Here is a 72,089-nt window from a genome sequence, read left to right on the forward strand (position 1 = left end):
GGTGGCTCAGTTAAGCTTCTGACTTTGGCTCAAGTCATAATCTCATGGTTCACGAGTTTGAGCCCCGCATTGGGCCGGCTCTGTGCTGACAGCTCAGAACCTGGAGCCTGCTTCGGATTCTGTGTCTCCCTCTCTTTCTGCCCCTCCCTTCCTTGCACCATGTGTCTCACTCTCTCAAAAATAAGTAAACATTAAATAATTTTTAAAAAATGATATCTTCAGTTATATACTTATAGCATTTATAATTACTAAAAAATGATCACATATTTATTTATTTGTACTCCCCATTAAATAGAAATTTGTTGACAAAGGAACATTCTTTCTCTTTTCCCCCAATATCTAAGATAGTACCTAGCTCATTATAAACTTATAATAAATAATTACTTACCCTCATCAGGTACCCAACCACTTTTCCCTGGTTCCTGTAGCAAAACACAAAATTCACAGAACAGTCCCTGCTTTAATTCTGAGCATGTACAACCTTCAGTCTTTATTCAATTGTATTGCTTGTTACTACAGAGAAATTATACATCTTTTGAAAGAAAAGTTTTAATGTGATCCACTTCCTTATTATTCTTATATCAACAGTGTAGCCTTGTATTTAATTGATATGTAAAAAACATTTGCCAAATGGATCAACGCGATAAAACTTTAGCAAAACTACCTGTAAATTTTTCTAAAGGAGAATACTTGAGATATTTTCCTTTTGCCGGTAATTTCACCATGCTGCTCCTGATGTTGAAAATGTCAAGATTTCTGATATAATAAACCTGATAAAGACAGGAAGTTGAGAGGAGTGCAAATTTCTTTTGGTTTGTTTGTATTCTGTTTTGTTGTGACTGCAGTTTCAAGAATCACTTCTAAAACATCCTTATCATTCTTTGTGAACTATCTCCTCTCTGCACTGAAATTCCTCGTAGTTCTGGTAGTTGGCTCTATTCCCAGTTCCTTTGGAAGGCCATATTTATTGTTCAGTGAAGACTCATGGTGCACTGACTTTATGCTACTCATTCATCTAGGAGCTTGGGATATATTAGTGAAAAAAGCAATGAATGATCTCTGCTTTCCTGGAACTTTTATCTTAACAGAAGAAAACAAGCAATGTACAAATAAAGAAATAAGTAAGGATTAAAATATATATTTGAGGGGCTCCTGGAAGTCTCAGTTGGTAAGCGTCCAACTCTTGACTTTGGCTCAGCTCATGATCTCATGATTCATGAGCTCGAGCCCTGCCTGGGACTCTGGGCTGATGGTGTAGAGCCTGCTTGGGTTTCTCTCTCTCTCTCTCTCTCTCTCTCTCTGTCTGCCCCTCCCCCCAATCACGCTCACGCACACACTCTCTCTCTCAAAATAAATAAATAAAGTAAATATATTTGAAACATGTGAAGTACTTTAAACACTATATTGGGTAGTAGAATAGCCCCAGTGGTAAAACAGTATGTTTTGGAGGGTATCACTGAAAAGCTGCATTGGAACAAAAACTTAAGGGAAAGCGTTACAGTGTGCAGGAAACATGAGGAGAAAAGACCATAAAGAAAGAGTCAGTAATAGTTTTTGGAAAACATAAAGCAAAACACAAAATCAAAGAGGTCAGACTAGATAGAAGAAGCAGAGGTGGTTAAGAGTAATAGAATAGGACAAGGTTTCAAAGGGGCTATTTTCCCAAGTTGATATTTAACTTTTTAAATATTTCTGCTTTAACTCTCAGTGAATCATGATGACCTAAAGGAGGGATCTTCACCCTTCTCCAACAGGGTCAGAGTGGATGGCAGGGAGGAAGACACTTATGCCTGCTATATGGTAGCCACTCAATATTTGATAAGGATGGTTTTTATAATTCCATAATTTTATAATGGTTGTAGGTATATATGGGACTAATCAGGGGTTGGAGAAGTGATTTTAAAATATAACATTTTGGTGCACCTGGATGGCTCAGTCGGCTAGGTGTCTGACTCTTGGTTTTGGCTCAGGTCATGATTTCATGGTTCATGAGTTCAAGCCCCACACTGGGCTCTATGCTGACAGTGTGGAGCCTGCTTGATATTCTCTCTCTCTCCCTGTCTCTCTGCCCCTCCCACACTCTCTCTCTCCTTTTCTTCCAGACTAAATTAATAAACTCAAACATATATTTATAGAAATTTTTATATAAAATTTTCCTAATGCTGCTCCAGGGTTTCAAGCATTACATTAGAGAAAAATGATTAATTTTAATTGTTTATTTCATGACCTCAAGAGAATGGGGCAAGACATAATCTCTAGGGCTCATGTCCCAAAGGTTGCACTATAGATATAAGAATATATCCATCAGTCCCAACCAAGAGTGGCCTTACCTTTGCCATCAGCAGGTTTGTTTTCAGATTCTAGAGACCGACTGATATTAATTTCAATGTAGGGTATCTGGGAAGCAGTACAGTGGGGGAAACTTAGACAGTTCTTGAGAATTATTTAGTCACTGCAGAAGTAACATATCTGGAACACGCAAGGAAGAGAAAGTGCATTTATGCTACACGGTTTTATCTCAGAGGGCCTGGCTCAGATGAACAAGGGGTACCCTGGGTGGGAGGATAGAAGAGGTCTGAGAACTTCAGGAATGTGCATTGTTCTGTTTCTGTAAGTTATGGGAGAAATAGTCAAGGTAGGATAGAGAAGATTGAAGTAAAATGAAACTAGCAGAGATTGAATAGACTATCTAGTGAAAAAAATTAAAAGGGGCCAGCTTTAATTAAGATGAGAAAGCAGAAAAAATTAGAGAATTAGAACAAAATAGGGAAAACAAAGGTAAGAAGATTTCAGCTGTTATATTTCTTGGACTCAATGGTAGAGAAAGATTTTACCAACAATGTAAAAATAGTATTTGGGATGCAAGAATCATCATGTTGAATATAACATTCATTTAAAATGAAACCTGAAAAGCCTTAGTCAGTTAAATATTATATTAAGCAAGAAGTGTGATAATGAGAACGTCTAGCTTCATGATGGATGTCTTTTGAGGTTGTCTTTAATACTCAGATGTATGACTATAGGGACAGAGGTCCATTAAGCTCTCAGTCTTGAATATGATCTGATATCTTTATTGATGGGCCATCTGAAACTATTTCTTGGGTTGTGGGACCAAAGATAACCTTACCATTGAGATGATTAAGAGTTTTCTGCTATGGTAAGATCTTTGAGGTGTTGGGCACCAACTGGAGAAGTACAATGATACTATTGTATTACTATTTTCTTCTAAAATGCCTTCATAGTGTATTACTACCTCGAGTGTTTAAAAAACCCTTCTCCTTCACAGATACTATATGGACAGAATGAATATCCTGCATGTCTTGAAGGGAGAGGAGAGGTGAGAAAAGAGAGAGAAAGAGAGAGATTCTTAGGCAAGGAAAGTTTCTAAGTCGCTTATTACTACTTTAGTTATTTCTGGGAGAGAAAATTTCCCTAATTCCTGTTCTTATTTCATCATGATGCTGATTTCTAGTGCAGCTCTTTGGTCTGTACATTGTCAGTAGACTATTTCCCATAGGCCCAGAGACTCTGGCTTGTCACAAATTACAAGTATGATCATCAATAAAAGAAATATCTTGGTATCTAGACCTAGAACAGGGGTCAGAGTCTGGTGTGGAGGAATGGACATATGGTTGGGATTCTGATCAAGGCTCTAGTCGCAGGTATGTAGATTGGTCATTATTGGCATGTCATTGGGAAAGTCAAGGTGTCTCCAGAAGTTTTGTCACCTCTAGAACAAGAAAGTAGACATGATTATCTTTAGCATCTAATCTAATTATTTATCAAGTAATGAGGTCACATTGACAATTTGGAGCCCATTAGTTGAGGAGAATACTCTGAAAAAATGAATTAACGTTGGGGCGCCTGGGTGGCGCAGTCGGTTAAGCGTCCGACTTCAGCCAGGTCACGATCTCGCGGTCCGGGAGTTCGAGCCCCGCGTCAGGCTCTGGGCTGATGGCTCAGAGCCTGGAGCCTGTTTCTGATTCTGTGTCTCCCTCTCTCTCTGCCCCTCCCCCGTTCATGCTCTGTCTCTCTCTGTCCCAAAAATAAATAAACGTTGAAAAAAAAAAAAATTAAAAAAAAAAAAAAAAAAATGAATTAACGTTTATTTTGATATCAGATTCACTGAGTCAGAAAGAAAAAGATTAATGTGTTGTATGAAATGAATAATAAAGGCAAAAACATAAAATGTTAAAGGTGTTTATGCTTAATGTCACAGTGTAAACCTGTGATGTAAAAATTAATTTATTTGGAAATTTCTCATGTTTGTACTGCTTATAGGGCTGACATAATCAGTCATTATATTATATTAGGTGTATTTTTTTTTAATTTTTTTTAATGTTTGTTTATTTTTGAGACAGAGAGAGACAGAGCATGAATGGGGGAAGGGCAGAGAGACAGGGAGACACAGAATCGGAAGCAGGCTCCAGGCTCTGAGCCATCAGCCCAGAGCCTGACGCGGGGCTCGAACTCACGAACGGTGAGATCGTGACCTGAGCTGAAGTCGGACGCTCAACCGACTGAGCCACCCAGGCGCCCCTATTAGGTGTATCTTTTATGCACTTATAATGTGCAAGGAGGGCTGAAAGGGCTATGCTAATATTTGATTTAAAATAACCATAAATCCTTTTATCTCATACTTTTATATGTAAATATTAAAATTACAGTTAATAATTTAAACAACTTTTAAAGATTTTATTTTTATGTAATCTCTACACCCAACATGGGGTTCGAACTTACAATGCCAAGACCAAGAGTCACATGCTCTACTGGCTGAGTCAGTCAGGCATCCCGAGAACTTAAAAAATTTTAATTCAGTAATTGTATTGCTTTTAAACTTAACGAACATTTCAAAAATGACTTTGTGTTTTCAAATATTAGACATTTAGCATATCTTACATAAAAATACATAGAGAAATTATGAAAAGATATTTTGCTTCATCTTCCAGTCTTGGTAAGGGGTAGTTAGGAAGCTTCTTAGATGCTCACTCCCTTACTATTTTTATTTTCAGGACCGATTCAGATTCTGACAAACAGAAACCATCATGTTACTTTCAGAGAGAAATAAAACTGGGGCTGTGTTCACTCTCTTGGGCTTCTCAGATTACCCAGAACTGAAAGTCCCTCTCTTCTTGATTTTTTTGGCCATCTACAGTGTCACTGTTGTAGGAAATATTGGGATGATAGTTATAATCAAGATTAACTCCAAACTGCACACCCCCATGTACTTTTTCCTCAGCCACCTCTCATTTGTGGATTTCTGCTATTCCTCCATCATTGTTCCCAAGACCCTGGCAAACCTAGTTGTAGAAGACAGGACCATTTCATTTCCAGGATGTATAGTACAATATTTTTTCTTTTGTACCTTTGTGGTAGCTGAATCCTTTTTATTGGCTGTGATGGCCTATGACCGCTTTGTGGCCATCTGCAACCCTCTGCTCTACACAGCGGCCATGTCCCAGAAACTCTGTGCCATGCTGGTGGTTGGATCATACGCATGGGGAGTAGCATGTTCCCTGATACTCACATGTTCTGCTGTCAGATTATCTTTCCAGGGTTTCAACACAATCAATCACTTCTTCTGTGAGTTCTCTGCATTGCTGTCCCTGTCTTGCTCTGATATTTACATCAATCAGTTGCTGCTTTTCATTTTTGCCACCTTCAGCGTGGTCAGCACACTGCTTATCATTCTCATGTCTTATGTGTTTATCCTTGTCACCATCCTCAAGATGCGTTCAGCCAGTGGTCGTCGCAAAGCCTTCTCCACCTGTGCCTCCCACCTGACAGCCATCACCATCTTCTATGGGACCATCGTCTTCCTCTACTGTGTTCCTAACTCCAAAAACTCGAGGAACACAGTGAAAGTGGCGTCTGTGTTTTACACTGTGGTGATTCCTATGCTGAATCCTTTGATCTACAGTCTGAGAAATAAGGACGTCAAGGATACAGTCAGCAAGATAACTAAAGTCTTTTCTTTTTGAGCATATTATTGCAGTATATTGTCCTTGAAATGTAAATCAAGTGGGCTAATAATTGTTGATTGTAAGATACATTTAAATATAATGAAGAGTTGGTGTACAATGGATTGGATGTGGATTTTGATCCAAGAGACTTACCTTGATGTTATCTTTTGCTCACTGGAAAAAAAAATCCGAAGCCCCTCTGACCTTTGGTTTTTAATCCAAAAAATTGAGGTAATATAAACTAGCTCCTAATCTGATTGTGAAGACTAAAACTTAATTTAGGTATCATGTGGAATACCTTGTATAATCTCAGTAAACATTAATTTTATTCCCCTTTCTTATAACATACCTCAAGTAGACTAGGTCTCAATAAACACATAAATATACCTCCAAAAGTACAACTAGCAATTAAAATAAAACATAGTCTTCATCTCCAAGGAATGCACAGTCCAGTGTCGACAGTAAGACAGTGAAGAAAGTGGCCACTGTATAAGGTGGGAAATAAAAAGTATCATAGAGTTTTTGAAAGAAAGAAAAGTTCAAGTCCATTTAGGGACTTTAGAGTAATGACTGCAAAAAATAGGTATCACCTGAACTTGGCTTTGGATAACAAATTGCACAGTTTCAGGAGACAACAGGTATGAGTTTCATTCAGAAGAGCAAAGCATCACACAATCATGAGGTCAGAATGTAATACTGAATCAGTAATCTAAAAAATATTTTATTGAGTGATTACTATATAACATATGTGTGTGTGTGTGTGTGTGTTGTGTGTGTTGTATTGTGTGTCTAGGTTACTTGGCATGAGTGGAAATTTAATAAGACATTGTCTATATCCTGAATGTGTTTCAAAGGAGCTCCATTGTGGCAGTGTGATAAGTTATGATGGCATCCGTCAAAGGCTTTTAAAGATGTTAGACTGGATTTCAGGAAATCTCTTTAATTTTTTAAAATTTTTTGAGAAAGAGAGATAGATAGAGGAAATGAGTGGGAGAGAGGGGCAGAGGGAGACAGAGACAGAGAATCTTAAGCAATCTTAAGCAATCTCCATGCTCATCATAGAGCCTGATGTGGGGTCAATCCTACAACCCTTGGATCATGACCTGAGCTGAAATCAAGATCAGCATGGCTCACCCAGCTGAGCTACCCAAGTGCCCCTGGATTTCAGAAAATCTTATGCAAAGAATAAGCATAATGAGTGTCTGCCCAACCTGTGTTTCATAGTAACATTCTGCCTATGAAGACATCACAAACATTATCAATCCTTTATCATTTTTTTTTCTGAACATGAACATAATCTCTGAATCCTTCTCAACTGAACTCCCGCCTTAAGAAAAAGTGCTCAGGGTCTCCTGGTGGCTCAGTCGGTTAAGCCCCTGACTTTGTCTCAGGTCCTGATCTCAGGGTTCATGAGTTGGAGCCCTTACATCAGGCTCTCTGGTCTCAGTGTGGAGCCCACTTTGAATCCTCTGTCCCCCTCTCTCTCTTCCCCTCCCTGGCATGCTTTCTCTCTCTGTCTCTCAAAAATAAAATAAACATTAAAAAACTGCCCAAAACCAATTGCTTCCATAACTATTCAAAAATAAAATAAAGTCAGATAGTGATTAGCACCAAGGCCTATTTATTTTATCTGGCAAATTCAACATACTAAGCCTCTGTAATATTAATAAGTCATGTTGCTTGAATGCCTTATACCTGGTTCTCTTTCTCTTTACTCAATAAGGAAGGACAGTTAAAATTGCAAACAAGTTATTAATAAAATGAAAAGTAATACATTTCTGCTGTTCTAGTAAAGGAGAACTATTTTATATGGGCTCAGGAAAGTTACTTAAAATGTGCATATTATTTTGAACTAATGATCATTATTAAAATGTTCTATTCATATACATCATAAAATATGGAATCACTTAAATAACCATTTTACATGGAAAGATACAATCTAACAAACAGTGTTTTAGAAATGGATGTCTGAGGAGGGAATGCATTTCTCTTCTTTGACTTCGGTTTCTCTGCATATCCACAAATTTATCTTTCACTTTCCGTTGGTCCTTTTTTTTTTCAAGACACTCAATACATTTTAGTGAGCCTTTTAGTGTACAACATGAGGTGAAAGGATAGTCAGTCCTCTTTAACCAATATTTTACACAGCTGTAGGAAAATATTTCAAACTTTAGGGAATTATAACAGATTACATATATTACAGGTTGGGAAGCAGGTAAACAATATCTTCATTCTTCAATTTTCCAGTTGAGTCTTCCTTTCCAATAGTATCCAGCTCTAATTAGTTACATAAATTTCTTCAAGGCCATGTTTTATTTTTGCTGATGTCTTCAGACCTGAAACTTTGCTATTTCAGTCAATACCCTTGAATTCCGCTTCAAAAATGTGTTTTGCATTGGGTGGAATTTTGGCACCTTTCTTTCAATAAGCCCATTCTGGATCAATCTCTAGTTAAGCCTTTTCTCCTTTACTCACTTATACACTTATACAATAAATTAACTCATTATTCATAAATTAATACAATTTACGTGCACTTATACAATCCTAATTTTCCTCAAAATTTAGGAAATTATTTACATTGAATTATTTTTGAAATATTTATATTGAATTAGGAATTCTTTACTTTGAATCAAAAAAGGGTAATTCCTCTTTAGAGAGACTCTTATTTTACTTCTGTTCTGCTTGGACAAAGGATGATCATTTTGGGGTAAAAGTAACACCAACCATTTTGCTCTTACTCTGAGGAAACCAAAGCCCGTAACACGTAAGTGACCCGGCCAAAGTTGTAAAAGCAATTGTTGACAGAAACGAAAGCAATCGGTTAAGACTCTAGACATATCTTCTACGAAACTCTAGCGGACAATCTTGTGTTTTCTTTCATTTCAAGTTGCCACATTTCAGACTCTTTATGATAGATTCTGTTGCTTCTATATAGAACATGACATATTAGCCTCTGAAATTTTTGGTTGTGTGCCTCTCAATTTTGAAAATAATTTAATATTGAATATAAAATATTGCATCATAATTTTAAATAGCAGCAAAAAGTGTGATTTCTCTTACATAATATAATTCACTTAAAATACATAAATAAAGGGGCACCTGGGTGGCTCAGTGAATTAGGCATCCGATCTTGGCTCAGGTCATGATCTCACCGTTCATGAGTTCAAGCCCGGTGTCGGGCTCTGTGCTGACAGCTCTGAGCCTGGAGCCTGCTTCACATTCTGTGTCTCCCTCTCTCTCTGCCCCTCCCCCACTCACATCCCATCTCTCTCTCTGTCTCAAAGAATAAATACACATTAATTTTTTTTTAAATCTTAAAAAAAGATAAAATGTGTTAATAGTTGTATTCAGAACAGTAACTGGGTCATAGAAAGTGGTCACTGTGAGCATTGGTTACTCTTCTTAGCAAAGGTGGTTTGTTATTCGCACCTATTTCTGGTATTTGACACAAGTCCGGTTTGACTTCAGCCCCGTGCCTTCCAGCTTCCGGATATGACACAGGCAAAGTTGATAAGACATACTCATCTATTTCATAACAACAGTCTGATCTCTGGTTCACAGAGCAATGGTGGGTGCAGCATAAAGTGCTCTACAATGTATCATGGACTCTGGGAGGAAACTTGTTGGGTTATAATAACAGGTGCCAAGCTGTTTATAGATTTTCCTCCTGTTTATATCTCACGGAAGGTGTTGGAGTTTCAGGATAGTAGTGTTCTCTTGACATCTCATTGATATATCAGAGAGATCAATAGTTGTTTGGGGAAGCTTAGGGAACATGAGTCCCAGAGATACACACACACAAAACCATAAAGCATTTCCATAGTAACATCTCCAGAACCAGGGGAACCACACTTCTCCCACAGGTAGTTGGACTACACTCTGTTTTCTTGGGGATGGGCATAAGTGATATTTTCCAGGAGCTGAATGCTTTTTCTCTATTTGTTCCTCATGAGTGTAATTTACTATGGCCATTTCTATGAAAACGAGGAACCGTAGAGGAGGACAGTAGTACCAAACATATTTTTAAAAGTCTGCATTTCACTCTTTCTTGATTAGAGAGTGTTTTAAGAAATGCCGTGCTTCAATCGCTTCTTTATGAAAACGTTTCTCCTGTGTGTCCTGAGACACAGTCTCAAAGGGGAACGTTAACTGTTTAATCTGCAGGACCAACAACCTTGTAACAGCTACTAGTGTAAGAGGGAAAAGGGTGGGAAGCAAATCGGGAGAATGCGTGGTCTCTCCTCGCCTTCCTCCTCTCGCACACTGACTCCATCCATGGAACCTGGAAAAGACCACGTGGAGGTTCCCCTGACAGTGAGCCTGGAGCCTGGAGTCTCTCTGATGCTGAGAGCTGCAGGAAGGGGCCCTCAGGACTGTTCCTGGAGGGACACAGACTTGGGGACCACCTGTGAGGCAGAAAGGAGAGGAATTACTTTGATCCTGTGCACAAAATGAGAAGTGTCTTTCCATAGCAGGTTTCTCATCCTTGGTACTATTGACCTTCTGGGTCAGATAATATTTGGGTGTTTGCGTGTGCTCTTGGTATGTGTGTGGGGGGTGGCGGGGGTGGGGCAGCCATGTGCACCATAGACTGTTCAGCAAAATCCCTGGTCTCTACCCACTAGATGTCACTAGCACCCCTTCCTATTGGGAGAACCCAAAACGTCTTGGGACAGAGCCACAGGTCCCAGAGGCATCAAAATCGCTCCTGCTCCAGAACCACTTCTCTATAAAGAGTCAACAGCCTGATTTTTCACCTTCAGACTTGAAAACAGGCAAGGTTTTCAACATTGTGTACTATGTTGGGCTCAGAAAAAGACACCTCACTTTTACTGACCATTGAAGAGAGAGAACCATATTATCAGAATAACTATTTGTTTTCAGACTGGGATTTCTCAACGCGCATATCTTTTACCTTTTTGAAATCATTTGACCAAAGGGGGACATACCTAGTGGCTTGAATCTTAGTGAAGACCGTGTTTCCTCCAGGAATAATCCACCAGGGACTCCACCTCATAAAGCAGGTTCTAATTTCTTTTCAAATGATTAGAAGAAAATATTTATTGTCATGGGTTTTGTAAGGGTTAAATAGGCAGCAAATTATGTATGCCTATACAATATTTTATGTGTACATTCTGGCTTCATGTTTTTTAACTTACCATTTTATCATAATGATTTTTCAGGCCATTAAAGGGCCTTCAAAAACATCCTGTTAATAGTTGCATAGATTTCCATAATATATATGTACCCTAGCTTTCACCATTTCCCTCTTGTTTTTCAAATCTTTTTAATATTTACCTATTTTTGAGAGACAGCATGTGCGAGCAGGGAAGGGGTAGAGAGAGGGAGACAGAGGATGCAAAACAGACCTTGCACTGAAGACAGACAAGCAGATGCTGGGCTACAAGTCACAAACTGTGAGATCATAACCTGAGCCAAAGTCAAACACTTAACCGACTGAGCCACCCACGTGCCCCTGACCATTTCCCTCTTGCTGGACATATTATTGCTGAAATTTACTCTCATAAATAATGCTACAATGCAGCAGGAAGACTTTTGGTAATACTTCCCTATGTACATCTTTGATTCGTTCTTCAAATAGATTTAAAACTGAATTTATTTGTCTAATAGGTTAAGGCTTCAGAGTCAGAGTTATAGGAAGTTTGAGACCAACTACAAACTCCCTGAACAAAAAAAGACAAGAAAGACCATGAATAGGAGAATCACTATGTTACTTTATAGAAAAAAAAGCTAGTGTGGAGGATAAAAGCTACTTCCCCATCAAAAACATATGGATAAAAAATGAACACTTGTGGGTTAACAGTCTTCAACTGACATGCTTCTCATCATTTCAGTGGAAAACAGGGAAGGATGTGGTGTATTTCAAAACATTATTTTCTGAGATCTCACTAGATTCAGTACTCATTAAACAGTCTGCCAGGAAAAAGGGATTTGAGTTTCATAACACAATGTGGCTAATTATGTTTGAGGTCTTTCTAGTGATTCAGTGTCAATCTGTAAATTGTGTAGGACTCGCTTAAGGAATCATATACACCGTGATGGATGTGGATGTTTCTGTGTGATCTGTGAATCAACGTGTGACCTTACGCATCTTTCCACAATGCCTGCACTATTCCTAAACTTCACAAAAGCCGTGTCCTAATTCTTTGCGGAAAAACTTAACTATCTTACGCGTTTTCACGTCTTTTTTTTAAGAGATTGCCAAAAAAATGAATCTGAGATCATACAGTGGAGGATAACTATGAATATTTTTCTCCAACCTCAATCAAATGGGAACATGGGCAAGGGAAACTGCTCCGGTGTGACCGAGTTCATTCTCCTCGGATTCGCAGAAGCCCCCGAGTTGAGAGTCGCCCTCTTCTCTGTGTTCCTTCTCATCTATGGAGTCACGGTGCTGGGCAACCTGGGCATGATGGCAGTGATTCAGGTCAGCTGTCACCTTCACACTCCCATGTACTTTTTCCTCAGCCACTTGTCCTTTGTGGACTTTTGCTACTCCACCGTCATCGTGCCAAAGATGCTAACTAATACCTTAAATGAGGACAAAGCCATCTCGTTCCTGGGGTGCACCGTGCAATTCTACTTGTTTTGTACATGTGTGGTAAGTGAGGTCTTCCTTTTGGCTGTGATGGCCTATGACCGCTTCGTGGCCATCTGCAACCCACTGTTGTACACGGTCACCATGTCCCGCAATCTCTGTGTGGAGCTGGTGTCTTGTTGCTACCTGTGTGGGATGGTGTGTTCTCTGATCCACTTGTGTTTAGCTCTGGAGATCCCATCCTACACATCAAATGTGATTGACCACTTCTTCTGCGATCTGCCCCCTCTCTTGTCCCTTGCTTGCTCTGATGTCACTATGAATGAACTGCTGCTGTACATCGTGGCCACCTTCAATGAGATCACCACCATCGTGATCATCCTCACCTCCTACTTGCTAATTCTCATTACCATCCTGAGGATGCACTCTGCCGAGGGAAGGCGCAAAGCCTTTTCCACCTGTGCCTCCCACCTCACAGCCATCCTTGTCTTCCACGGAACAATCCTTTTCACTTACTGCCGGCCCAGTTCTGGCAACAGTATGGATACTGACAAGGTGGCCACGGTGTTCTACACTGTAGTGATTCCCATGCTCAACCCCCTCATCTATAGCCTCCGGAACAAGGATGTGAAGGAAGCGCTCAGAAAAATGGTGAGCTCCAAAATATTTTCCTAGAAAATATTTTCTTTGTGAGACTCAAGTTCCCACAGGGCAGGCTGGTTGAGCAGTGAATGGGTGGTTGTAGTGTTTGAGTGGAGGGTAGAGCCAGGGGGTAGGTAGTTAAGAGCGATTCTTTTTGATTCACTTACCTTTATGAATCTTCAATTTGCCTCAAAGTTAGGACTGAGTATATTTCAAATTTTAAGCCTACTTCTTTTCTTTTCTTCAATCTATAATCTTTGAAATGGATAGGAGTAATGGATTTTTAAGACATGTTTGGTTTGCTCTATAACCTTCATAAGCTTAATGAAGAACTCTTGAGAATCATGCTTTCTTTCAGTATCTATGATGGAAAATTCATTCCTTTTCAAAATTGAATTCCTGCTATTTTACAATGAAGAACACATCTTTGTCCAACAGTTGATACATGGAGTGAGATTTCTACATGCACACATGTCATTTTTATCTTTTTATTCTTTTTGATACATTTATTGCTTATTTTTTGTTTTCCTTATTATTTGTCTCAGTGTACAGTGTTTTTGGAACTTCAGATAGTATCTCATCTGAAAAAGCGGAGTTAATCTTAATTACTTCACATGGATGTTAGTAAAATTAAATTGCATGTCATGTGCAAAGAGCCTAGAATAATCCCTGGCACATAAATAGTTTTCTGTTTCTCTCTCTTCCTTCCCTTATATTGTCCTAATATTACATATATACTTTTGGTCACATGTGCACACACACACACACACACACACACACACACACACAGATTTGCCATCATTGAATAACCCTTACTACAAGTAGCTGCATTTCTGACTTAGGTCACTTGTCACATTTTTGTTGTTTGTTTCCTCAATTTTTGTCTCCATTATAACTCTCCATTTGGATCAAATGCTGTCACTTAAAATTGGAATTCTAAGCTATTTGTAGAAAACATAAATATTTCTTTTTCAAGCCAAAATATGGAGAGAGCCTAAATGTCAATCAACTGATGCATGGACAAAGAAGATGTGATATATCTATATCTATATCTATATCTATATCTATATCTATATCAACTATATCTAGAGAGAGAGAGGAATATTACTGAGCCACCAAAAAGAGTGAAATCTTGCCATTTGCAACAACCTGGATGGAATTAGAGAGGATTATGCTGAGTGAAATAAGTCAGTCAAAGGCAAATACCATATTATTTTCTCTCATATGTGGAATTTAAGAAACAAAGCAGATGAACATAGTGGGGAAAAAAGAGAGCTAAACCATAGAATAGTCTCTTAACTATAGGGAAGAAACTGAATGTTGCCAGATGGGAGGTGGGTGGGGGAGTGAATTAAACGTGTGATGGGTACTAAGGAGGGCACTTGTGATGAGCACTGGGTGTTGGATGTAAGTGATAAATCACTGAATTCTACATCTGGAATTGATATTACACTGTATGTTAACTAAATGGAATTTAAATAAAAACCTGAAAAAAATCATTTTCAGGGTGCATACTGGACTTTATGTTACATCCCTGTGGTTCCTGAATTAATTCTGCTATGACAGTGTGTGACAGCTTCGTGGCCATTTGCAACACTTTGCATTACACAGGTGCTGTGCCCCAGAAACCCCGTGCCCTACTACAGGTTGTATCATATGCATGGGGAGTAGCATGTTTCCTGAAACTCACATGTTCTGCTTTCGAGGTATCTTTTAGTGGTTCATCACAATCAGTCACTTCTGTGAGTTCTCCTCACTAATGTCTCTTTCTTATTCTGAGTCTTACGTCAGCCAGTTGCTTCTCGCTGCTTCTCACAATGAGGTGAGCACAGAGCTCTTCCTCCTCCCGTCTTATGGGGTTTTCATTGCCACCTCTCCAGATACATTCATCTGGTGAGCATCAAGAAATCCTCTTCAACTGTCAGCTTCACACTTGACCGATCACCGTTTTCTACAGCACCATTCTCTTCTCCTAGTCTCTGCCCTACCTCCTAAACCTCCAGGCACACAAAGTGATACCTGTTATGTACGGTGGTGATCCTCGTGTTGAAGCCCCTTATCTATAGACTGAGATACAAGGACACGAAAGACACAGACACTTTTTTTTTTCATAGTGAATGGTAAACACTTACCTCTGTTATTATAGAACATCTTTCTGTGATTTTTGAAGGACCTGTCAATCAAGCTCACTTTTAAACATCACTTTAGATTTTCCAAAAGACAGAATACTTACAATGGGAAGAATATGAATTTTAGGTCTGAGAAATCATACCTGGCTCTGATAATATAAAATCGGCCGGTTGGTTTATCTGAACCAGTCTTTATCTACAAAAATGATATAATGTGATGTAACTCATGGAGTGGAATGTGAAAAAAAATAAAATGTAGACAACATATCTGCATTTGTGTATGTGCAATACATGCTAGTTGTATTGTCTTCTCTTCACTGCTAAGCGATAGGTTGCAGGTGTTAAATACACAGCCACTTTTGTAGTTTAAATTCAATGAAATAGACGACAGGAAAGAAATACATAGTCTTCTTTTCAAAAACCTCACAAGCCAGTAGTATTAGTAAATATCATAATGTTTGGTCAGGAGACACGTCAAAATCATATGTGGATATCAAAGTGATTATTTCATAATTGCGTGCATCCTTTGCTTGACCTTGAAGGATGGGCAGGTTTTGAAAAGACACAGAAGAGAAAGACACAAGGTGTGTTCAGGAGTAAAGAACAGGAACAACATTCGAGAGGTGAGCATGAATAATAAAGCCAATGATTCAGCACTATTGTGAGCTACTGTTTTATGTCATATGCATTCAAGGTATCTTGTTAGGTGCTGGAAGGAATGAGAATTTGCATAAGATACACTTATTATTCTCAATTCCTTCAAAAAGAGCTCCCATGTGGAGGGTGCAAATATTACAAGAAGTTTAGAAATACTAGCGTGTTTCCTAGAATAGTGACAACAAAAACAAAACAAATATATTCACGTTCTATGTTTTAGGCTCCCTAAACATTTATTTTCCTTAAATGTTGTTTTAAATTGTCATTTGTAAATTATAATCTTAACAAGTAATTAATCAAACCTAGGTTATTGTGTCTATTAGGAAAGATTAGCTTTTCTCTGGTAGTAGTAACATTTATTATAAGATGGCCTCATAGATAAAGGTGTCTAATTTTCAAAAATCTTATGACATCGTATTTATCTTTCTTCTGTCATTAATTTTGCTTGAATTACTTACGTATCCTTTGTTTGGTACTCTTTGTCATTGGTAAATCCCAAATTAGTCCAGAAAATTATTATGAGAAAAAATAATAGCTGTGTTTGTTGAGGGTAAAATAAACACTGGATAATAACCATATATTTGTTCATGAAATAATTTGGAATGGTTCTGTGATCTTAAACTTACAGTAATTAATTAAAGTCAACTTATTTCAGAAATAGAACTATATAATTATGACCCAAACTATCTTATATATTTGCATATATTCATGTATATGAAACTGCCTTCTTTTACACATTGTCACTTGATTTGAACTTACCTGGAACGCTTGTAGAAAAGTAGCAGAAATGTTATATTGTTCTTGATTGGAGTCAATGATGAAAATGAAAACTAACCTATGAAATTTAATAGATGCTTCTAAGTGTTTAGAGGGAAATATATGTCTTTAAATAACTGTATTAGAAATAAAGAAAACTCTCAAAGTTAGAATCTTAGCTTCCACATTAAGAATCAGAAAAAAAGAAAAGAAAAGAAAAGAAAAAGAAAAAAGAACAAGGGAGGTTATAATAAAGACCAGATTATCAGTCAATAAAGTAGGAAAATTAAAAGTAGAGATCATTGAGTTTGCACTGTGAAAAGATTACTACCATTGACAAAATTTTAGCTAGAATTACTAGGAGAAAAGGAAACCAGAAACAAATTAGTACAATTAGTAAGGATAGTAATCTTGCAAAAATTGTATGCCAACAATTTAGTCAACTTAGACGATACAGACAGATTTGAAAAAGATAAATTTTCCCAAGCTGACAAAGAAGTAGAAAATCTGAATAGATATGTGACAATAAATTCAATGTGTAATGAAAATATTCCCACACTCCTTCCATCAATATTCAGACAATTACTATTACTAAATATGTATGTAGGCAATAACACTGGTTGTTACACAGATGGCTTCACCAGTTACTTTTACTAAATAACTACATAAGCAATGGTACCAATTGTGAGTTACTCTATTTAGGAGATGGAGACCGTGATCCTTTTTCCAATTCATGCAGTTATATCAGTATTACCCTGATACCAAAGCCAAACAAAGACAACACACAGAGGAAAACAGAAACCAAAATCCCTCATGGATACAAACCCAAGAATTCTCAACAAATCCTTGTATCCAATAATAAGATAAAATAGATGCACTAAAACATATAAAAGGCTTATGAGCCACACCAAGGGAGATTTATCTCAGAAATGCGAAGTTGGTTTAACATATGAAAAACAATGTAATAGATCACTTACATAGAATGAGGGAGATGGGGAACCGGATGGAATGTCTCCTCAGCCTTGAATGCCGTCTTTGGCACATCAATTTTGTAAAATATAATCGTATTATATGATAGTTGTGAGAATACCAATTTATTTCCTTGAAATTACATTTTACCACATATACCTTTACAAATTTATGTACACAGCTAGTGATACACAGAGACGAATGGAAAACTGTGGCTTAGATTGATCTTTTAAAGTCAGAAGAACACATCTGGGAAAGATATCTGAGGGGTCCCATTTGATGACTTCCACTATTGCACATGCATTAGAAAAAAAACTTCAGTCTCAGAAATCTCTCTGGATTTATTTATTTTTTTCCATACATTCATATGGGTGGAAAACCAGATGGGCCTCAATTTCTTTCATTGATCATTTATTTTGAATGTGTCCAAGTTTCAACCGCCTGTAAGATAAGCATAAAAACTGGAATTGCTCTCCTGGCTGGTTACTAGGAAGCTAAAGTAAGTGAATATTTGTATAATAGTTAGAATGGGTTCCAACACATAGCAAGTGTGAGTTATTATATGGTTTTCTGACCACTGGAGTCATTATTTTTTTTTGTTATTTAGAAGAATTCTGATGCAGCTGTAGTCCCTGTGCCCTACAGGAATCTAGGGGATGTTGTAATGTTATAAGAAAGGAAGAACTTCTAAGAGATATGCATGGCATGTCATTATGGCAATATGAGCTGTGTCCCACACATATGACACTTAATGTGACCTCTATCATGTAGCACCACAAATTCTGGGAGGAGGCATATGTGGTTTTAAACCATTGTTTCCCAATTTGGGATAATTTAAAAAATAAATTTCCTGATGATATTCCATGGAGATGAACTATTAGTTGTGTTATATCATACGTCACCTTGGTTTAATTTTTATATATTTTGTTATACCATAGAGATTAGTAATTGTTTGGGAGCTTAATGGGCCCATCCCCCAGGAGCTTAAATTACAGTATAAGTAAGTGTCTGCTTGCTATATACATCTCATATCTTCAGCACCAGGGACAAAACGTAGGTCACTCAGGTTTGTTAGCAAGAACTAGGTTTTGGTTACTTGAAAATAGAAATGAATATATTTTGTCCGTAAACAATTATTTTAAAGATATATTGAACTCAACTCTCTTCTAATTAGAGAATGTTTTAACAGGACCCATATTTTCTGTGCAGTTACTGTTTAGAGTGCTTTTGTGTTTTGGTATTCAGAAACTATTAATGGTGAATTTGGAACTGTTTTCTCTGTAACATAAAACATGGATGTGTTGAAAAGAATGCTAAATAAACAAATGGTACCTCTCTCTCTCTCTCTCTCTCTCTATCTCTCTCTCTCTCTCATCTCTTACCACCCATTTTTCAGACCGATCTCTATCACAGCATCTAACATGTATGACCATTGAGAGTGTCCTTAGTTTTCATATTAATGCTGAGGTTTGCATTTCTGTTCCTGCCAGATGGTTATCGAGAGTCAGGACTTAAGAACTCTCTGTGGTTAGAAAAAGAGATGAATTCTTTTGGATTTGTTTTGGGTTTGTTATGAAATGGTTTCTTATCATCAGCCTAGGAGATTAAGAAGCAAAACATTTGCCAGGTTGAATATCCTCTTTGAGAAGTAGGCAAGTAGGTAAGGTATTTTGCTTTGTTTTGTTTTTGTTCTTGGTCAGGTAATGAAAAACTGTGACTTAAGGGAAGTGATATGTTTCCATGTCTTTAAGGTTAGCTCAAGAGACCAAGAAGATACCAAGATATGCTTCCATTCCAGAACCTCTTCACTCAATTTTCATTACGCGTAAGTGTAAAAGTCATGAGTCTAGTCCTCGTGCTGTCTAGAAGTGGGAGCAGAGAATAGAATCCCTCAGTTTTTATTTGCCTTTTCCTTTAGGAAGGACCTCAGTGGTAGATCTCCCTTATATAGAGCATACAATGTAATCATTTCTGCAACCAACTACTTAAACAATCTCTATCATGTGTATTCATATCTCTATGGGTGCATCTTCATTTGCGTCTATATGTATATGCTGAGTGTACTATTCAGTATCCTTTTTATTTAAAAAAAAACACCTCATAAATGGGATTTTACATAGCATGATCCTTTTCTGTCCTAGATATGACACCCCAAAGTTTAACACTTGCTCCACTTCTGAAAATATTTTTTATGGTAAATATTATAAACAGTAACGCAATACAGTTTTGGACATGATTTTTCACAATATTACCAATGTAACTAAATATCTTTTAATAGCTTATGAGGAATAAAATCTATCAAAAAAATATCAAATAGCTTTTATTGTTGTCAGGGTCAAGACTTGGATATATGCCCCTTCATTACTTTCCAGAAAAAGGTATTCAAGAGATCTATCTCTCTGAATCTTTATTAGCATAGATCGTTATTATTATAATTGATTAAGCTAGTAAATCAATTAACCACATAGTGGGTTTGATAGGCACAATTCTCACCTTCAATGTATATTTTAAATCTCTTGTTTCATAATTCAGATTTTAACGAGTTTTTGTGAGCCACAGCATCAAAAATTCTATCACACTTTTCCAAAATAGAATATGAGAAAAATTTGTCTCAAATTTATGTTCCTGATAGAGTCACGTAAAAATAAAAAAACAAAAGAGTGTTTGGAGAATCAGAGTAGGTGTTACTCTCCTGGACAGAGCTTATTAAGTTTCTTCAGAGAACAGATGCTAGTGTCTGTATGGCTTTGAAATATATCATTGAATCTATCTTAAATTCCACCCAGAAACTGAACTTAATCATAGATAAAGTGATAGATAAGGGTTGGAATCATTCAAGGTTTCTGCTGATGCCTAAGTCAACTTTGGTCAGTGGGATCCACTGAGACTTTTAACCTTTTGAATTACTTGACCACTGTGCTTCTGTTGTATCTTATAGATACATTGTTTGATATCAATGTTATATTTTTCTGAAATTAATGTTAACCTGTTTTTTCCTCCCTTTTTAGAAGAAAGACAATATTTATCATTTGTTTTCCTAAGTCCAACACCTTGCAGGAATGGGCACGGGAAACTGTTCCAGTGTGACCGAGTTCATTCTCCTCGGATTCTCAGAAGCCCCCGAGTTGAGAGTCGCCCTCTTCTCTGTGTTCCTTCTCATCTATGGAGTCACGGTGCTGAGCAACCTGGGCATGATGGCAGTGATTCAGGTCAGCTGTCACCTTCACACTCCCATGTACTTTTTCCTCAGCCACTTGTCCTTTGTGGACTTTTGCTACTCCACTGTCATCGTGCCAAATGTGCTGTCCAGTATCTTAAACAAGGGCAAAGCCATCTCCTTCCTGGGATGCATGGTGCAATTCTATTTCTTTTGTGCCTATGCAATCACTGAGGTCTTCCTTTTGGCTGTGATGGCCTATGACCGCTTCGTGGCCATCTGCAACCCACTGTTGTACACGGTCACCATGTCCCGCAATCTCTGTGTGGAGCTGGTGTCTTGTTGCTACCTGTGTGGGATGGTGTGTTCTCTGATCCACTTGTGTTTAGCTCTGGAGATCCCATCCTACACATCAAATGTGATTGACCACTTCTTCTGCGATCTGCCCCCTCTCTTGTCCCTTGCTTGCTCTGATGTCACTATGAATGAACTGCTGCTGTACATCGTGGCCACCTTCAATGAGATCACCACCATCGTGATCATCCTCACCTCCTACTTGCTAATTCTCATCACCATCCTGAGGATGCACTCTGCCGAGGGAAGGCGCAAAGCCTTTTCCACCTGTGCCTCCCACCTCACAGCCATCCTTGTCTTCCACGGAACAATCCTTTTCACTTACTGCCGGCCCAGTTCTGGCAACAGTATGGATACTGACAAGGTGGCCACGGTGTTCTACACTGTAGTGATTCCCATGCTCAACCCCCTCATCTATAGCCTGCGGAACAAGGATGTGAAGGAAGCACTCAAGAAAGTGTTGGGATCTAGATTACCTTTTGAAAAACTATTTTCTTAACTAGACTCAGAGTTTCATCAGAGACTTTAATGACGGGCTGGATTTGGGTGTGTGTGAATGGAAAAGTAAAGTAGGGAAATAAAACTTGGGGACTCTGCATGCTGTTTTGTTTTCCACTTGCTTATCTAATTAAGCCATATAATATCTTTTATGGATAATTTAAATACACCTCTATGGGACCATATCTGTGTTATTCTTATATCAGTAGTGTAGCTTTGCAACTGTTATGCAAAAATATTTTCCAAATGGTTCAACATGATAAAACTTTAGAAAAACTACGTGTAAATTTTTCTAAAGGAGAATACTTGAGATATTTTCCATTTGCTGATAATTTCACCATGCTGCTCCTGATCTTGAAAATGTCCAAAAAAAAAAGAAGAGAAAAGAAAACAAAAGAAAAGAAGAGAAGATTTAAGGTCAAGATTTCTGTTATAATAAAACCTGATAAAGACAGGAAGTTCAGGGGTGCCTGGGTGGCTCAGTTGGTTGAGCATCTGACTTCCCATGTTCATTCTCTGTCTCTCTCTGTCTCTCAATAATAAGTAAATGTTAAGGAAAAAAATATTTAAAAAAAAAAGGAAGTTCAGAGGAGTGGATATTTTTTTTTTGGTTTATTTGTATTTTGTTTTATTGTGACTGCAGTTTCAAGAACCACTTTTAAAACATCCTTATCATTCTTTGTGAACTATCCCCTCTCTGCACTGAAATTCCTCGTGGTTCTGGTAGTTTGGCTCTATTCCCAGTTCCTTTGGAAGGCCATATTTATTTTTCAATGAAGACTCATGGGGCACTGACTTTATGCTACTCATTCATCTAGGAGCTTGGGATATATTAGTGAACAAAGCAATGAATGATCTCTGCTTTCCTGGAACTTTTATTTTAGCAGGCAATATACAATTAAAGAAATTAATTATTATTAAAAATACATTTGAACCATGTGAAGTATTTTAATCACTCAATTGGGTAGTAGAGTAACTCCTAAAGTAAAACAGTATGTTCATAGAAGATTTCACTGAAAAGCTGCATTTGAACAAAAACTTAAGGGAAAGCGTTTCAGTGTGCAGGAAACATGAGGAGAAAAGACCATAAAGAAAGAGTCAGTAATAGTTTTTGGAAAACATAAAGCAAAACACAAAATCAAAGAGGTCAGACTAGATAGAAGAAGCAGAGGTGGTTAAGAGTAATAGAATAGGACAAGGTTTCAAAGGGGCTATTTTCCCAAGTTGATATTTAACTTTTTAAATATTTCTGCTTTAACTCTCAGTGAATCATGATGACCTAAAGGAGGGATCTTCACCCTTCTCCAACAGGGTCAGAGTGGATGGCAGGGAGGAAGACACTTATGCCTGCTATATGGTAGCCACTCAATATTTGATAAGGATGGTTTTTATAATTCCATAACTTTTATAATGGTTGTAGGTATATATGGGACTAATCAGGGGTTGGAGAAGTGATTTTAAAATATAACATTTTGGGGGCACCTGGATGGCTTAGTTGGCTAAATGTCTGACTCTTGGTTTTGGCACAGGTCATGATTTCATGGTTCATGAGTTCAAGCCCACACTGGGCTCTGTGCTGACAGTGTGGAGCCTGCTTGGTATTCTCTCTCTCTCCCTGTCTCTCTGCCCCTCCCACACTCTCTCTCTCCTTTTCTTCCAGACTAAATTAATAAACTCAAACATATATTTATAGAAATTTTTTTTTTAACGTTTATTTATTTTGGGGACAGAGAGAGACAGAGCATGAACGGGGGAGGGGCAGAGAGAGAGGGAGACACAGAATCAGAAACAGGCTCCAGGTTCTGAGCCATCAGCCCAGAGCCTGACGCGGGGCTCGAACTCACGGACTGCGAGATCGTGACCTGGCTGAAGTCGGACGCTTAACCGACTGCGCCACCCAGGCGCCCCTATTTATAGAAATTTTTATATAAAAATTTCCTAATGCTGCTCCAGGGTTTCAAGCATTACATTAGAGAAAAATGATTAATTTTAATTGTTTATTTCATGACCTCAAGAGAATGGGGCAAGACATAATCTCTAGGGCTCATGTCCCAAAGATTGCACTATAGATATAAGAATATATCCATCAGTCCCAACCAAGAGTGGCCTTACCTTTGCCATCAGCAGGTTTGTTTTCAGATTCTAGAGACCGACTGATATTAATTTCAATGTAGGGTATCTGGGAAGCAGTACAGTGGGGGAAACTTAGACAGTTCTTGAGAATTATTTAGTCACTGCAGAAGTAACATATCTGGAACACGCAAGGAAAAGAAAGTGCATTTATGCCACATGGTTTTGTCTCAGAGGGCCTGGCTCAGATGAACAAGGGGTACCCTGGGTGGGAGGATAGAAGAGGTCTGAGAACTTCAGGAATGTGCATTGTTCTGTTTCTGTAAGTTATGGGAGAAATAGTCAAGGTAAGATAGAGAAGATTTAAGTAAAATGAAACTAGCAGAGATTGAATAGACTCTCTAGTGAAAAAAATTAAAAGGGGCCAGCTTTAATTAAGATGAGAAAGCAGAAAAAAATTAGAGAAAAATTAGAACAAAATAAGGAAAACAAAGGTAAGAAGATTTCAGCTGTTATATTTCTTGGACTCAATGGTAAAGAAAGATTTTACCAACAATGTAATAATAGTATTTGGGATGCAAGAATCATCATTTTGAATATAACATTCATTTAAAATGAAACCTGAAAATCCTTAGTCAGTTAAATATCATATTAAGCAAGAAGTGTGATAATGAGAACATCTAGCTTCATGATGGATGTCTTTTGAGGTTGTCTTTAATACTCAGATGTATGACTGACTATAGGGACAGAGAGGTCCATTAAGCTCTCAGTCTTGAATATGATCTGATATCTTTATTGATGGGCCATCTGAAACTATTTCTTGGGTTGTGGGACCAGAGATAGCCTTAACAGAGAGATGATTAACAGTTTCCTGGTGTCTAGACCTAGAACATGGGTCAGAGTCTGGTGTGTAGGAATGGACACATGGCTGGGCTCCAATCAGGGCACTAGTCACGGATACATAGATTAGTCCCTACTTGCATATCGTTGGGAAAGTCAAGGTTTCTTTTATCACCCCTAGAATTAGGAAGTGGACGTGATTATCTTTATCACCTATTCTAATTATTTATCAAGCGATGAGGAAAGATTGACAATTAAGAGCCCATTTGTTGAGAAGAATATCCTGAAAAACAAGTTAAGGTTTATTTGATATCAGATTTACTGAGTTAGAAAGAAAAAGATTAAAGTACTTTGTGAAATGTAACATAAAGTGTTATGGGTGTTTTTTCTTAATGTCATAGTGTAAACATATGTTGTAGACATTAATTTGTTTGGAAATTCCTCATTTTTGTACTGATTATAAGGCTGGCATAATCAGTCATTATTATCCTAGGTGTATCTTTTATGAACTTCTAATGTTCAAGGGAAACTAAAAACTTTATGGGAAGTTTGATTTAACAACCATAAATCCCTTTATCTCATATACTACTTATAAATATTAAAATTTACAGTTGGGAATTTAAACAATCTTTAAAGGTTTTATCTATCAACTTATTTTTTTATTTGTTTGTTTGTTTGTTTATTTATTTATTTACATAATCTCTACACCCAATGTGGGTCTTGAACTTAAAACGCCGAGATCAAGAGTCGCATGCTCTAGTCAGCCAGGCACCCCAAAGACTTAAAATTTTTTAATTCAATAATTATATTGTTTTTTAACTTAAAGAGCATTTAAAAACTGTTTTGCATATTTTCAAATATTAGATAGCATATCTTGCTAACAAACACATAAAGAAATTATGAAAAGACATTTTGCTTCATCTTCAGTGGTGTAAGGGGCAGATAGGCAAGCTTCTTAGATGTTCACTCTCTTTAATATTTTTATTTTCAGGACCAGTTCAGATTCTGACAGGCAGAAACCATCATGTTACTGTCAGAGAGAAATAAAACTGGGGCTGTGTTCACTCTCTTGGGCTTCTCAGATTACCCAGAACTGAAAGTCCCTCTCTTCTTGATTTTTTTGGCCATCTACAGTGTCACTGTTGTAGGAAATATTGGGATGATAGTTATAATCAAGATTAACTCCAAACTGCACACCCCCATGTACTTTTTCCTCAGCCACCTCTCATTTGTGGATTTCTGCTATTCCTCCATCATTGTTCCCAAGACCCTGGCAAACCTAGTTGTAGAAGACAGGACCATTTCACTTTCAGGATGTGTAGTCCAATTCTTTTTCTTTTGTACCTTTGTGGTAGCTGAATCCTTTTTATTAGCTGTGATGGCCTATGACCGTTTTGTGGCCATCTGCAACCCTCTGCTCTACACAGCGGCCATGTCCCAGAAACTCTGTGCCATATTGGTAGTCGGATCATACGCATGGGGAGTAGCATGTTCCCTGATACTCACATGTTCTGCTGTCAGATTATCTTTCCAGGGTTTCAACACAATCAATCACTTCTTCTGTGAGTTCTCTGCATTGCTGTCCCTGTCTTGCTCTGATATTTACATCAATCAGTTGCTGCTTTTCATTTTTGCCACCTTTAATGAGGTCAGCACACTGCTCATCATTCTCATGTCTTATGTGTTTATCATTGTCACCATCCTCAAGATGCGTTCAGCCAGTGGTCGTCGCAAAGCCTTCTCCACCTGTGCCTCCCACCTGACAGCCATCACCATCTTCCACGGAACCATCCTCTTCCTCTACTGTGTTCCTAACTCCAAAAACTCCAGGCATACAGTCAAAGTGGCGTCTGTGTTTTACACAGTGGTGATCCCTATGCTGAATCCCTTGATCTACAGTCTGAGAAATAAGGACGTCAAGGATACAGTCGGCAAGATAATGGATACTAAAGTCTTTTTTTCTTAAGCATGTTATTTGACTAGAGTTTGGCCCTGAAATATAAATCGTGTACCCATAAACGTTGATTATAAAGATACATTTAAAAATAATGAAGAGTCGATGTACAATGAAAAGAATGCAGATTTTTATTCAAAGAGACTGACCTTGATGCTCTCTCTTGCTTACTGGAAAAAAAAGTCAGCAATCCCCCTCATCTTTGGTTTTTAATCCACAAAAATGAGGTAACATAAATTAGCTCCTAATCTGATTGTGAGGTCTAAAAGGTAATATAAATATTATGTGGATACTTTGTATAATATCAATAAACATTAATTTCATTTCCCTTTCTTGTAACATACCTGGAGTAGACTAGGCTCTCAATAAACATATAAATTTATCTCCTAAAAGTAAAAGTAGCAGTTAAAATGGGACATAGCATTCCTTTCTGTGCAACGTAAAACCCAGTGTTAACAGTAAGGCAGTGAAGAAAGTGGCCTTTGTATAAAGTGGGAATGAAAAGTACCACCAAGTGTTTAAATGAAAGAAAAGTTCAAGTCCCTTGGGGAGTCTGAATAACCCCTCCAAAAACTAGGTGTTATTTGAACTTGGCTTTGGATAACAAGATGAACAGAGTTTCAGGACACAACATATGAGTTTTATTCAGAAGAGCAAAGCATTGCAAAATCAGGGAGGTCAGAATGCAATACTGAGTCACTTATCAAACAAACATTTTATTGAATGATTACTATATAACATGTGTGTGTGTGTTGCAGTGTGTGTGTGTGTGTGTGTGTGTGTGTGTGTGTGCGTGTGTTGCATTGTGTGTATAGGTTACTGGGCATGAGTGGAAAGTTGATAAGACATGGTCTATATCCTGAATGTGTTTTCAAAGGAGCTCCATTGTGGCAGTTTGATAAGCTATCATAGGCTCCACCAAAGGCTTAAAGATGTTAGATTGGATTTCACAAACTCTCATTATTTATTTTTTTAGAGGAAAGAGAGAGTGAAGGGCAGAGGGAGAAAGAGAGCAAGAGAGAGAGAGAATCTTAAGCAGGTTCATGCTTAGCACAGAGCCTGATGTAGGGCCAAGTCCCACAATCTTGGAATCATGACCTTAGTCAAAATCAAGAGTTGGATGCTCAACTGACAATCCACCCAGGAGCCCCTGGATTTCAGAATATCTTATATGCAAAAAATAAGCATAATGAGTTCCTGCCCATCCTATGTTTCATACTATTATTCTGCCTATGAAGATGTCAAAAACGTTATCAAAACTTTATTAATTATTTTCCTAAACATGAGCATAATCTTTGAATCCTTCTCAACTAAACTACTACCTTAAAAAAAAGTTCTCAAAACGAATTGTTTATATACTTTAGTCAAAATACAATAAAAATAAAAATACTAATTAGCATCAAGGCCTACTTAATCTGGCAAATTTAAAATACCAGATTTCTATAATATTAATAACACAGTTTACTTAAACACCTTGCACGTGCTTCTTTTTCTCTCTACTCAATATAGATAGTTAAAATTGCAAACAAATTATTACTATATTGAAAAACATAAATTTCCTGGTATTCTGGTAAGGGAGAACAATTTTATATGGGCTCAATAAAGTTACTTGAAATGTGCATATTATTTTGAACTAATGATCATTATTAAAATGTTCTATTTATATACATCATAAAATAAGGAATCACTTAAATAACCATTTTACATGGTAAGATACAATTCTAAGAAACAGTGTTTTAGAAATGGATGTCTGAGGAGGGAATGCATTTCCACAAATTTATCTTTCACTTTCTTTTGGTCCTTTTTTTATTTTCAAGACACTCAATACATTTTAGTGAGCCTTTTAGTTTACAACATGAGGTAAAAGGATACTCAGTCTCTTTAGCCAATATTTTACACAGCTGTAGGAAAATATTTCAAACTTTAGGGAATTATAATGGATTACATATATTACAGGTTGGGGAGCAGGTAAACAATCTCTGTGTTCTTGAATTTTCCAGTTCAGTCTTCCCTTCCAATAGTATCCAGCTCTAATTAGTTACATGTTTCTTCAAGGCCATGTTTTATTGCTGCTGATGTCTTCATACCTGAAATTTTGCTATTTCAGTCAATATCCTTGAATTCCACTTCAAAAATGCGTTTTGCATTGGGTGGAATTTTGGCACCTTTCTTTCCATAAGCCCATTGTGGATCAACCTATAGTTAAGCCTTTTCTCCTTTACTCACTTATACACTTATACAACAAATTAACTCATTATTCATAAATGAATACAATTTTCCTACACTTATACAATCCTAATTTTCCTCAAAATTTGGGAAATTATTTATGTGACTCTTACATTGAATCAAAGATGAGTAATCCCTCTTTAGAGAGACTCTCATTGTACTTGTGTCTTGCTTGGACAAAGGATGATCATTTGGGGGTAAAAGTAACATCAACCATTTAGCTCTTACTCTGAGGAAACCAAAGCCCATAACACGTAAGTGACCCGGCCAAGGTTGTAAAAGCAATTGTTGACAGAAATGAAAGCAATTGGTTAAGACTCCAGACATATCTTCTACTAAACTCTAGCGGACAATCTTGTGTTTTCTTTCATTTCAAGTTGCCACATTTCAAATTCATTATGACAGATTCTGTTGCTTCTATATAGAACATGACATTAGCCTCCAAATTTTTTCGTTGTGTGCATCTCAGTTTTGGAAAGAATTTAAGTCTGCATACAAAATATTTCATCATAAATTTAAATAGCACAAAAAGTGTGATTTCTGTTGTGTAGCATAATTCATTTAAATTACATAAATAAGAACATCTGAAAGCAGATTTGTGTCACTCTTCTTCCTCAACTCATGTTCAATGTTACCCCAATCCATTGAATATTATTTTATAAATGACATTCATACTTTTAATCTCTTGGATTAATATTGCTCTTGGCAATATTGAAAGTTCTTTTTCATAGATTAAGTTAACCTTGTAATAATACAATAATAATTGGGGGTGCCTGGGTGGCTCGGTCGGTTAAGTGTCTGACTTCAGCTCAGGTCATGATCTCATGGTCCATGAGTTCGAGCCCCGCGTCGGGCTCTGTGCTGACAGCTCAGAGCCTGGAGACTTTTTCAGATTCTGTGTCTCCCTCTCTCTCTGCCCCTCCCCTGTTCATGCTCTGTCTCTCTCTGTCTCAAAAATAAATAAACGTTAAAAAAAATAAAAAAAATAATAATTGCATCACTAATCAAAAACATAATTGCATTTGCAAATTTTGATAAAATACAATTACCCAAAATTGAAAAAAAAATGTGTTTGCAAATATTTATTTTCGTGAGAAATATCATGAGTATATATTTGGATTTTTTATTTCAGTTAATTAAATGTATCCATGGAAAGATATCACTTAATGCTAGAAAGCAAGAGGGTTAAGCATCATCTCTATTTCTACTTCTTAAAAAGAAAATACTGAGACTTTTTGGTCATGTTAAGAGTAATTGAGACTAGAAACTGTGTCAGAAATTGTGCTGTATTAGTAAGGTCACTCAAATCTTTCAACTCACCCAAGTTATGTGCCAGTTCCTCACAATGACATTTTATCAGAAATTTAAAAAATAACGCATCAAACAAAATTTATACTGAGTTTCTCCGATTTTGTTGAAGGGCAAAATTTTGGAAATTAATTCTCTCAACAGGGTTTGTTTATCCAGTCTGGTAGATTGCAAACATAGCCAAAATTCTCCAGTCCTCTGGTGTCTATGCCACCGTGCAGCTCTTCTGATTACATGGTGGAGTCAGTTTCCCCACTCCTGCAGGGTAGTCTGCTTTTCTGAGTAGCTTTGGCTAACGGAGAGTAGTTGCAATGACGTTGTTCAAGTTTTAAGCCTCTGAGAGGCAACATGGCTTTTTCATAACCTTGGGGATTTTCACAATCTCTCAGGTAAGTTTCCGTGTTAACAGGCACAGCCTGTCACCCTTACCTCCAGCATATGATCTGACATCTAGCCAAGTGCCCTACATGGGTGTGAAGTCCTCTTAGATCACCTAAACTGCCAAGCTCATATCATATACATAAGCAGACCAAGCCAAGATCAATCATGTCATGATCAGATCTGCAGTACTATCTTACAGACTTACACAACAGTGACCTATTCAATTAACAGTTGTTGTTTTCAACTAATATGTTTGGAAGTGGTTTCTCATACAAATGTTGGAATCACTCACTTTCTCTTTTGTTTGTTTGTTTATTTGTTTATATTGAGAGACACAGAGGGAGTGCGAGCAGGGAAGGGGCAGAGGGAGGGAGAGAGAGACTCGCAGGCAGGCTCCCTGCTCAGAGCAGTGCAGGATGCGGGGCTCAATCTCACAATGGTAAGATAATGACCTGAGCCAAAATTGAGTCAAACGCTTACACTGAACAACAAAATTAAGAAAATCACTGTGTTAATTTACAGAAAAAAAAATGCGAGCATGGAGTGTAAAAGCTAAACATCTAAACATATGGGTAAAAAATCAACACTTGTGGATTAACAACTTTCAACAGACATGCTTCTCAACATTTCAGTGGAAAACAGGGAAGGACGTGGTGTATTTTAAAACATTATTTTCTGAGATCTCACTAGATTCAGTACTCATTAAACACTCTGCCAGGAAAAGGGGATTTGAGTTTCATAACACAATGTGGCTAATTATGTTTGAGGTCTTTCTAATGATTCAGTGCCAAGCTGTAAATTGTGTAGGACTCGCTTAAGGAATCATATACACCGTGATGGATGTGGATGTTTCTGTGTGATCTGTGAATCAACGTGTGACCTTACGCATCTTTCCACAATGCCTGCACTTTTCCTAAACTTCACAAAAGCCGTGTCCTAATTCTTTGCGGAAGAAAATAACTATCTTATGCATTTTCATGTCTTTTTTTTTAAGAGACAGCCAAAAAATGAATCTGGGATCACACAATGGAGGATAACTATGAATATTTTTCTCCAACCTCAATCAAATGGGAACATGGGCACGGAAAACTGCTCCGGTGTGACCGAGTTCATCATTCTCCTCGGATTCGCAGAAGCCCCTGAGTTGAGAGTCGCCCTCTTCTCTGTGTTCCTTTTCATCTATGGAGTCACGGTGCTGGGCAACCTGGGCATGATGGCAGTGATTCAGGTCAGCTGTCACCTTCACACTCCCATGTACTTTTTCCTCAACCACTTGTCCTTTGTGGATTTTTGCTACTCCACCGTCATCGTGCCAAAGATGCTAACTAATACCTTAAACGAGGACAAAGCCATTTCGTTCCTGGGGTGCACCGTGCAATTCTACTTGTTTTGTACATGTGTGGTAAGTGAGGTCTTTCTGTTGGCGGTCATGGCCTATGACCGCTTCGTGGCCATCTGCAACCCACTGTTGTACACGGTCACCATGTCCCGCAATCTCTGTGTGGAGCTGGTGTCTTGTTGCTACCTGTGTGGGATGGTGTGTTCTCTGATCCACTTGTGTTTAGCTCTGGAGATCCCATCCTACACATCAAATGTGATTGACCACTTCTTCTGCGATCTGCCCCCTCTCTTATCCCTTGCTTGCTCTGATGTCACTATGAATGAACTGCTGCTGTACATCGTGGCCACCTTCAATGAGATCACCACCATCGTGATCATCCTCACCTCCTACTTGCTAATTCTCATCACCATCCTGAGGATGCACTCTGCCGAGGGAAGGCGCAAAGCCTTTTCCACCTGTGCCTCCCACCTCACAGCCATCCTTGTCTTCCACGGAACAATCCTTTTCACTTACTGCCGGCCCAGTTCTGGCAACAGTATGGATACTGACAAGGTGGCCACGGTGTTCTACACTGTAGTGATTCCCATGCTCAACCCCCTCATCTATAGCCTGCGGAACAAGGATGTGAAGAAGCACTCAAGAAAGTGTTGGGATCTAGATTACCTTTTGAAAAACTATTTTCTTAACTAGACATCAGATATTTAATGAGGGGCTGGTTTTGGGTGGATGTGAATGAAAAATAAAGTAGGTAAAAATTTTATGAGTTGGGGGACTATGCATGCTTTTTTGTTTTCCACTTGCTTGTCTTATTAAGCCATATATTATCTGTTTTATGGATGATTCAAATGCACCTGGTAATGTTGCTGCTCTCCCCAATCTCTAATTGCTTTGAGTGTGTTTGGGAGGCCTTGTTAGACTCTGTTTCTTGGCTTGAGAACAAATCAATATATTTCTAACAAAGTGCACATAGGAAGACAAGTCTTTTCATCATCGTTAAAGCATGCAACCTTTTTCATCAGACTTTCATTTTTCTAGGGAATGCACACACATCTGTCTTATAACCTATGTATTTTAGTGAACATTTGGAGTAAATTTCTGTGTAATATTTTTAGTCATTTTTTAGAAGTTTTAAAGTTTCTTTTACGGGTATTAAGAAGCACAAAGTTCCAGTCATAAAATTTAAGTCATGGGATGAAAAGTACAGCATAGGAAATACAGTCAATAATTTGTAATAATGTTGTGTGGTAACAGATGATAACCAAACCTACCATGGTGAGTCTTGTGTAATGTATAGAACTGTTGAATCACTATGTTGTACCCCTGAAAATAATATAACATTGTATGTCAAGTATACTTCGATAAAATAATAAGTTAAAAAAAACTGTCTCTTCTACAAAATAGAGACAATACTATAATTTTCTAATAAAATTTCCATGAAAATTAAATTATGTCTCTTAAATTCTTAGCATTATATATGATATATTATAAATGATTAATAAATTATTTGTTGATATTACTATGGTTATTTTTAGTTTTACCTTTTATTCTCCATTCTATATTTTAATCCTTGATTAGATAAGTAGATTATGTATCTGATGCCTTACTTTTCTTAAGTTTCTGTGTTCTTACTAATGTTTTCTTTTGCCTTATATTATTTTAGGCATTTACTTTTTTTTCAAATTTATTATATCCTAAACCTATTGATTGCATTGGTTTCCCATGGCTTCTGGGGAAAAAAAGAAAGAGGACTATAAATTTGGTGGCCTCAAACAATAGACTTTATCGTCTTATAGGTTGTGAGGGCAGAAATTTGACATCACTGTTACTGGGCCAAAATCAAAGTGCCAAGAAAGCCATATACCTTTAGGAGCTTCTTGGGGACAATGCTTTCCTCAACTCTTGCAGTTTCTGGTGGCCGCAAGCATTTGTTGACTTGGGGTTGTATTACTTCAACCTTCAAGGCTGGTATCTTCAATTATCTTTGCTCTCTATCTTTATTACTCTTGTGTGTGTGTGTGTGTGTGTGTGTGTGTGTGTATGAAAGAGACTGACTCTCTGAGGTCACCTGTGAAGGCATTTACAGCCCACTCAGGTAATCAGGGATAATCTCCTCATCTCAAAATCCTTAGCCTAATCACATCTGCAAATGACCTTCTCCCAAACAAGGTGGCATTTGCAGGTCCCAGGGATTAGAGCTTGACATATTAAAACAATGTCCATTTTCAAATTTAAGACATCCACCTTTTAAAGGCCAAAGTATAATGTACTTTTCCTGTGTTCCTACAATGTTAACACTCCCTTTGTTTTCTTACTTTCTTAAGATTTCACTTTATATTTGTTATTGACTATATTTTTATTGGACTTACTAATTTAAACATAATATAGGTCTTTGTTGCTTAAGTTAAATAGGATGGAGCCAGTTTCAGATCCTGAAGAGTGATTTTGAGGAAGATGCTTAATCTTGCTTAACCTTGAGTCTCTCAAATATAAACTGAAGACAAGTTGCCTGACTCAGAGTTATCACTGAACTTAAACATAATAACAAAACTGCAAAGACCTGGCTCATAAAATGCACTCCTGATGTTTCTTAAAAAGACATCCTTGAGGGTAAGAGTTACTTAGAAATATTCCAGTATTCCTGGCAAAGACAGCTACTCATTATTTCTTTGTAATTGATGAATATATAATGACTAAAAATGGAGTTATATATTGTGCATATGATAAAAATATGGCTCTATATTGCTTTTTAAATGTTGTAAATGGAGTGAGATTTCCCACCTCACCCATGAGACTTGGGTTTTAAGATAAAGGTAAGAGAAAAACATCTTTCACCTTTGGTCTTCCAACAAGAACAGGGTTTCTCCACGTTGGCACTATTGGCCTTTCTCTCTAGATAATTCTGTGCTATAGGGGTCTGGTCTGTATATTATGGGATGTTTTGCAGCATCCCTGACCTCTACTCATTGGCGACCTTTACCACCCTTCCCTACCTTTGTGATAGGCAAAAAGTCTCCCGACATTTTCCAATTTCACCTAGAGAGACAGCCACTTGAGCCAGGAGTCACCGGACTAGCAGGCTTCAGTATGTAAGAGCTCCAGTGTCTTCAGAGGGACCCTCGATATTGAGCTTTTGTGTGTTTAAAAAGCCTTTTTGGTTAGCCAGAAGCTCACATTTTACCCAGTTACTACTCTGATCTCTCTTCAGAATCTGCAATGTTCCTTTCAGAGACCTTGGGTTTTAGGGTCTCAGAGACACAGAATAGCTTTAATCTGGGCTTGAATAGTTACTGGTCTCCATATCCTACTAAGACACAGGTGCAATTTTCATATGGAGAAGCTGATTGTTTCGTTTTATGAAAGAAAGAAACAAACAAACAAAGAAAGAAAGAAAAGAAAGAAAGAGAAAGTCTCATTTACATTCAGCTTCACAAAAAAATTTAAATATCAGGTTTCTTTTTCCCTCCCAAGGTTACTTCATAGATAACATCCACAATTGTCTGGGAATAATTGAGAAACACTGAGTGCTCCTCAAATATCTGAAAAGCAACTACACAAAAGTTTCTTTTTCTATTTCTTTAAGTGGTTTTGTTTTATTTATATAATCTGATCACTCCCTTACTTGCAAACTATAGGAGTTGATATGTAATTCTCATTCTCTTACTATTTGCATCTCAATTTTCCGGTGGGGACCCAAACTCTCCTATTCTTAGTTGGCCTCTCTCGTTGCAAGGTTGATTTGCAACTCTCTTGGGAGCTTTTCAGGTATAATTTGAGGCCAGTGCCATTATTTGGAGGGCAGGGAGAGACCGGAAGGAAGAGGCAGGTCACTCCAGGTTGACAGGTACCAGTTTTAATAATCAAAGGGAACTCATATATGAAGCTTGTCTTGGGCAGTAGCAAGACAAAATGGATCCCTGCACCCACCCACCAAATCTTAAAAGTTTATAAAAAGATCCTAACTGGGTTCAGTCACATATACCATGCAGGTGTTCTTAACACTACATCACTAACTCAAGGCTAGGTCCTTGGAGCAGCCTCTGGGAGTGGGAAAGGCAGGCAAGACATACATTTCAAGGACAAGGGAGGGGGTGAGGAGCCTCTGAGTACCTGAGTCTAACTCATCAGTCATTCAGCAGTCACGTATTTTGTTGTTGTTTTTAATTAATTAACTAATTAACTAATTAATTAAAAATTAATTAACTAATCAGTCAATTAATTAATATCCAAGTTAGCATATAATGCAATAATGATTTCAGGAGTAGATTCCAGTGATTCATCCCCTATGTATAACACCCAGTGCTCATCCCAAGTGTCTTCCTTAATGCCATTTGCCCATTCAGCCTATCCCCCCACCCACAACCCCTCCAGCAACCCTCAGTTTGTTCTCTGTATTTAAAAGTCTCTTATGTTCTGTCCCCCTCCTTGTTTTTATATTATTTTTGCTTCCCTTCCTTTATGTTCATCTGTAATGTATCTTAAATTCCATGTATGAGTGAAGTCATATGATATTTGTTTTTCTCTGACTAATTTCCCTTAACATAATACCTTCTAGTTCCATCCACTCAGTTGCAAATAGCAAGATTTCATTCATTCATTCCCGAGTGATACTCCATTGTATATATATACCACATCTTTATCCATTCATCCATCGATGGGCATTTGGGCTCTTTCCATACTTTGGCTATTGTCAATAGCACTGCTATAAACTTTGGGACTCATGTGCCCCTTTGAAACAGCACACCTGTATCCATTGGATAAATACCTAGTAGTGCAATTGCTGGGTCATAGGGTAGTTCTATTTTTAACTTTTTGAGGAAACTCCATACTGTTTCACAAAGTGGCTGTACCAGTTTGCATTCCCACCAGCAGTGCAAAAAAAGTCCTCTTTCTCCGCATCCTTGCCAACATCTGTTGTTGCCTGAGTTGTTAATTTTAGCCATTCTGACTGGCGTGAGGTGGTATCTCATTGTGGTTTTAATTGTGGTATTTCCCTAATGATGAGTGATGTTGAGCATTTTTTCATGTGTCTGTTAGTCATTGGGATGTCTTCTTTGGAGAAGTGTCTGTTCATATCTTTTGTCCATTTCTTCACTGATTATTTGTTTTGTGAGTGTTAAGTTTGATAAGTGTATTGGATATTTCATTTGTGAATATCTTCTCCCATTTCATATGTTGCCTTTTACTTTTGCTGATTATTTTCTTTGCTGTGCAGAAGCTTTCACATCTTTTTGATGATGTTCCCCAGCATTCAGCCAATGGGATTTGAGGAAGTGTTAATGGCCAGTAATCAAGAGATGCAGTGACTGGTTTCTGAGTGGATTGGTTCACGTGAGTGGTTAGTGAGCTAATAACTTAACTGAGGTTCTGTTAGAAATGGAGCTTCTTTTTGTTGATATAAATCTTCTGGGCATATAGAAGTTCAAAGCTTCTTATAGTTCTCTTTGCCAAAATACCAAGATGTATATATACAGATCTAGCCTTATCTTTCTTCATGAGACAACACATTCTCTTTAAATCTCATTTTCAGGTCTACAATTATGCCGCACACTTTCCAAACTTTGTGTAATTGTTTATGTTGTTTCTTTTATCATCTCTTATTCACTATTCTGTAATTGACAAAATTCTTAAATGTGCAGTCCAAGTTATCTTTCTTCTTTCTGTTTTGTACCCAAAACACTGTCTGGTACACATATTTACAGAGTAGATGTATTTATTAAAGAAAGATTCTCTGAGCTATTCTGGCCTTGGATGGCCAGAATCTCACTTGCACATAGATGCACACTTAGCACATATCAGAGTCATTAACTTCAGTCATAATTGGTTTTCCACTGACATTTGACTTTTAGGGTCTTCTAATTTTCAACAGCTAGATAGAAATATTTTTGCTTCTTTCCAGTTTATTCTACCATCCTATCACATAGAATAATACTCTGATAGCTGTTTGATAAATTGCTTTGAGCTGGTAAAATCAGACGAAAAATAACGTAATCTAATTTTATATAAGAATCTATCATTTCATCGGGACGCCTGGGTGGCTCAGTCAGTTGAGCCCCTGACTTCGGCTCAGGTTATGATCTCGCAGTCTATGAGTTCAAGCCCCGTGTCCGGCTCTGTGCTGACAGCTCAGAGCCTGGAACCTGCTTTGGATTCTGTGTCTCTGTGTCTCCTTCTCTCTCTGCCCCCAACCCCCCCCCCACTCATGCTCTGTTTCTGTCAAAAATAAATAAACATTTTTAAAAATTAAAAAAATAATAATCTACCATTTCAAAACTAAAAAATATAGTTTTCTTTGAGACATCTTCAAGTTATAGAAAAACACATTACATCATTTCATTTTGTGTTTTTGAGTTAAACAATTCCTCAGTAGAACTGTTTAATTGCTCACATATCTTTTCCCACTGGGATTTGGATATCAGAGTGTGTATTCCTGGGATCCTAAATGAGATCTGAAAGCTAATCTCAGAAGACTCAAGGCAAAATATAAAAGGTGTTGCATTATCCTAAGGAAACACTGCCTTCCTAAGGGAGGCCCAGGTTTCTTATATGGACATAAAAGGCCTGCACACATGGATTATGGAAAATCTTGCAATGGATTCCTTTTTAATATTGTCAAACTGTCAATAACTGTCAAAGCTGATTTTTCCAGTGAAAAATGAACTGATGCTGACAACAGAGTAGTAAGGTAAATGAAAGAAAGACAGTGATCTGGTAAGTGTTCTTCACATAATCCTGGGACATCAGAGTTGGGCAGGATTTCAAGTGCTCATCTTCATAAAATCGTTTATTTTACACACAGAAAACTGATCTTTTGAGAAGACACATGCCTATAATTTTTTAAATGTTTTATTTATTTTTGAGACAGAAAGACACAGAGTATGAACGGGGAAGGGGCAGAGAGACAGGGAGACACAGAATCCGAAGCAGGCTCCAGACTCTGAACTGTCAGCACAGAGCCTGATGCCGGCCTGAACCCCACGAACTGTGAGATCACGACCTGAGCCAAAGTCGGATGCTTAACTGACTGAGCCACCGAGGTGCCCAGAGAAGACACATGCTTAGAATAACACAGATTTTATTTCTCAAGGTATTTCCAGCAAAAGCAACATTACCACCACCACCAACAACAAAAAAATCACATTTAATAGATGATATTCTTAAGACAATCTTCAGCATTATTGGACTCTGATTAGGAATCTAACTATAAACACAGCTCTCATTGCTTCTTATTTTTTTTTAAGTTGAGCAGACTGAACTATAAATTGAGGTTAATGCATTTGTAGGTCATACTATTTATTCTATCCTGTAGTCATGTGTTCATACGAACAATTGTCAATACACAGGTGACAGGACTGGGGTAGGATTAGGGGAGTGGCTTTGAGGCAACAGAAAAATGCTTTACAAAGTTAGTGACTAGCGCTCAATATAGAGCTTTGGCTGTCAGAATATACTATTTTACTAAACTCTTTTCGAAGCCCCCAATTTCATCCTCACCTACCAATTGCATTGAAGAGCAGATTTTTTGGTTCCTCTTTGGACGCTTCTGACTCTTTTATATCTTCTATTCCTTTCCCCTTCTATTGTTCCATTTGACATTTATATTTCCTTTCCTGAAAGTCTTTTTAATCTGAAAGTATATAACATCCTTGAAAGATCATTGTAAAAAAATATTCTCTATAAAAATTAATCTCTTCATTACCTTTGATTCTGTGATTAAAAATAAGGGATTTGGTAACAAATAAGTCCAGCAAAAAGTGGTTCTTCTCTATGGCTCAGACCCCCAAACTTATTTTAGCATTGGCCTTAAAGATGAGCCTCTTTTTTTCATGCCTACTTTTTGGTAGTCATTCTTCATAGATACCAAAAGAGGGCATGACATAACAAAGAAGCATTTCATCCACGTTTGCCTTTCTAGCCACTGGCTCTAATTTTATCCCTTTGCCTTCACAGTGGTGGCCATTGTTCCACTTTTAGGTCAATTGACAATCTTATCTCTCATATTTGTAGACAGGAACAGATGAGCTGTCATTCAATGAGAGTTGATATTTTCTAAGGAGGATGCCATATGTATTTCAGGAAGGGAGAACTCCAAAGAGTTGACTAGTAGCTCAGAGATAGCACTTTCTCCAATTAACACTTTTTTTTTTTTAAAGCAAAGTGTTTGGAGTGAGATACAGTATATGAGATAAAAATGGGAATATATGTGAACACTGAAGGTATTTCAATGCTGAGCTTGTAGGGGACAAGGAATATTTAAGTGTAGGAAGAAGACTACGTAACACAAAATCTATTTTATACAGGTAATTCTTACAGTAGCTTATGAATTCATTTTGTAGCGTGTTTGAAAGTAGAATGGGAATTGATCAGAGAAAATGAGGCCAATTAAGAAGTTCAACTGAGGCGTTGAAAAAAAAAAAAAAAAGTTAAAAAAAAAAAAGAAGTTCAACTGAGGAAATTGAGGGATGACATTACATAATGGAGTGTCAATGATGATAAGAAGGAAACGTTTCTGGGGCACCTGGGTGGCTCAGTCGGTTGAGCATCCAAATTTGGCTCAGGTCATGAGCCCACGGTCTGTTCGTTTGAGCCCTGCATCCAGCTCAGTGCTGACAGCTCAGAGCCTGGAACCTTCTTCAGATTCTGTGTCTAGTCCTCTCTCTGCCCCTCCGCCACTCGCCCTCTGTCTCTGTCTCTCAAAAATAAATAAACATTAAATTTTATTTTTAAAAAAACAAGGAAACATTGGATATTTGCCACGTTTTGCAGATTGTATCAATGGTTCTTCTTTGGCTTTGGGTAAGAGGAGGTATCTTACTTGGACTAGCAGTGGAAGTGGCAGATATATATTCAAGACAGGAATCATAGAATAGTCATATGTTGTAGGAAACAATAGTAATTAAATATAGTTTTTGGCACACTGAAATGTACATGTGACTCTTTGTTAGGTCACTCTGAGTCGGACAGATGCTCATGTGAAAGTTATCACTGTCTACTTGGTACTGTAAGGAAAGGCACAGAATTATGTTGGGAGAGTGTACATAGCGAGGAGAGAAGTAGGTTGAGAAGGAAGCCCTAGGAAAGTGCCACTGTGCATGAAGGAGGCTGAATAGGGGCAAGTTGACATTAGGAATGAAATCAAGAGAGGCGTACAAAAGCCAAGAGAGGAAGGTATTTTAAGATGAAAGGAGAGGTTGGGGCACCTGGGTAGCTCAGCAGGTTGAGTGTCTGCCATTAGGTCAGGTCGTGATATCACAGTTTATGAGTTTAAGCCCTGCATCAGGCTCTCTGCTGTCAGTGCAGAGCCCACTTCAGATCCTCTGTCCCCCTCGCTCTCTACCCCTCCCCCACTCACACTCTATCAAAAATGAATAAACATGATTTAAAAAAAGAAGAAAGGAGATGTCAAAGCTATTACATGAAATAGAGAAATAAATTTCATTACCTACTGAAAAATCTTTGACTTTGACAAATAGGACGTAGTTTGGAATTGAAACAAAAAGGGTTTTAAGTCATTGGGATAAAAATCCTATGTGAGTAGGCTGAAGTGAGAAAGTAGAAACCAGTGTAGACGCTTATAAGAAAACCATGATATAAGATGAAAGAAAATAAATGGAAGTAGATACAGGGCAATATTTTTAAAGGTGACATTGACTTCAATGTTATGTGCTGCAAGGTTATGAAGGAAAGATTAGTAGTAATGGTATAAGTATCTTAATTGATGCAGACATCAGAACTGGGTGCACAGTTGAAGGGATTAACCTCAGAAAATGTGAGGGCATGATATTCCACAAAAGGAAAAGAAAGGAGAGAGGAAGCCATGGATGAATCCAAATGCTTATATCATGACTTGATGAGAAAGTTGAGCATATACTTCCTAGCTATCGGATCTTTTTTCTCTACAAGACAGAAATCATTTTCTGGTAGTGAGAAGAAGAGACCCAAAAAGAGAATGAGACCTAACAAGAATTATAAAGGTTTTCAATAGAGATTAAATGAAGGAAATAACTGTATGCTATGAAAAGTTAAACAACAATTTTATGAATTATATATACATATATGTAAATATAACTTAAAATCGTGACTTTTAGCCTAACACCTTCCAGTTCCATCCACATTGTTGCAAATGGCAGGATTTCAGTCTTTCTCATTGCCAAGTAGTATTCCATTGTTTATATGTCCCACATCTTCTTCATCCATTCATCAGTTGATGGGCTTTTAGGCTCTTTTCATAATTTGGCTATTGTTCAAAGTGCTGCTATAAACATTAGGGTACATATGCCCCTATGAGTCGGCACTCCTGTAGCCTTTGGATAAATTCCTAGTAGTGCTATTGCTGGGTCATAGGGTAGATCTATTTTCAATTTTTTGAGGAAGCTCCACACTGTTTTCCAGAGTGGCTGCACCAGTTTGCATTCCCACCAATGGTGCAAGAGGGTTCCTGTTTCTCCACATCCTTGCCAAAATCTGTTGTTTCCTGAGATGTTAATTTTATCCACTCTGACTAGTGTGAGGTGGTATCTTAATGTGGTTTTGATTTGTATTTCCCTGATGATGAGTGATGTTGAACATCTTTTCATGTGTCTGTTGGCTATGTGGATGTCTTCTTTGGAAAAGATTATTATTTTTTTTCAGTCAGAGAAAGACAGATATCATATGTTTTCACTCCTATGTGGAATCTGAGAAACTTAACAGAAGACCATGAGGGAAGGGAAGGAGAAAAAATAGTTCCAAACAGAGAGGGACACAAACCGTAAGAGGCTCTTAAATACAGAGAACAAACTGAGGGTTTATGGCCAGGGGCGTTGAAGGAGAGGGGAAAATGGATGGTGGGCATTGAGGAGGGCACTTGCTGGGATAAGCACTGGGTGTTGTACGTAAGTGATGAATCATGGGAATCTACCCCCCAAAACCAAGAACATACTGTATACCCGGTATGTTAGCTAACTTGATGATATATTAACAAATTGTGACTTTTATACAAATATAAAATGAAACTTTCAGTGATTTTATTTCATCATTCATTCCCTAAGCTGTTTTAATTGGTATAAAAGATAATGCAAAGAATTATAGATCAAGAATTCATCATTAAGCAGGACATTTAAGATGAACATGGCTGTTATATATAAAGTGATGAATCACTGAATTCTACTCCTGAACATTTTACCATGTATATTAACTAACTAGAACTTAAATTAAAACTTGAAAAAAATTCACAAATAAATATACAAATAGACTAAAAACTGGCTATTTCCATAGAAGAGAGGGAAATCCATTATCTCTACACTCGACAAAATGCACATGTCCGTAGACAAGCATTGTGTTGCTATCAGTTCTCTGCGACTTACAGATTTCTAAACTAGAGTAAGGTCAGTCAAAGGCAAAAAGATAGAAAGGTAAGGAGAGTGATCCTTTTTTCAACATCTTTTACAATTATTCCTGGCAGAGGGCATGGACACACTCCTGGATATCGTTATCATCTTCCCTGGATTGAATTTAATAAATCTGTAGGCATGAGAATTTCTCTAGCTATGTTCTGTAGCTTGAATTCCAGAAAAGGAAAACAGACATCTGGATCGACTCAGAATTGCCAGGCTGCCAGATTTAGAACCGTGAAGGAACGAGATGGTGAGGATACGGAGACTGTGGAAGGAAATTCACTTAACACTTACAATTTGATTATAAGGCACTATCACTGTCATGTCATAGGTGATGAACTGAAGCTCAGTGGTTAAGTGGCCTGACCAAGGTCTCACAACTTCTGAGAAACAGAGCTGCGATTCAGTCACTTGTATGATTAACGCAGAACCTTTCTTCTTTATACCTTATCAGCGGATGTCGAACAACTCTTCGGAGTTTTTTTGTTCTTCAGAGGGGCAGCCACAGCTCAAGGTAAGGAACAGAAGTTCTGCTAATCTTCTCATAGAGGGCTTCGGCTGGAACGGCAATGCTATCTGTTGTGAAAATAAAAACAACACAAACGGGAACAGAGGCTATCCACTCAAATTGCTGTATACCCATGTGGTTTAGCCACTATTACTTGACATTGGTGGAGGATGAGGGAGTCGAAGAATGTATAGCTCAACAACTGATTTGATGGCGGTGCCCTTAAATACAGAAAACAATAGCTTTACATGATAGAAGTGGCAGAGTGTTGATTTAATTAAGAAATTGAAAATCTGCATGTTTGAAATGTATAATACCCTATATCTGTGTGTGTGTGTGTATATATATATATATATATATACAGATATATATATATATATACAGATATATATATATACAGATATATATATATATCTGAAATGTATATACCCTACCCTCGCTGTAGATATGCCCATGTGTTATCAAGACATGGATTTAGATAACAGTGGATCTAGAATAACTCTTCTATTTGTTCTGTCTGGTTTTTTTGTTATTGTTGTTATTTTTAGTGAATGTTGAAGTTATTAATATTGCCATCATTATTACTTGTGCCACAACTGCAGAGGTCCGGGGCACTGCGGAGGATGGAATTGGAGAACCTCACTGTGAAGACTGAGTTCTTTCTCTTGGGATTTAGTGAGCATCCAGAACTCTGGAGGGTTCTTTTTGCTGTGTTCCTTTTTATCTACTCTGTTACCTTAATGGGGAACCTAGGGATGATGTCATTAATCATGACCAGTTCCCATTTGCACACCCCTATGTACTTTTTCCTCTGCATACTGTCCTTCGTCGATGTATGCTACTCCTCCGTCATTGCCCCCAAATTACTTGCAGACTTGGTTTCCGAGAAAAAGACCATTTCTTACAAGGGCTGTGCTGCACAGTTATATTTTTTCTGTTCTTTGGTTGACACAGAATCTTTCCTCTTGGCTGCCATGGCTTATGACCGGTACATAGCCATCTGCAACCCACTGCTTTATACTGTTATTATGTCCAAGAGGCTTTGCTGCCAGCTTGCGATTGGAGCATTTTGGGGGGGTACCATGAGCTCAATTATTCACACTACCAATACCTTCCATCTGTCTTTCTGCTCCAAAGAAATTAACCATTTCTTCTGCGATATCTCCCCACTCTTCTCTCTGTCCTGCACTGATACTTACATGCATGACATTGTTCTGGTAGTTTTTGCTGGTTTAGTGGAAGCTATCTGTCTTCTAACAGTTCTTCTCTCTTATGTCTGCATCATAGCAGCCATTCTTAAAACAGGTTCTGCTGAAGGAAGAAGAAAAGGGTTCTCCACTTGTGCCTCCCATCTGACTGTGGTCACTATTTACCACGGTACCCTCATTTTTATTTACTTGCGCCCCAGCGCCGGTCATTCGCTGGATATTGACAAAGTGACCTCTGTGTTCTATACATTGATTATACCTATGTTGAATCCCTTAATTTACAGTCTGAGGAACAAAGATGTCAAAAATGCCTTTAAGAAAGTGATCAGCCGAAAATTCCTTTCTTAAGAAAGAATGAAATTGAGCCTGATGACTTTTTCAACAATGTCTGTTCTTTGACCTTTGGTTCTCACTGTTGGGAAAGTCAGTTTGATATGGATGTTTCCCAAATCTGTGGGTAATGAGGCCTCAACTACAAAATAAGGTCAGAGCCTAACATCAGAGCCAGGCCCAGTCACATCACTTGTATTATGTCTATCTCTTTATTATTTTAAAGTTAAAACTTTTAATATGTATTCAAGGAGTAGATTTACCCTTCACATAATATCCTATATTTCATATTCTTACTCCTTTTTCCTCCAATCCTAATTTTTATAACAATTATTCTCAACATTGGATAAGCCATTAAATGTCACAACCCTCTTTTTCTGAAAGAAACTAAATCCAATTTACTGAGACTATTTTTCAATTAATTTTTATTCCCATGTAAATGTGTGCATTGCAGCTTAGCTGTCTGATTGTATTCACTCTAAAAACATCTTCTCCAAATTTTAACTCCTATATGATTTTTTTCTGATATCTCCTTCGATTACAGATGATACGTCACATCATAAACCTCATTTGAATCTTAAGTGTGCTTCCTTTGAGACTCTCAGAATTTTCTATATGACATTGTAGCTGTCTGTGTGTGCTTTGTCCCTCTACTAGACTTACTCATTTATTATTGTTCCTTATTTGATGCCTTGCCTCTTTATCACAGCATTTTCCCCAATATAGATACTGAGTAAATGTTCACGAAGTCAACATGAGTACATTTGCTATTGGTTGTTTTTATTTAGATTATACACCTATGGATAGGCAGAAACTATTTCTCTTGCAGTATTTTTTTTTTCCTTCTCCAGAGGGCTACTATAAACACACATGACTATTTCAAGATATTGTTAAGCGTGGTGGCTTATTAAAAAACAATTTGCAAATATCCACAAAGTTAACATCTGGCTCATAAACTATTTCCCCGAGAATGTATGGTCTGAAATCTCTTGACTGGTAAGCGGAGAGCTGAAGTTCTTGAGGGAGGCTATTCTCTGAGAGCCAGAGATGGGATCAGAAGCCAACAAATGGTGAGGTCTTAGTTAGGTGGGCTGCTGGGACTTGGCTTTTAGACAAAGTGTGGCAGAAAGTTGAAAAAAGTGTTAAACCCAAGGTGAGGTTGAACAGTGGGAGAGAGGGTCAATTAGACAGGAAAGCCTTCTGACAGTGAAAATGCAGTCTGGGTTACAAACAAGGATCACAGTTACATTTACTACAGTGGAAAGGATCTTTGCAAGAGGGTTTTTGTCCATATAGCTCAGTGGTGAGGAAGGGCTCTGGGCAATGTGGGCTGTCAGTAGGGAAGAATGGACTGGAAGCTTGATCACAACGAGAAACAAACACTTCATCCTAAATACTGAGCAGACAATGTTCACCACAGTGTACAGGTTCATCACAGGAAATGCATATTGGTTCTTTTGTCATTAAGTGTATGTTGCCTCATAAACTGTCCTCCCCCCCGCACAGAGGGTAGGGAGAGACTGAAGAAAAAGGCAGACCACTCCAGACTGCTAGCTGGAATGTTTAATGAACTGACTTACAAGGCTTGTCTTGGGCAGCCCCAAGAGGAGTAGATTGCCACTCCTGTGCTCCAGGATCTTAAAAGTTTATACAGAAGCCTTAACTAGGCTCAGTCATGTAAACCATCTGGGGGCCCTCAACACCACATTGATCTTTAAGTCTGTGTCCTTGGAAGAGTTCAAACTGTGGGAATAGTGGGCAGAATGTATATTCCAAGGACAAGGGAAGGGTGAAGAGCCTCTGATTGAGACCGCAGGTCAACCAGCGATCACATTCTCTCCACCACCTCCTCCAACAATGTCCCATTTCATCCTTGGCCCTTGGGATGGGGCCACGCAGCATAACACAAAATGGGGTATCCTGGGACTAATTACCTAAACTCGTTTCTTGGCAATGTGGGGTTTGAGACTTGGATCAGAAATATAGTTTCAGGCATCTGGCCTGGACATGGGAATAGTGTGGCCAGCCTGGGTAGTCATGAAGAAATCTTTGCTCAGGAGTGAAGGCAACATTAGGAAAAATAAGCCCCAAGGTGGCTGGGTAGACAGTTCCAAATAGGACCTGCAGCTGTGATGTGCAACTGGAACCCGAATGACCGGGTGAGCAGGCCCTAAAGGGAATAAAGATGGATCCTGCGGACACCAGTTCATGATAGGATGCCATGAATGATACCGTCTTCTATTTCGGCACCAGGTTTTAGTTCCTGAAAGGGAGCTGGTTGACCCTGAATGATCTTAGAAAGTCCCTATCATCCTCAGATAAATAGATATATACCTGGTTATAAAAATATCTATGTCTATATCTATATTTATTTACATGCATGTGGCTTTAATATTTACATGTACGTGGCTTTAATATTTATATGGTTTATGTTATATAAACATATAAATATGTTTATATGTTTTATATGTATATTTGTATATATGTATATAAATATGTTTATATGTTTTATATGTATATTTATATGTATATGTTTATATGTTTTATGTTTATATGTTATCTATGTATGGGTATACACATATATGTATATATATATACATATATAACATATAAATATTAAAGCCACATACATGTAAATATTAAAGCCATGTTAGGGAGATGAAGAACCTGAGTAACAAACTAATAATCTGTGGTCACACAGCTGACAAGTAAATGACAGTATATAGATGTGAACTAGGTCTGTCTCACTCTGAATTCCAGTTCTTATCTTAACACCTGTCTCCTCTTTACCGTTTTTTAAAAAAATGAAAATAAAACACAAACAAAAACAAAATCCGCATTTCCTGTCCATGTGTAAAGGCTATTAAATTAAAGTCATCTTTAAATGAAAACATAAAGAAGAACAAAGAAATCTCTTTTATTCTGACACACATATGTGAAAGCTGGCCAGGGAATCTAATTTCATGTGACATGAATAAGTTTAATTTTTATAGATAGGAATATAGTTAATATGTTTTTCACTAAAGTACATTATGATGGGAAGGAATTTGGACAATGATGGAGAGGTACTGATATATGACATATTCTAAACAACAAATAAATTATTTGAGATTGCAAAGTGAAATGGTCAATAGATAATGAAATACTTTGATTTGTCTTAAAAGTCCATCCAGTCAGGAATGCAAAACTAATAAGCTGCTAATAATTTCACCTTTTCAATGTGTTATATATTTTTTTGATTTTTTAATGTTTTATTTATTTCTGAGAGAAAGAAAATGAGTGGGGGAGAGGCAGAGAGAGAGGGAGACACAGAATCAGAAACAGGTTCCAGGCTCTCAGCTGTCAGCACAGAGCCCACAGGGGCCCGAACTCCGGAACCCTGAGATCATGACCTGAGCGGAGGTTGGACGCCCAACCGACTGAGCCACCCAGGTGCCTCTAAATGTGTTATTTAACGCTTATGATATTTTGAGATACACTCAGCCCATTTTATACACTAAAGGAATGAATATATATAAAACAGGAAGGAGATTTAAATGAAAAAGCTTGTAAAACCATGGCCCTCTCCTCCTGGAACCAGAAAAAGGTGCCTCTGTAATTCCTTCTTGACAATAACCTAAAATAAAATGAATCTTGAGCAACACTCCTTACATTTTTCATAAGTGGATTAAGTCTTAATTGACGGCAGTGTAAACAACACATGCAATTAATTAGGTTTTTGGCAAAGGACATAAGATTACCTGACATCCAGCTACCAGCAATGACCATTATTAAAACTGTGTTTATTTGTTTCACTGATAGACAGCCAAAATCATCAATTATTACAAATATAATTCTATGTAAATTTTACTGCACCCTTTGTTGTTTTTTTTTTTTCATTGAACACATGATTAGGTCATTAAATCTTACTTTCAGCTTAAACTGTATCAATTAGGCATTTTAGTTTTTTAAAAAAATTATTACGATAATGCTATGAACACATTAAGAAAGATGGAGTCCTCTTTCCAGTGGCCTTTGGACAAGGTATAGGTCCTTGTCCAACTGTCATTTGTGCATTTTCTGTAAAGTTGTCAGCAGCACCAGCTCTGTTCTCCAGAGTGAGGGCAGGAAGGGGAATGCACAAGCTGATGTGCACTGGGAGGTGCGGTGTATAATTGGAGCACCTGGTCCTGGGGGTGTCTGCTGAAATTACCAGGCCAGAATGAAGAGGAATGGATGGTCCAAAAAAGATTTTTACATCCCATGATCCGTATCCCTGATGGATATTTCAGCCTAGGCAAAAAAAAAAAAAAAAAAAAAAAAAAAAAAAAAAAAAAATTTGCGAAGATTTAAACTAAGATGAACATACTAGAATAATATTAGCAAAGCAAGTGTGTGTGTGTGTGTGTGTGTGAATTTACAAAGTCTCCTTGCATCAGCTTTGCAGGGGACACTCATTCATTAATTTAATAAATGTTTTAAATGGCATCTGGAGCTGAGCTTTGTAAATAACAGAGTAGAACTCTTGGTGAACAATCCTGGAAAGGGTATTGCATTCACAGAACTTTGAGCTGGGGCAGGATATTTTTAATTTATTCTTATATATTTACTTACTACCGAAATACTTGTGAGTGCCATGATGGAACATTTATAGGGTGATACCAGACCACAGGAAGGGTGCAAACAAATCCAACTTAACTCACAGACATTCCCCTCTGGCTGAACAAGTTTATTGAACTCATCACTTACAAAATACTATAATCTTAAGGAGTTATGTTTAACCGACACGAGGAGAGTAGTTCGCAGGGGCACCCCCATGAACAGAGAAAGCGGGTATAAAAAGATCCTTTTTGCAAACTAGCAATAACCTAGTATTACTCTTTCTTAGTCTGAGAAGAAGGCTAAGATCAGTAATGACTCCCCACACTCAATTTAGGTACAATGATAAATGATAGAAAATATCTAGAAGGTTGTATTGGTGAGACTATAGGAATCTATGCCAAAGGATCTGAACTTCAGCTCTTAGAATCTTTTAAAAAATACTTTTTGGTGAAAAATCCAACTTCAAGTACTGATTATTTTTTTCAGGGCACCTTTCACATCCTTATTCCGTAAGCTGTAGATCAGTGGGTTTAACATTGGGATGACCACCGTGTAGAACACAGAGGCCATTTTGTCCGTGTCCATAGAGTAACTGGAGCTGGGTCGGAAATACATGAACAGGAGTGTGCCGTGAAATATGGCCACTGCGGTCAAGTGGGAGGCACATGTAGAAAAGGCTTTGCGTCTCCCTTCCGCTGAGTTCATTCTAAGGATGGTCATTATGATGTAGGTGTAGGAGAGGAGGACGGTGATGACGCTGCACCCCACCACACAACCAATGAAAGTGAACATCACTATCTCGTTTATAGATGTATCCGAAGACGAGAGGGACAGCAAGGGTGGGATGTCACAGAAAAAGTGATTGATGATATTGGAATTGCAGAATGCCAATCGAAACGTGCAACCGGTGTGGATTGCCGAATCCACAAATCCCACGATGTAGGCAAGGGCCACGAGCTGGATGCAGATTCTCCTGGACATGGCCATTGTATACAGAAGTGGATTACAGATGGCTGCATACCGGTCGTAAGCCATGACAGCCAACATGAGACACTCCACATCTGCGAAGGCCCCGAAAAAATACAGCTGAATTGCACACGAGTTGTATGGAATCTTCTTTTGCTCAGATAAGAAGCCAGCCAGCATCTTGGGAGAGACAGTGGAGGAGTAGCAGACATCACAGAAAGACAGGTTGCTCAGGAAATAATACATGGGTGTGTGGAGCCTGGAGTCCAGTTTGATCAGCAGGATCATCCCTAGATTGGCAATCATGGTTATGGCATAAACCAGCAGAAAGAACACAAAGAGCCCCTGCTGCACATCTTTTCTTCCAGTAAGTCCTAGGAGTATGAAGTCCGTCATCACAGAGCAGTTCTCAACAGCCATCGCTGAGATCTGGGAATCCCTGGTTGTGAAAGAAGGAAATGGAACCACGATTAACATCATTCTATTATCTTAGTAGTTAAACTGCTGGTCCTTTCTATTTTTCTGTATTCAGGAAAAGAGATGAGCAGTGCCGGGACTGTTTAGGTTAAACAGACTATCCTGGAAATATATACATACCCATACCAATCGATTACATGACAGTGATAATAATATTGCCTGCCTTTCAACAGCACTGTACAGAATTTGTAGCACACTTTTCATCCAAATTAAATCATGCTATTTCCACACCACCTATGTAGTTTTTATGATAACTTTTGCTACGTCTAGCTTATAGATTGGAAACAATATCCTCGTAGGTTGAGGCAATAATTCTCACAATAACCAGGTATTCTCATAAGGTAGCTGTTTTTGTTAAATTTTGCCAACATGAGTTATATCCTGTAATAGAGAAGCATCATTAAGTAAGAGGTGCAGGTGATGAATATATTCCTTTGTTTTCCCTCATCATCCAAGAAAGGGGAGTGGACAGAGGTCTGGTAGTTTCCTGGCTATGACGTTCTCCCACAACCCCATTAATTCTATGTTCTATCCAGTCTCAATAAACAAGAGGTAGAGATAGTTTGTTCTAGGACCCGCTGGAGCAAGGCAGATGGTGGTTGCTGGACAATACGGTGGAGGGGTCTCCATGAGCGCTACGGCCGAGTGGATAGACAGGAGTATGCTGAGGCTAACCCCGCTCTCCTCGGACAGTTGCTCTTGCTCAGGAGAGAGTAGGAAGAACTTGGGGGACCAAACTGTAGGGATGCTGGATGCTGATCACAGGGACAGGGCAGCAAGAAAGGGAAAATGGTTTAGTGTGTGAGTCCATCTGCCTTAATTTACTATAATCAACAAGATCTATTCACCAACAGATCAGATGCATAAGTCACATGGTAAAAGTACTCATAAATTCACAGTCTCTAACCTCAGATAGACTCATTTCTGAATTGCACCCACAACCTAATTTTCTAGAAAGTGTAATATTATTTTATTGTTTTCACTGAATGCTCTTGCACAGAATATCTCTGAAATCTGCCTCTCTTTGCTTTAAAAAAGTTGGTGGTGGGGTGCCTGGGTGGCTCAGTCGGTTAAGCGTCTGCCTTCAACTCAGGTCATGATCTCGCGGTTCATGGGTTCGAGCCCAGCGTCGGGCTCTGTGCTGACAGCTCAGAGCCTGGAACCTGCCTCAGATTCTGTGTCCGCCTCTCTCTCTGCCTCTCTGCCCTTCTGACGTTCTGTCTCTGAATAATAATAATAAATAAACATTAAAAAAAAAGTTGGTGGTCTTTGGGAGGCCAGCAGAAATCTGTGTCCCACAGTTGTATTTTACCCAACGAATGATGTTTGTGCAGTATCATAAGTGACCTCTTCTATTCCATGAGGACATAAGAATAATGGAGATGAAAGACAGAAAATGAATATCTGAATAATGATCTAGTGTTCAATGTGCATATTTCCAAACTGTTGGCCTCACCTCCTTTAAATACCTGTCCCTGTGGACGTATCAGTTAAAATTGTCTTCCTTTAACAACGAATATATTTTTTTTAATATACAATGTGACAGTAAGAGATTTAAAATAATAAAAAAATGTCCAACTAGCTTGAGAGTCCACGCTCCCATTTTATTGTCGCCCTTGCTATCTGTGTATTTATGCATTTAAGATACATTGATCCAAGTAATTAAAGTTAAAATATTTCATATTCTCCTTTGGTTTTACCACATGCTTTCAGTTGAAAAAGATAAAAAGCTAAACAAATCTAAAGTATAAATTAAAAAAAAAATATATATATATATATATCTATATATAGATATATCAGTACCTTCCCCAGAATTACTGACTCTGTTGTACACAGCTCTGTCTGCAGGAGGTTCAGCAAGCATTGTCTCCTGAATGAGCCAGATTATATAGTCATCTCTGTATCTGGTCCCTGGGTGTTAAACACTTGGCCTCTAAGGAATAAGTCACTTAAAAAAATGACATCATTTATCATCTGATATTTCATATAGGCTGTGTGACTGAAAAATACAGACTTCTAAAAAAAGTTCCTTTTGTTCCTCTCTGTTATTACTCCTCAATGGTATACTTAATTAGCAAGAGTAAAATGACTCCAGTCAATGAGAATTCCTTATTTCAAGTTTACTACTCTTCATAGAAGCATTTTGTTTAATTCCATAATTTACAAACAAATACCTGCTCACATTTATACATTATAATGTGTATGTGTACACATTATACATATATACATTTACACACATCTACGGACACTCTTCCATAAAAATATTCATAAAATAAAAGTTGTTGTAAAAATAGCCAAACAAAAAAATAAACAAACAGAAAAACCTGCCATAATCTCACTGCCTAGGGAAAAGTAGATTTCATTGTCTATATTATTGGATATGTAATTTTTAAGCAAAAATGGCATCAGAACATACATTATATATAACAAAAGTATTATGAATAGAGGCAACGCATTTCTATTAATGGACATTAATTTATTCAAAGGCATTTTTTTCCTTTTTACCTTAGTCAGATTTATATTGTTTAGTCATCAACGCATAGTATGATATATTTCATGTATTAATATGCATCCCCCGTTGTCTTTAACAACTTATAATATGACACAGAGATTGGGGTGCCTGGGTGGCTTAGTCAGTTAAGTGTCCAACTTCAGCTCAGGTCATGATCTCACGGCTCCAGAGTTTGACCCCCACGTCAGGCTCTGTGCTGACAGCTCAGAACCTGGAAACTGCTTTGGATTCTGTGTCTCCTCTCTCTCTGCCCCTACCCCTCTAGTGCTCTGTCTCTCTGTCTCTCAAAGATAAATAAACATTAAAAAATTTTAAAAAAAGAAGAAATTGAAACCCAGAGGGAATAAGTAAACTTCTATAGTCCCATAGTCATTGAATTTCATTGAATCCATAGGGTTTGCTCACTATAGGTTCCTCGATATAATGCAATGAAGCAAAGCTATCTTAAGGATAACTCTCTTAAGTACTCTTACAGAATGCTGTAGTGTCTTTATGTTAAAGTGACCCTTGAAAACGTACAAATTAATGATGCACAGAATTGTAGCTTTCTGAGAGAGCTGAGAGACCATTAAAGTCTCAATTATCCACCAAGGTAGAATCCAACGATGGATGATTGACAGCAGGAGGGTTACTATGTTGGAGGTAATCTGGTTTATTTATATTAGCTGGGTACTTGATCATTATTAGCATTGATGTGAAGAGAAAGTGATGTGGCAGGTGGCTTCATTGCACAATTGCAGGAAGCAAATAAGAGAGAAAGAAATTGGTTACCCTGGAACTTATATAACATGGTAGCTTTGGTGGATAATCTCTGTATTGTGATTGAACAACATTTTATCATGTGTGAACAAATCATTGCTGTACACATACGAGCATAGGTCGGATGTGTTTTTTAAACGACCACTGCTAATTGATATTCCATAAAATGTAAAATAATCATATGTATCACCTGTATTTCTTGAGTCTTAACATCGCTAATTTGATGGCCACACAATCTGCAAGTCCAAAATTTGTGTAAGCAGACAAAAAAAGCAAGATGTGCATGGCATCTACCAGATTGTACGTGTCAGGGCTTCAGGTAGTTTCATATTTCTTCTGAAACTTCACCCGGAGGAAACAGAAACATAGGTTTGGCTCTTTTGACTATTTTTTACTTGTTTTATTTGTTGTTATGGAGTTTCCCCTTGCTTTCCATAAAGCCAGACTACTCTTGAGGCAAAAATTCAATAAAGTCAGTGTGTTTTTAATTTTTGGAAAAGTGATTCTAGTGACAATTGTTAATGCTTCTTCTGAACGTATTGCTACTCTTTGCGTGATATTTCCAATACTGAAACACCAAACGTACTCCTCTGGGACGTGTTGTTGACACAAATCTTAAATCACCTAAGGAATTGTCAATAACTTGCCACCCGATGAACTCAAGAAAATGACGCATTTGTGTTACGTGGGCACTTTACTACTGTTCTCTATATCTCTGATGCATATTTGGAGGTTGACGTGGAACCACCTTCAGTCACCTCTTCTGAGTCCTCTCCATGCTCATTTTCCTGGCAGGTGCTTCCCTGTCTGCAGTGAGGTCAGATCTCCTCAGGCTACATTCTGTTCATACGGGTGCCAAGCTTGAACTTCATAAACATGGCCGTCCCTCCGGACTATGTAGTCTAATCCCAGTCCCCTTTAGGTGGGGAGCATGCGTGGCAATATACTGCACAAAATTGAAAAATATAAATTAATTCCCGAAGGAATTTGTTTGTTAAGAGAGAATGGCTTTCTAGAATTATGAAGGGAAAGACTGAAGGTAAAGTTTAGGATGTCATAGAAAGACAAGTGAGAAAATAATCTGTAACTAAACAATTCCTTTGGTGCCACAGTCACCCCTAAGCATCGCACGACATAGAAACTGTCTACTTATGAACTCCTTCCTTCAGATAATAGTTTTCTGGCCCGAGTCATGGGCCATTATGAATAATTTCTGTGCATGATACTGGCACCAAGGAAAACTAAGTCTTCCTGCTGGAGGAAACAAGAAAACCAGGAGCTGTGGGTTGCTAACATCTGTATTCTATAAGCAAACAACTCATTTTCAGCAACATATGGGATAATTATTTAATGAAATATTTTCTAAAAGTTGCATTCTTTGTTAATTTTACAGAAGTATCTTGAAAATACTGTATAAAATAAACTGCTAGGGTTTAAAAAAATTTGCAGTTTTCTACAACTGGATAATAACTGCGTATCTTTTTAGAATTAATTTTAAAGTTGTATATGTGTATTATTTTATTTAAAAAAATTTTTTTAATGTTTATTTATTTTTGACAGAGAGAGAGAGAGACAGAGCATGAACGGAGGAGGGGCAGAGAGAGAGGGAGACACAGAATCCAAAGCAGGCTCCAGGCTCTGAGCTGTCAGCACAGAGCCTGATGCGGGGCTTGAACTCACAGACAGCGAGATCGTGACCTGAGTCGAAGTCGGACGCTCAACCGACTGAGCCACCCAGGCGCCCCAATGTGTATTATTTTAAAAACTACTAGTCACTTTTGAGAAATAAAAACATCCTGCACACATAATCTAGACGAAAACATGAACATAACAGCCTTTCAGAGACCATGAAACGAAACACAAATTGACGTCCAATATGGCAGGTTAGTATGTTTTTTAAAAAGTATGCTGAACTAAAATCGTTCAGTTTGTAAGCTTGTATGTCTAGATTCTTACACCCAATGTTATGTATATAAGATTCCCTTATGCCATTGCCTCTGGTGATAGTTTATTCATTCTGTTTGTTGTGTGGCATCCCAATGTTTGGGGCCCGCTGTAAGAGACACTGCCCCACAGTTTTTCAGAGTTGTGCATCACTTCTGATCCCTGCTGTCAACGTGTAAGAGTCACGGTGGTTCCGCATTCACACAAGTGCTTGATGCTCATATCGTGAATCATTTTCATTTTCGCCATTCTTCTGGTGGGCCAAAGTCCAGCCTTGAAGACTTACATTTTATTCACTTGAGTCCTAATGAAGTTGTATAACCATTTCTGAGAAGTGCCTGTTAAATTCTGAAGGCAGAAAAAGAGGTAAAGAAGGTGTGAAGAAGCTGTGTTTACAAGTATGTGGCCTTCCACCACTCACACTCTCTAGCTGATATCATTATTGCCCTTCTGGTCAAATCAGCCTAAGTGATTCTTTTGTACGAAGATGAAGCCCCTGGCGTGGTTGGTTTGTTTGTCGTTTTAATGTTTCCAATGGTGGAGATAGGTTTACACAGCTGTAGAATCACAGATTGGGGAGATGGATTAAGGCAACCGGAAAGGGCCTTAGAGATAATCTAGGGCCTTAGAGATAATCTAGTTTAAGATCCTCTTTTACAGAGTGGGGGTGAGGTCTAGTGAGTCGTTGAACACCACAGCGATTTGGGGTTGCATTTGGTGCCATATTCAGAGCATATTTCTGGAGAGGAGTGTCCAAAGAGGTTTAAAGTTGCTGCCTCTGGCTTTTACACAGGAGCACCCATTTACTCGGTTACCGAGCTTTGCCACTGTTGTATTTTAACAAATGGTGTCACACAACCTACCACTGTGTGCATCCATCTGCTCACTGCGTTATACAAATGCCCAAATGTACCATCACGATGTCATTTTTATCCTTAGGGATTTCAGTGCAAGGCTGAAGGAAAGGAGTCCAGATATGGCAACATGTCTATTATATCAATAGTCACTTGTATGGTAATACTGGATAATAATTCTTTCATCAGTCCCTAGTGGATGTGTGGGGACATTGTGATATAGATAGAGAGTGGAAGGAAATGGGTGAGGAAGGAAGTACATGAACCAGAATAGACCACAAAGCTTTTTGATGTGTTCCCTATTTCTGTAGAATTCCACATGGAAGGGTTAGTTCAGCCATCTGCCCTAAGTTCCTATTTAAGTCATGAAGCTACTATTCAATATTCTGAGACAGTGATTTTTCACTCTCTAATTACATAAATTCAGGGAGATGAAGCCTACAGTTAATCAAGTTGGTTTCTTCCATTTTTAGATGAGCTTAAAATATCTCATTTAATTGGTTTATGACTTCACACTCATTAGATGTGATTAAAGAAGCCAGTATGTGCATCAAATCAATCTTTACATGATATTACTGTTATATGTCATATGGAAGGGTGATGCCATATTTATAACTTCTGAATGAGAAGCCTCTGATCAACCCACTAAGATTCTGACTTGTTTAGACTTTACTGCATTTCAAAAAGTTAAGAAAGATTAACAAAAGTGTATTGATAAATTGGGAAAATATGGTACAAATGGAAGTTCTTAAACCTTTTTTTTTCCCAAAAGAAGCCTTCCCATTGATTTTTTCCACCACCATATTTTCCCCCCAATTTGTCAGTTTCCCATAAATGCCCCTCTCAAAAGCAGAGAAGCCTTTGGACGTTTGCTTCCATTCTGAAATTCTTTCCCCAAGGGCAGTTATAATTACTTAGGGGTATAATTCTAATAGTAATTAAGAATGGCATTGAGTCTTACATGGTCCTACAAACACATAGCCATATCCATGTTTTCTCAGTAAGATTCTTTTAGTGGTTGACATCAGAAAACTTGAGCAGAGCTAGATAAAGAAGAAAACATCCAGGGAGGACATAGATGAATGCTTTTTTACTTCCCATATAATTAATATAAGTATTTGTATAGGTATTAATTTAGTATCCACAACCATTCATAAATATTTTCATAAAAGCTATTAAATACATATACAAAACATATATTATATTCTCATTTAATTATGTTCTGAAAATTTGTAATGAACATTCAAAAATAGTGTCAGCAAAACAAAATAAACACAAAACAACCCAAACAAAAATGTTATCAGGTGTGTGGGTTTTTTTAAATGTTTATTAATTTTTGAGAGAGAGCGAGAGGCACAGAATGAGCGGGGAGGGGCAGAGAGGAAAAGAGACACAGAATCCAAAGCTGACTCCAGGCTCTGAGCTTTCAGCACAGAGCCCAATGTGGTTTCGAACTCATGGACCGCAAGATCATGACCTGAGCCAAGTCGGATGCTCAGCCAACTGAGCCACCCAGGTGCCCTAGGTGTGTGGTTTTTATTATTTATTTGTTTTTCAATTTTTGTGTCCCAGACATGATAAAGGCACTGGCTTGGTAAGGATGATACTCAACCTTCACCAAAGAATACTCACAGTCTTATATTGGAGACAATGGTCAAATCAACTGAGCCATGCTTTGAGGAGAGTAAATTATTTATAATTTAAGAACATCATTTAACCAGCACTGGGAAGGCAGAAGAAGGAAAGAAGAGCCAAGTGGAAGTGACTGTATTGAGAATTTCAACACAAGGAGGTACTTTAGCAGGACCCTCCACTTTGCACTTTTATCCTTCTCATTTTCATCTTGGGGGGGGGGCAGAATAAGCCACCCCAAAATATACCACTTTGGCTATTGATTATTTTAAATTAAAGTTACTTAAGAAACAGCAGGTGCAAGAAGGACCCTCTGACTTTCCTTTGTCCTCCTGAAAGCAGGAAATAAATTTCCTATGTGAAAGGTACCCTTCCTGTACCAGGAGAAAGAGAGACATCCTCTTCACCAGAGAGGGAATTGAGGGCTGAGGAATCTGCATAAACAAACTGTTACCTCTTTACTTATTTACTAATCCAAGCCCACACTTCTTTGTCATGTCAATTCTTCACAAATATATTGTTGCAGGCTCCTGGGTAGTTCTGTTGGTTAAGTACCCACCCGTCTGACTGTGGCTCAGGTCATGATCTCGCTTTTGTGAGTTTGAGCCCACATTGGACTAGCAGCTGTCGGCACAGAGCCCACTTCAAATCCTCTGTCCCCCTCTTTCTGTCCCTCTTCCAGTCATGCTCTTTCTCTCTCAAGAAAAAATAAACATTAAAAACCCCCAAATATATTGTTTCTTTGTCTAAAAAATATACAAGCTACCTGTTCTGGTTACTTGAGTTTTATATTTTTATGAGATCGTGTACTTATGAAATTAAATGTGTTTTTCTCCTGTTAATCTAATATCTTCTTTTCTTTTTAAAATTTATTTATTTAAATACAAGTTAGTTAACATACATTGTAGTATTGGTTTCAGGAGTAGAACCCAGTGATTTATCACTTCCATATGACATCAGTGCTCATCTCAACGAGTGCTGTCCATAGTGCCCATCACCCATTTAGCCCATCTCCCGATGCACCTCTCTTCCAGCAAGACTAGGCTTGTTCTCTTTATTTAAGAGTCTCTTATGGCTTGCCTCCCTCTCTGTTTTTATCTCATTTTTCCTTCCCTTCCCCTATGTTCACCTGTTGTGTTTCTTAATTTCAAGTATGGGTAAAATCGTATGATGTTTGTCTTTCCCTGACTGACTTCTTTCGCTAAGCATAATACACTCGAGTTCCATCCATGGTGTTGCAAATGACAAGATTTCATTCTTTTCGGTTGCTGAGTACTACTCCATTGTATATATAAACCACATCTTCGTTATCAATTCATCAGTCAATGGAAATTTGGGCTTTTTCCATAATTTAGCTATTGTTGATAGTGCTGCTGGACACCTTGGGGTGTATGTGCCCCTAATTATTAGATCAGTCAGAGAACCAGGAAGAGAAGAAAGGAAAAACTTTGCTCCCCTACAACTACATAACCTCTGAGAAGGCATTGCCCTGCCCACCTCAGGACCTGTAATTGTAACCTCTTCATTTGGATTCCTTTCTTCACCCCATCACCACTGTATCCCTCTTCACCATTTTGATCTGAAATGAAATTTCAGAGGATCTTCTCTGCACTCTAGAGGTAGACATTTTGCTTGAACTGAGAGTATCTTGACTTTTCACTCCAGGGAAATTTAGAGTTTATCATGAGTAATTTGTAAGATTAATGAATTAATTTTATTTCTTTTTGTTACATTATTGAACTCACTAGTATACAAACTACTGGAATCACTATGAAATGCAAGACACCTATAGTGCAACAGGTGTATACTAAACACTAATGGCTCTTAGAATAATTAAATTAGTGCATAAAATTAACGACTAATACAAAATTGACACACTAACATGAAGACTGATAAATTTTCCAAATATTAAGCATGACTGACTTAAAATGGAGACATACAATAAAATATAGGGTACCTAAATATTGGCATCATAGTAGCATAGTAAAATACTATGTTAGTTAAGGTATTTGAGACAATTTAATAATATAATATACCATGGAAGAATAATAGGAGATTTGAAAACAGAAGAGTGCATTTGCATGTGTATGTGTATAAATATATATTTATTTGTACTATGTGACTATTTACTTAAAATCACATTTTATTTTTCAACTTTCCACCATCTCTTTCACATCCTTGTTCCATAGGCTATAAATCAGAGAATTTAACATGGGAATCACACGAATGTAAAACCAAGAGTTCATTTTGGGTTAATCCAGGAAAGAGGAAGAATTTGGCCAGGAATATATTATAGAAAAGCATAGTTCCCCCAGAAGACTCTAACAGCCATTAAGTGGGAAGTGCAGGTGGAGAAAGCTTTGAACCTCCTCTCAGCAGAGCGAATCTTCAAGACTGATACGACAATAGGGACAAGAACTCCTAAAAGGGTGCTCCATTCAATGAAGGCAAAAATGTTAAAAATAGCGAAATCATTGACCTGTGCATCTGAGCAAGACAGCAATAGGAGAGTAGAGATATCAGAGAAGAAATGATTAATCATATGACCTACAGAAGACATAAGCGGGATGTTCATGTCAGGGGTATCAAAGCAGCTGACATTCCCACCATAAGTATCCTAGCCATGGGCAGGGAGCACAAGGGGTTGCCAATGACTTTATACCAGTCAAAGACCATCATCAACAACAGTAGACACTCAGAATCTGCAGATACAGAAGATGAAGAATTGCAGAGCACAGCCCGTGATGGAAATTGATTTGGTGTTAGCAAATAGATCTACCAGCATCTTGGGCCCAATTAGCATGCAAAAGCAGAGGTAACAGAAGGCAGGTGACAGAGGAAAAAGTATCTGTGTGTGAAGCTGGGAATCCATTTTAATTATAAAGAACATTCCAAGAGTTTCCAGGAGATTAACGAGATACATATCTAGAAACATGGTAAATAAGGCCACTTCAGTGTCCAGTTATTGGTAATTGCCAAGGGAAATAATTCAGACAAGAGGGATCAATTAACCCTGACTTTCCTCTTCATTCTTGTTGCAAACTTTTACAAAAACACTCAAGAAAATTATAGTTCATAATTTGACTCTTCTAGATTTATCCATGATAAATTCCCCCTTTTTATTCCTTTTATTAAAAAAATTTTTTTTTAACATTTATTCGTTTTTGAGAGACACAGAGTGTGAGTGGGGGAGGGGAAGAGAGTGAGGGAGACAGAATCCGAAGCAGACTCCAGGCTCTGGGCTGTCAGCACAGAGCCTGACCCGGGCCCAAACCCACAAACCGCGAGATCATGACCTGAGCTGAAGCTGGAAGCTTAGCCAACTGAGCCATCCAGGTTCCCCAAGGCCTATTTTCTTTTTCTTTTTTTTAATTTTTTTTTAAATTTACATCCAAATTAGTTAGCATATAGTGCAACAATGATTTCAGGAGTGGCATCCTTAATGCCCCTTACCCATTAAGCCCATCGCCCCCTCCCACAACCCCTCCAGTAACCCTGTTTGTTCTCCATATTTAAGAGTCTCTTATGTTTTGTCCCCCTCCCTGTTTTTATGTTATTTTTGCTTCCCTTCCCTTATGTTCATCTGTTCTGTGTCTTAAAGTCCTCATATGAGTGAAATAATATGATATTTGTCTTTCTCTGACTAATTTCACTTAGCATAATACCCTCCAGTTCCATCCACGAAGTTGCAAATGGCAAAACTAATTCTTTTTGATAGTCGAGTAATACTCCATTGTATAGATATACCACTTCTTTATCCATTTATCCATCAATGCACATTTGGGGTCTTTCCATACTCTGGCCATTGTTGATAGTGCTGCTATAAACATGGGGGTGCATGTGTACCTTCAAAACAGCATACCTGTATCCCTTGGATAAATACCCAGTAATGCAATTGCTGGGTCGTAGGGTAGTTCTATTTTTAATTTTTTGAGGAACCTCCATACTGTTTTCCAGAGTGGCTGCACCAGCTTGCATTCCCACCAGCAATGCAAAAGAGATCCTCTTTCTCTGCATCCTCACCAACATCTGTTGTTGCCTAAGTTGTTAATATTAGCCATTCTGACAGGTGTGAGGTGATATCTCATTGTGGTTTTGATCTGTATTTCCCTGATGATGAATGATGTTGAGCATGTTTTCATGTGTCGGTTGGCCATCTGGATGTCTTCTTTGAGGAAGTGTCTATTCATGTCTTTTGCCCATTTCTTCACTAGATTCTTTGTTTTTTGGGTGTTGAGTTTGATAAGTTCTTTATAGATTTTGGATACTAACCCTTTACCTGATAGGTTGTTTGCAAATATTTTCTCCCATTCTGTCGGTTGCCTTTTAGTTTTGCTGGTTGTTTTCTTCACTGTGCAGAAGCTTTTTATTTTGATGAGGTCCCACAAGATATTAGCCACCTGGATCCAGTAATACATTAAAAAAAAAAGTTATTCACCACGACCAAGTGGGAGTTATACCTGGGATACAAGGCTGGTTCAATATCTGCAAATCAATCAATGTGATTCCTCATGTCAATAAAAGAAAGGCCTATTTTTTTAATAGCCTCCCGGCTCCCTTTAAAAAACCCTTGACCTAAATGACCCCATTTCATTTCACCTTTCGTTTTTAGCAATTTAATTTAATTTAACTTAATTTAATTTAAATTTAATTTACTAATTTAATTTTACATTATTTTATTTTGAGAAGGTGAATGGGTGGGGGGAGAGGGGCAGAAGGGGAGAGTATGCTGAGTATGGAGCCTGATGTGGCGCTCGACCCCACAACCCTGGGATCATGGCCTGAGCCGAAATCAAGAGTTGGACCCTCCACCGACTGAGCCACCCAGATGCCTCTATTTTACCTTTCAAACAAATGACAAATGAACGACAATTGCACACTGACGCCTAAACAAAGAAATAGAATTGTTTGGCAGTTACACTGCAGTTAATTCAACTAAGTAAGCAGGTACAATGTAATTCTTTTACAAATTTCTAAATGCTTGATTTCTCATTTTTCCAAAAAAAATATGTCTTTCTTCTATAATTCTTTAAATTTAATCATACAGAAACCTACTTGAAACTGGTGTTTCTGTTCTTACCTCTGGTACATACACATAGCAGATTGTATTTATTTTCTACCTTGTGATTGTTGGGACTTAAATCAAAAGCCACTGTCTTCACTCATCATCACGTGAACATGATTAATTAGATTTGTGGTTATGTATTTTCCATGATGAATGGTGTCTCAACTTGGCAAAGGCTGAACTTTTCATGCTTATCACCAAATTGATCAAAGACAGAAAATAATAGAATTTATTTCAATGTTATGTTCATGGTCACCATGAATCTTACACCTCCTTTAGTAAAAGCAGATACTAATGAATTTCAAATAGACCTATTTAATAATTTTCATCTGTTTCATTGTTCATCCTGTTTCTTCCATTTTTGAAATATCTCCTTCACTTCTCATTTAGAAATCTGGTAATCTTTCATACTACTTTTTTCATTAGTCATTGTCTGGTTCTTTCCCCTCAACTATATGTCGTTCACCCTCATTTCAATGGTTTTATGACTGTATAACATCCATTACTCCTAATATACTCATTATTGAAATTGATTTTTATCTATTCATACGTGTGTCTTTCTACATTCCCATAATCCTGGACACAAATATTTACATTAGTAAAAATTCAGTAAATGTGTGTTAAATATTTTCTTATTGAGGGTACCTGGGTGGCTCTGTTGGCTAAGAGTCTGACTACAGCTTAGGTCCTGATCTTGTGGTTTGTGACCTTGAGCTCCGCATCAGGCTCTGTGTTGACAGCTTGGAGACTGGAGCCTGCTTCGGATTCTGTGTCTCCCTCTCTCTCTGCCCCTCCCCACTCATGTGCTGTCTCTCTCTCTCTCTCTCTCAAAAATAAATAAACATTTAAAAAATTTTAAGTATTTTCTTATTGTAAGGCCGGTGGATGTTCAACAGAGTAAAAATAAACATATTTTGAGACCTGTTCTTGCAAATATATTTCATTTGTACAAGGACAATTCTTTAAGAAAAAAAGTGTTGGGATGATGCTTTAACAACAACAAAGCCAAGTTCTGTTTGTTTCCAAAAATAACCCTTATGTGCCATAATTTATGGTAGTGATTTGAAAATTGGGAGGTACTAGAATTTTAAGTATATTTAAATTCCTCCTGGACAGCTATCAACATAATGTTCCACCATCCCTGAATTTTGTCCAAACATGTTGCTCTTCCCTGACTTCACTGAAATCCTTCACTGGGACAGAGAGATGAATCCCACATTTCCATTTTTTCCGACCATAAAAACGCCTCTACCTTCCTTTTCATTCAACTGTCTTCTAAGCATCTTTTCATTCAACACTGAATTCCTGAAGGCAAAAGGTGTGAATTTAATTAATTCATTGTGGGGGCTCAGTCGGTTAAGTATCCAACTTCGGCTCAGGTCATGATCCCATGGTTTGTGGGTTCAAGCTCCACATGGGGCTCTGTGCTGACAGCTCAGAGCCTGGAGCCTGCTTAGAGTTCTGTCTCCCTCTCTTTCTGCCCCTGCCCCATTTGTGCTCTGCCTCTCTCTCTCTCTCAAAAAAAATAAACATTAAATATATATATATATATATATATATATATTCATTGTGGAGTTCTTAACAAAACTTTGTGCTTTTCATATAGTATTTAACTGATCTCCATATATATCATCATACATTTTTAATATTGTGTTTCCTAGGCTGTCTCTTAACAATCTCATTATACATATACTGAAAATATGATACAGATGTAATTAGTAAACTGAAGTTCCCTAAGCATCATTTTGTCTGACCCAAAGCATTTCCTGTTAATATTAATTCCTATTAATATTCCCGACTACAGTGTAGTCATAAAAAATAAAATATCTCTTTTAAGAAGAAGTAACTCTGAGCTATTGTCATGAAATGTTCTAGTGTGTTTACTTCAAATTTACAAAAACGGCAACCCACAGATTCTTAGAGTTCTAAAAAGCTGAGAGACCATCCAAGTCCTATTTGTAAATCAAGAGAAGATGCCACGAGTGATGGAGGGCAGATGGGAACAATAGGAAGGGCTTGCAGACTGAGAAAAGAATCTGCCTTATTTTATTCATCTTAGCCAGAACACTTCATCAGTATTATTGCTCAATGGGTCGCTGTATTGCACAAATCCAGGGAACACATAGAAAATAAGTAACATAGCAGTTTGTTGTCTGTGTTTATAGGTCTGATTCTGCTTTTTGTTTGTTGTTTTGGTTTTTAGATTTCACATTTAACCGACGGCTGCCAGAGGAGAGGATGGGCAAAATATGTGAAACGGAGTGGGAAACCCAGGCTTGCAGTAATGGAAAGAATAAGTTACAAGGATGAGAGATACGATGTAGGGAATACGGTCAATATGGCGACAGATGGTAGCTACACATTGTAGAGAATGAATTTAAAATTTTGTATGTCTTGCCTATTGTTCGATGTGAGCACCGTTAAATTTTTCTAGACTTAGTTTGCTATACCCTAAGATTATAAAAATACTTACTAACCAGCATTTCCTCGCTTCTGTAATCTTGCTTGCTTAACACATTCCTCCCCTTCCCCCTTCCCCCTTCCCCCTTCCCCCTTTTTCTCCCACCACAAGTAACGGACAAAGCCTTCCCGCCAAAGGACAGACAAAGGACGCCCAATCAGAGAACAACAAATGTCCTTACTTTAAAATCAACTAATCAACTTGTACCCCAATGTTCATAGCAGCACTCTCAACAATAGCCAAATTATGGAAAGAGCCTAAATGTCCATCAACTGATGAATGGATAAAGAAATTGTGGTATATATACACAATGGAGTACTATGTGGCAATGAGAAAAAATGAAATATGGCCTTTTGTAGCAACGTGGATGGAACTGGAGAGTGTAATGCTAAGTGAAATAAGCCATACAGAGAAAGACAGATACCACATGGTTTCACTCTTATGTGGATCCTGAGAAACTTAACAGTAACCCATGGGGGAGGGGAAGGAAAAAAAAAAAAAAAGAGGTTAGAGTGGGAGAGAGCCAAAGCATAAGAGACTGTTAAAAACTGAGAACAAACTGAGGGTTGATGGGGGGTGGGAGGGAGGGGAGGGTGGGTGATGGGTATTGAGGAGGGCACCTTTTGGGATGAGCACTGGGTGTTGTATGGAAACCAATTTGTCAATAAATTTCATATATATAAAAAAAATAAAATAAAATAAAATAAATAAAATAAAATCAACTAATCAGGCCCCTCATAATCTGAAACCTCCCCTATGCTATTTGTCTCTGTCTATAAAAACGCGCTACCAACCCTGATCGGGGCCTCTTAGCGTCACCGGCAACGAGTGCGTGGAGGTCCAGGTTTGAACCTGTAATAAACGACCCTTGCCGCTTGGCTTTGACTTACGACTCTGGTGGTCTCTTGTGGGGGGTTTCGCGACCTCGGGCATTACAACATAATGGTGAGCACAGCATAGCATATAGACTTGTTGAATCACTATATTGTACACCTGAAACCCATGTAACACCACGTGTCAACTGTAGCCCCAAAATATAAGTAATGTAGTGGCCCTAAAGTCGCACCATGTGGCAATCTTGGGGAGTACTCACTGTAGTGGCCATGTTCCACGTGATACTTTATGATAGGTGATTCACTGTAGGACACTAATGTGGGTGTCATGGCGGCCACCCAAAATGTGCCACTTTGGCATACTGATTATATTAAATAAAAGTTGTTTAAGAGAAGGCCTGTGCGAGGATCCTCTGACTTTCCTCTGTGCTCCTGAAAACAGGAAGTAAATCTCCCATGGGGAAGGTACCCTCCCTGTACCAGGAAGTAAAGACACATCCTTATCACCACGCATAGGAAATTCAGAGCCTGGAAGGCCCTATAAACAACCCTTATTACATTTTAGCAATCTACTACCACAGACCAAATTCTGTTTAGAGTTTCTTACTAATCGAAGACTGCAAATTCAATTCTCTTTATCCTGCCAATTCCTTAACAGATTTATTGTCTCCTCATAAAAATAATATAAAAGCTGCCTGCTTTGGTAATTTCTTTAGATCTCAATTTCGTTATTTGGCCTCTGTGAGCACACAATAAAACTGTAATTTTTTTTTCCTCTCCTGTTAATCTGTCTCATGTGAATTTAATTCCTAATTCAGCAAAAAGAACTTGAAGAATAGAAGGAAATGCCTTTCCTTCACTAACAGGCACAAATGTATATGTGTCATGAAAGTCTATTGTCAAGTGCCGTGTACAGGAATGTTTTCCTGCCCTACGTGTTGCCCTATTGCAGTTATGTTATTCATTTAAACAAATGAAGTAAATGCCAGATCTGTGGGTTCAAGAAATAATTTATGAATTTATAAGCATTACCAGCGTATGGGCAAAAATATTCCAGTTAATTTTTTGTCTGAGTCCTCAGTGGGAACTAGAAACGGGCATAGCATTTCTTTTTTTATGGTTCCTATAAATCTAGACGCTATCATAGATTAAAATCCTTAAAGTATTCTTGATTTGGGGAAAATGACTGTGTGTGATACGTTTCAATAACCTTTCCATTTTTATTATTATTTTGTGTGTAATGATACCAATACAAACATACAGAATTCACTGCGTTAGGAGATATGATTTGACGCCAGGCTCAAACTAAGTAATTGTGATAATATGCCACCCATTCGGGTGAAGACATTAGATGCAATTGTATGACCTGATATGCCCCGATTCGAGAGACCCCCCGAAAACAAACCATCAGAGTCCAGAATCAAAGCCAAGCGGCAAGGGTCGTTTATTGCAGGTTCGAACCCGGTCCTCCGCGCACTCGTTGCCAGTGACGCTAAGAGGCCCCGAGTAAGGATCTTACAGCTTTTTTTATAGACAGGCACAAACAAGTTAGGGATATTTTTTAGAGGTTACAGAGCTGTTGTTGGTTAACATTTAAATTTGAACGCTCAGCAGAACTTGATTGGTTCCCGCCTTTATTTCAAACCATTCAGCAGAACTTGATTGGTTCCCGCCTTTATGTCAGACTACAACCGGGCACACCCTGGCTGGTTTCGGGAGGGGGGGGAGGGGAGGAGTCTTTTCTTTGCAGTTGTGAGTACACCTGGTAATTTTTCTCTTAGTCTCTCAGACCCTTGAACTTTACTACCATTATTTACTACTTTGATTCATATTAAAGGGATGGGATTTGTCCTTGTGATGTGGAGAACAAAGGCAAAAGAAATGTAGAAAAACATCATTTTCCTTACAGCTTAGAGCAGACTGACAAGTGCTTGAGAAAGGCAGAGTGACCTTCCTCAAGGAACTCAGCTGCCTCAGTGTTAATACTTTGCTAGAGGCAAAAGGCCACCTTAGTTTGACATTAGCCAAACTCTAGGTTCCTGTAAGTCTTTAACATATACAAATTCCTTTGGAAACTTCCTTTATCTCTACCTCCCCAAATCTATGTTAGCAAGCATCCTCCAAGCTTATGGCCCACTGATATACATCTCAAGGGTCTCATGAATAAGATTTGACTAGCCTCAAGGTCCGGAAACCTTGCTTCCAAGTTTCTTAGAGACTTTTATTATCCCTAACCCCTTCTCAACTTGCAAGTATGTAATCAGTCACTGGTCACAACCCCAGGGCAGATCTTTCTGCCCCCGGGTCCTGGCCCCATGCTTTAATAAAACCACCCCCTTTGCACCAAAGATAATTCAAGAAGTCTGTCTTGACTTTTCCCTACCAGACTCCAACATTTCACATCACTTGGTCATTTTATATGACTCCTTCCCAAACTCATTTTCTCATCAGATGCTTCTCCGTCTCCAGGGATGACAAACCCCTTCAGGTTACACTCTGTTTAGATAGAAACTAAATTTACCGTCCTACACTTGACTGCCCCATAAACCATTTACGCTAAGTTCCCTTCAAACCCTTCCATTAAAATCTGAGCTTTAGGGACCATATGATTATTAAAAATTGGATGATTAACATCTCAAAGGATTTCTATTTCATTGACGATGGCTTTCGAAAATAATGAAAGAAAATTACTCCGTTCTAATGCAAGACACCAGAGACAGGCATGTGAAGACAACAATTGTATCTAAACGCCTTCCCTGGTGCCACAATAATCGATGTAGGCAGCTGTCTGTTTATAAAGTGTCTCCTTCAGAAAGTAGCTGCATGGCTGGGAGTCTTGAGGTTTTGGGAATAAGTTCAGCACATGCTAACCATACCAAGGAAAACCAGGTTTACTAAGTCTCCTTGTTGCTGAAAACAGTATGAGAGGGGCTTACCGGTTAAAAAAAAGACACATTTGCTTTATTACAGTAGTTTTTTTTAAAGTTTATTCATTTATTTTGAGAGAGAGGGAGGGAGAGAGAGAGCAAGTAGGGGAGGGGCAGAGAGAGAGGGGGACAGAAAGAATCCCAAGCAGGTTTCATGATATGGGTGCAGAGCCTGAGGGAGAGTCTAGAGCTCACGAACAGTGAGATCATGATCTAAGCCAAAACAAAGACTTGGACACTGAACCAGTTAGGCCACCCAGGCACCCCTGAAAAGACAGCAAGTATTTATTTATTTATTTATTTATTTATTTAAATTTATTTTTGAGAGGGAGAGAGTGAGAGTGCGTGCATGCGAATGAGTGGGGGAGGGGGCAGAAGGAGAGGACAGAGGTTCAGAAGCAGGCCCTGAGGTGACAGTAGTGAGCCCGCCGTGGGACTCAAACTCAGGAGAAATGTGAGATCATGATCTGAGCCGAAGTCCGATGCTCAAACAACTGAGCCACCCAGGTGCCTCTATTTCCAATAATATTAATGTGAACATTTTTACACATGTCTTCTGATGGAGATACACTTATTTATCTTGTGTATAAAACCAGGAATAGGAAATGTGTGTGTGTGTGTGTGTGTGTAAAATTTATATTTACCCAATATTAGCATACAATTTCCCGAAGCAGTATGCCAATCTAGAGTTACACATTATTTTTAAATTTTTTTTTTCAATGTTTATTTATTTTTGGGACAGAGAGAGACAGAGCATGAACGGGGGAGGGGCAGAGAGAGAGGGAGACACAGAACCGGAAACAGGCTCCAGGCTCTGAGCCATCAGCCCAGAGCCCGACGCGGGGCTCGAACTCACGGACCGCGAGATCGTGACCTGGCTGAAGTCGGACGCTTAACCGACTGCGCCACCCAGGCGCCCCTAGAGTTACACATTATTAGTGAATGAATCCTGTGTCTGTTTCTACATCCTAACTAATCGGTAATATTGTCTGTCATTTTCGTTTTAGCTGTTATGTAGAGTCCATAATTGTCCTAATGACTAATAAAGTTGGATATTCAAGGAGCGCCTGGGTGGTTCAGTCGGTTAAGCATCTGACTTTGGCTCAGGTCATGATCTCACGGTTCCTGAGTTCAAGCCCTGAGTCAGGCTCTGTGCTGACAGCTCAGAGCTTGGAGGCTGCTTCAGATTCTGTGTCTCCCTCTCTCTCTGTCCCTCCCCTGCTCATGCTCATGCTCTGTCTCTCTCAAAAATAAATAAACGTCAAAAAAAAGTATAAATAAATAAATACATGCATACATACATAAAAGTTGGATATTCACTTTTATATGGGATGTCTCTGAAAGTTAAAATGAAGAATATGAAGAATAGAAAATCAGTTGAATGGGTCCACCTTAACGGGGTGAGGGCTCTTGCGATCAGTGCTATCTATCTGCGATCATTGCCAATTCAATTTCAGGTCAGATTAGCCTGGGATTGTACTGTAGTCCCATCCATCTGTTATATTTAAGATCTCCCCAAAGATAGAAGCGGGTTTTTACATTATGCATTTATAGAATCGTATCAGTATAAGCATGAAATGTGGTATCTGGAATACACAATAAAGATCATTCAGTTTAAAGCCCTTTTTTGACAGAGTGGAAACTGAGGACCAAAGAAGGAAAATGATTTGTCGAAGGTCACAATCACTGTGAACTGAGAGTACAGATTCAGACCCAATTTTGCTACCATTCCTTTTCCAGTTCCCAGCATGTTTGCAGAGTTCAAGTTAGGTTAAATTTGCTGCCTCTTAAGAAAGAGCTACACAATTACCAATTTGTGAGAATTAGTACTCTTTTTATTTAATAAATTTCCCTA

The 72,089-nt window shown here is 38.1% G+C and overlaps 7 protein-coding genes and 1 pseudogene across 7 annotated transcripts; 6 read left to right on the top strand and 2 right to left on the bottom strand.

The window, feature by feature from the left end:
- Nucleotides 1-5,045: 5,045 nt before the first annotated feature.
- On the top strand, nucleotides 5,046-5,981 carry LOC115525501 (olfactory receptor 5D18-like). The gene has a single exon (XM_030332721.1). It carries the CDS (start codon nucleotides 5,046-5,048, stop codon nucleotides 5,979-5,981), a length of 936 nt encoding a protein of 311 aa, XP_030188581.1.
- A 6,280-nt stretch (nucleotides 5,982-12,261) lies between these two features.
- LOC115525653 (olfactory receptor 5L1-like) lies at nucleotides 12,262-13,197 on the top strand. Its single transcript, XM_030332929.1, has one exon. The coding sequence runs from the start codon at nucleotides 12,262-12,264 to the stop codon at nucleotides 13,195-13,197; it is 936 nt and encodes a 311-aa protein (XP_030188789.1).
- A 7,537-nt stretch (nucleotides 13,198-20,734) lies between these two features.
- Nucleotides 20,735-21,685, top strand: LOC115526378 (olfactory receptor 5L1-like). The gene has a single exon (XM_030333787.1). It carries the CDS (start codon nucleotides 20,735-20,737, stop codon nucleotides 21,683-21,685), a length of 951 nt encoding a protein of 316 aa, XP_030189647.1.
- A 3,933-nt stretch (nucleotides 21,686-25,618) lies between these two features.
- LOC115525518 (olfactory receptor 5D18) lies at nucleotides 25,619-26,560 on the top strand. The gene has a single exon (XM_030332741.1). The coding sequence runs from the start codon at nucleotides 25,619-25,621 to the stop codon at nucleotides 26,558-26,560; it is 942 nt and encodes a 313-aa protein (XP_030188601.1).
- Nucleotides 26,561-31,538: 4,978 nt separating this feature from the next.
- Nucleotides 31,539-43,534, top strand: LOC115526379 (olfactory receptor 5L1-like). Its single transcript, XM_030333788.1, has 4 exons — nucleotides 31,539-32,449; nucleotides 33,767-33,812; nucleotides 40,748-40,803; nucleotides 43,246-43,534. The coding sequence occupies exons 1-4, from the start codon at nucleotides 31,539-31,541 to the stop codon at nucleotides 43,532-43,534; spliced, it is 1,302 nt and encodes a 433-aa protein (XP_030189648.1).
- Nucleotides 43,535-44,287: 753 nt separating this feature from the next.
- LOC115525463 (olfactory receptor 5I1-like) lies at nucleotides 44,288-45,241 on the top strand. Its single transcript, XM_030332666.1, has one exon. The coding sequence runs from the start codon at nucleotides 44,309-44,311 to the stop codon at nucleotides 45,239-45,241; it is 933 nt and encodes a 310-aa protein (XP_030188526.1). The 5' UTR covers nucleotides 44,288-44,308.
- A 5,025-nt stretch (nucleotides 45,242-50,266) lies between these two features.
- Nucleotides 50,267-51,190, bottom strand: LOC115526381 (olfactory receptor 5W2-like). The gene has a single exon (XM_030333789.1). The coding sequence runs from the start codon at nucleotides 51,188-51,190 to the stop codon at nucleotides 50,267-50,269; it is 924 nt and encodes a 307-aa protein (XP_030189649.1).
- Nucleotides 51,191-61,098: 9,908 nt separating this feature from the next.
- LOC115526382 lies at nucleotides 61,099-67,407 on the bottom strand (annotated as a pseudogene).
- Nucleotides 67,408-72,089: the final 4,682 nt, after the last annotated feature.

Source organism: Lynx canadensis, chromosome D1 (genome assembly GCF_007474595.2).
Source record: "Lynx canadensis isolate LIC74 chromosome D1, mLynCan4.pri.v2, whole genome shotgun sequence".
Lineage (NCBI taxonomy): Eukaryota > Metazoa > Chordata > Mammalia > Carnivora > Felidae > Lynx > Lynx canadensis.

Excerpts from the sequence above, each read along its gene's own strand:
- LOC115525501 (XM_030332721.1), top strand. The coding sequence starts at position 5,046 with ATGTTACTTTCAGAGAGAAATAAAACTGGGGCTGTGTTCACTCTCTTG.
- LOC115525653 (XM_030332929.1), top strand. The coding sequence starts at position 12,262 with ATGGGCAAGGGAAACTGCTCCGGTGTGACCGAGTTCATTCTCCTCGGA.
- LOC115526378 (XM_030333787.1), top strand. The coding sequence starts at position 20,735 with ATGGGCACGGGAAACTGTTCCAGTGTGACCGAGTTCATTCTCCTCGGA.
- LOC115525518 (XM_030332741.1), top strand. The coding sequence starts at position 25,619 with ATGTTACTGTCAGAGAGAAATAAAACTGGGGCTGTGTTCACTCTCTTG.
- LOC115526379 (XM_030333788.1), top strand. The coding sequence starts at position 31,539 with ATGGGCACGGAAAACTGCTCCGGTGTGACCGAGTTCATCATTCTCCTC. Across the intron at positions 32,450-33,766 it reads GTGAAGAAGCACTCAAGAAA|GCTGGTATCTTCAATTATCT; the intron begins GTGTTGGGATCT and ends TCAACCTTCAAG. Across the intron at positions 33,813-40,747 it reads TCTATCTTTATTACTCTTGT|GTCACTCTGAGTCGGACAGA; the intron begins GTGTGTGTGTGT and ends ACTCTTTGTTAG.
- LOC115525463 (XM_030332666.1), top strand. The coding sequence starts at position 44,309 with ATGGAATTGGAGAACCTCACTGTGAAGACTGAGTTCTTTCTCTTGGGA.
- LOC115526381 (XM_030333789.1), bottom strand. The coding sequence starts at position 51,190 with ATGGCTGTTGAGAACTGCTCTGTGATGACGGACTTCATACTCCTAGGA.